This window comes from Phocoena phocoena, chromosome 14, assembly GCF_963924675.1.
Source record: "Phocoena phocoena chromosome 14, mPhoPho1.1, whole genome shotgun sequence".
Lineage (NCBI taxonomy): Eukaryota > Metazoa > Chordata > Mammalia > Artiodactyla > Phocoenidae > Phocoena > Phocoena phocoena.
The window spans coordinates 69,330,834-69,396,317 of NC_089232.1; the positions used below are offsets into that span (position 1 = coordinate 69,330,834).

A 65,484-nucleotide genomic window follows, 5' to 3' on the forward strand; every position below is an offset into this window, starting at 1 on the left:
CTCTGACCTTGACACATCAGAAGAGCTCAGTAAATGTAGCTTTCGTGCATATAAAGAGTGGAGACTCAGCTGCGTCTATGGAGGACACCCCTGGGGACTGATATCCATGACCGAGCCCAGATGGAAGGCAGGAAGGCTTCTCGGAGAAGGAGGTTCCCCATGTGAGGCAGCAGTATTCTGAACTATTTTGCAGATGGAGCTAATCACTGCTGGGCTCAGAAGGCCTTCCCTAGCCGTCCAATGTAGACGTTTCCCAGATTTTACTTTTTATGTGGACGTTCGAGGAAAGTATTGCCTATCTTTGCTTGAAAGCGGTTCTGTTTAAATGTTATAAAATGTAAACGCTATGGAATAAGAAGGGAGGGTGGCCTTTTGAAGAAGTTTTTGGCCAAAGCCAGCATTTGAAATGGCTGGAAATCAGTAGGACTGTTAATGTGTAATTTTTAGCGACTCCAGGCAAACGACATTTTCTCCACAGCAGAGATGGGTTTTAGCCTGAGGGGGCAGGCAGGGCAAGTGTGTCAGGGGAGGACATGTTCTCCTGAGGGAGACGTGACCGTGTGGGCGGGGGCATTAGCACCTCCTAGCTCTCTTTCCCGCTGAGCAGCTCCCTCAGCCATGGAGGTGCCTGGAGGAAGGAGCGTCCTTTTTCCCCACACGATGGGGGTGTTTTTCACCACATGAGGTTGTGCCTCCCAGAAGGGGCTCCTTAGATTCCACCAAGGGGAATCGAAACCAGCTTGCTTTAGGCCTGAGAGAGTCGAGTGGAAATAGGTTTTCCTTTCTCCAACATAGAGAGACCTGCGGGAGATCTTTACTGAAAGCAGCAGATCCCATCCTTTCTCACTTTCTTTCTCCAAAACAGTGCTTCCAAAAGGTTCCTGTAAAAATGCAGATTCCCAAGTTGATCGATTGGAGATTCTCAAAGGGTGGGTCTGGTGAGTTGGTCCTGGCTGGCCTGGGCTGTCTCCACACCATCTGATGAGGGGACTCCTGTGTGAGGGGCCCTGGGGCGGGGGCCGGGGGTCAGCACTGAATGATTCCAGAAGCATGGGCTGGAGAGAGGCAGCCGAAGGACCGCAGAGGCCCCATCTCAGGGCTGCTGGCTGAGCAGATGGGCTTGGGCAATTCCTTCCAGAAGCAAAGAGCAGCGTGGCGCAGGCGGAGGGCAGTGAGGTGCGGTGGGAAGGACGCTGCATTTTCAGTCCGGGCTTTGCTCCTTCCCACCTGTGTGACCTTGAGCAGATCATCCAACCTCCCTGAACCTTGGCTCATCTGTAAAGTGGGGAGAGTGATTCCTGCCTTGTACAGTGCTGGCATCTGGTAGGTATTCAACAGTCGTGGCTGTTCTTTTCCCTGTAGTAGAGAATTTTCACTTGGCCATGGACCCCTGGGGGACAGGCTTCAGGGTATCTGCGTGTGCTGTGGGAACAGGGGATGGGGTGAGCCTATGCCCCTCGTAACTCTGCCCAAGCACAGCCTCTCCCTGCCAAGGACCCCCTGCGCCAGCCGGCCCGGGCGTCTCCCTGATTCTTATCCTCTCAGTTCAGAGCTCCTGAAAGTACAGATCCCTGTGACCGCCTCCTTGGTCCTTCTCAGGCCTCAGTTTCCTGATGGGTGAAATGAGGCAGGTTGAGCCTTTGGGGTTCCTTCTAACTCTGGTCAAATCTTGTGCAGTGATTAATTCTGCCCTAGGCAGACTGAGGCAGGGAAAGGCAAGCCCCATGTGATGCTTTACAGCTCTGCTGAAGACGGGACCTGGGCCTGCGCTGACTCCCCAGCAGCTCCCAGTGCATCCTCGGTGACACGGGACATTGTCCGCATGCGAGAGTCAGATTTTCCCCCATGAACCGACAGGAAGGAAGGGAGAAGTGCTCTCCACAATTGTTAAAACCAGAGAGGCCTTTCAGGCCGAGACTGGCTCTGCCACTTTCCTTGTATGACTATGGACACGTTATTTCAGCAGTGAGTCTCCTCATTTACAAAATTGAAGGGCAGGATAAGGTGGTCCCTTTGGGGCCTCTCCGTAATGTCAGACCCATGAGGCTGGGACAGTTTGGTCCTACCCTGGGCTGTCTGTAAATTTCCTCGTAAAGATCCATCCTGTCCTCATGCTTTCTGGGCCCTTCTTGAGGTTGGCTTGGAAGCTGAAGCTCCCTCCTCCTAGAGGTTTTGGCTGTGGGACTTTAGACAAGTCCACAGGCCTAGCTGAAGCATGCAACCCTTATTTGTGGAGTTTGACCGCTTCACAGGTTCAGGGAGGAGATGAAGGGGTCAACTGTATAGTGATGCGCTGGGTATGGTAGATTACGAGGTTCATCTTAACACCCCAGGCAGCTGCTATTCATTTTTGATGCTTGAATTGAAAACAGGATGACAGCAGTCTGGTCCAGGCAGACAGCTGGCCCAACATCCTGGAAGCCCATTCATTTGCCCACCCCTACTCCCAGCCCAGAGCTGGCCCTGGGGGGGGTGGTCTCTTGGGGGAGGGACTTGGGTCTTCTGAGTTTCCTCAGCTGCTGGGTTGTGGAAGAGCCAAGTGGACATGTGGTACCTGCCTGCCCCTCCTGGCCTCATACACTCCTACAGACCTCTGTTCCTCCTTCCTGCCCTGGAGGCAGGGCTGCTGGGGCTACTGCTGCCACTGGAGGATCTGATCTGTGGGTTGGAAGCACCTGTGAAACATGAGGCCGGGGAAAGCCAGGGAGATTCCATCACAGGGTTTTGAAAATCTTCCCCCTTCCTAGCTGTGCCACAGGCCCTCCTTGGCCTCCCTGGCAGGCAAGGAGAGTAAATTGTTCTCAGCTCTGGAAGCAGCAGCTGGGGCATCCCAGGCCCTCCCAGCTCTTGGAGAAGTGCCTGCTATGTGGCCCCTGCCACTCCCCTGTCCAGGCTGGTATAGAGATGGAGCAGTCCTTCCAGAGAGCAGTTGCATCCATCAGGACAGAGTGGAGGTCCCTGTACTTTGCTGCCAGGCATATTTTCTGAAACTCTAAATTACATGCATTGTTCCTTTGCCCTGGCTCCCTGCTGCCTGTGGAATAATATACCCACACACCCCAGCTTGGTGGATGCATCCAGGGTCCCTCTTCCACTCTCCTCCTCTTTCCCCTCTTCTTTCTCCCTCCACAGGTCCACAACCATCTTTTGATGCCTGTTAAGTGTAGGTACCTGTGAGGCTCCAGAGATATAACCACGAAGGAGATGGACACAGAGCTCCCCTCCTCAGCCCCACGCCCTCCCCATCCCAAGCAGCCCTGGGCTCTTCCCACTGTTCTGGATCCTTCTGAGAGCATTGCCTTGTCTGAGCCTTCATTCAAGCTCCTGCCTCTGCGGTGCCTTTGCCATTTGCTACATCCCAGCCTTCCTTCCAGGCTCCGTCAGGGCCAGCTCTACTCCATGTCCATCCCCTCCCCGGCCCGCATCAGCCCCCTCCCCTCCCCAGCATGTGTGCATACGTGCAAAACCAACAGCACAATCAAGACCGTGAATATACCCCTCACCCCAAACCTTTCCTGTGCCCCTTTTTAAAGTGCCCCTCCTGGCGCTGTAAACCATCGATTTGCTGTCTGTCCCTCTAGACCAGTTTACACTTCCCAGAGTTTTAAATGGATGGACTTCTACAGTGTGTCCTCTCTGTCTGACGTCTGTGATCTTTTGTGACTCATCCATGTTGCACGTATCACTGGTTCATCCCTTCCTGTTGCTGAGTGGTAACTAGTTCTCGGCGTGGAAATGCCCAGTTGGTTTATGCATTTACCTGCTGGTGGACGTCTGGGTTGTTCCTGTGTTTTGCTGTTACAAATAAAGCTCGGCAGCTTGTGCTGATAGGGAAGGAGCACTACTCGGGAGCTGGCAGCCACCCCCCCCCCCCCCCCCCCCCCGCCCCGGCTCTGTCACCCACTCCCTGTGTGCAGGACCCTCTCCTCGGCGAGCCTCAGCGTTCACTTCTGGAACGTAAAGAGGACTCCTGGGTCCTAAGGTGCCTCCAGCCCTGACAGGTGCTGTCTTTACGTGTCTGCATTGTCCCGGCTCCCAGTGCCAGCTCCACCCCACTGTGCTCATGGTGATGGGAGGGCCCGCGCAGAGTCTGGGCCTGGTTAGGACCAGGGTGCTCTGGGCACAGCGCTGCCCAAGCCTTGCTCCAGAGCCCCGAGGAGGAAGCTCCGGTTCCTCGTCCGTTCCAGTGGCCTCAGGTGAAGGACTTTGGAATTAGAAAGGACTGCCTGACTTGTGCATGAATCCCCTGCAGTGTTCGTCCAGGCTCTGCTCCAGGGACCGGAGTCTTTGCCTCGTGTGGCAACCCCACTCACCGTTGGCAGCAGACAGCAGACCCTCATGGTCTACCTGCCTTGGAAGCTGGGGGACCCGGGCAGGGGAGGTGGAGCTAGGTCTGCCCCTGTCCTCCCTGCCCGGCTCACTGGCTCCCTCCCTGCCTCCCAGCAGCCCCAGCAGTGCCCTACTTAGACCCCAGGGAGGGGTCAGCCCCTCTGTTCCGCCAGCGATGGGCTGGAGGGGGCGGGGCAGCAGCAGATTCCTATTGCGTCTGTGGCGCCAGATCTGGAAGATTAATCCCAAATCATTCAGGCCTTGGGAACACTGGACTCGTTTCCCTGCAGCCTGATTTCACCCTCTCCCCCTCTTCCCCCCTCCTCCTCCCTCCTCTTGCCCTCAACGTGCTACTCCCTCCCGGGGGCTCAGGGAGGGCTGTGCTCAGGCTTACCCTGTCTTCCAGAGGCTGCCGAAGCAGCAGCCGGTCCCTAACTGCCCGGGAGGGAATCTGGGAAGGTGAGAAAACAGAGCAGCACAGCTACCCAGAGGGTATGGTGGCCAGTTTGGAAGGTGGAACCACAGCCTCGGGGTCAGAAACTGGTTCTGCCACTTACTGGTTGGTTGGGTGTCTTTAGGCAAATGGTGTGGCCTCCCTCACCTCCTCTCCTCACCCAGGGGGTGGAGACAATTGATGTGATGAGGGTTGTGATGAGGTTCTGGTAACACATCTAGCCCAGCTCCTGGCGCTTGCTTAATACATATTCTGTGCTCCACCCACCCCAGCCCCAGCTGACCTCAGGGTCCTGGACGTCAGCAGCTTCCCGTGGCAGAGCTCAACACTTAAGGTCATCTGAGTACTCCAGTGACTGCCCTCCCGCCACCCCCCCCCCACCCCCCCACCTCAGGGACAGACCAGTTGCCTGAGAGAGGAGCTGAGTCTGAGCCGGGAAGGGGATGAATGGGCGGTGCTCAGCTCTGGGGCTGGGGCTGGGGTGTGGCTGGGCAGAGCTGAACTAAATGATGATGCCCAAACGAGGCGGTGGAGGGAGGGGGGAAGAGGGTGAAGGCTGAGCTAGGCGGGGAAGCACCTGCTATTTTCAGCAAGTCCAAATCCCCAGCCCAGGTCACTGACATCCCAGGAGACTGGAGAGCTCTGGACTGGAGCCTCATCACCTGTGAGCGTTGATTAAACAGACAGTTTTAGAGCACAGATAAAAGGAAGTGGTAAGTGGCTGGAGCCAGTAACAGTTCACCAAGAACATGCTGGAATAAATGTCATCCTAAATTAAGGATCCTCTATTTGGTCTTGTTCTCTTTGATATTTTCATCAAAGGCTTGAATAATGGCACAGAAAGCTGGATTATCAAATCTGTGGGTGACACAGAGCTGGGAGAGAGCGGGAGTAGATTTAACAGTGGAACCAGGCTTCAACACCCAGAACATCATCAAAAGCCTGGAACCAACCAGATGAGATTCTAGTAGCACTAAGTCAGCAAGATCTTGCACTGACATTAGGAAAAGCAGGGCTTCCCTGGTGGCGCAGTGGTTGAGAGTCCGCCTGCCCATGTGGGAGACACGGGTTCGTGCCCTGGTCCAGAAGGATCCCACGTACCGCGGAGCGGCTGGGCCCGTGAGCCATGGCTGCTGAGCCTGCGCGTCCGGAGCACACGGGAGAGGCCACAACAGTGAGAGGCCCGCGTACCACAAAAAAAAAAAAAAAAAAAAGAAAAGCAGCTGCTCAGCTACCTCGCAGGAAAGATCTGGCTTGAAAGGTACATAACAGGCATTGACTTTTTCTCTTACCCTGGCATTTGCACACTCAAAGGCAAAGAGATGTCCTCAGTCTTCCCCGGCCTGGATAAATAAGCAGGACATCAGAGAGAGGAAGGAGAATCACTTTAGCTCTGAGTTGTCAATCTGGGGGAAGAGTGCTGTGGTTCCCTCCTCTCCAGCCTAGCCAGGTTGGGGCAGCGGGCTCCCAGGAATCCCTCACTGAAACTACCAGAAGGGGAGACAGCATCTTCTTCCCAGGTCGGATGAAACTTGCTGTTCCATCTTCCGCTTATTTGAACAAGGGTGAAGAGCACTGGGGAGGGGTGGCAGGGGTTCCTGGGGGCCGTCTGTACTCCCGCTGACTGGCATGGTCAGGACGCTCCACCCAAGGCTGCGGGGCCAGAGGAGGCTGCGGGGGGACCCCCACGGGCTAGAGCCTGTGGGGACATTGGGTTGCCCCTCTGTGGGACAGGGTGACAAAGAGGCTCCTGTGTGGGTTCTGAAAACCCCACACCGAGCCCTGGAGAGCTAGCACTGGGAGCCAGGCCACACGGAGGGCTTCCGTTGCCTTTTTTTTTTTTTTTAAGTCTTTATTGAATTTGTTACAATATTGCTTCTATGTTTTGGTTTTCTGGCCGTGAGGCATGTGGGATCTTAGCTCCCTTACAAGGAATGGAACCTGCACCCCCTTCACTGGAAGGCAAAATCTTAACCACTGGACCACCAGGGAAGTCCCTCCATTGTCTTTTTTTTTTTTTTTTTTTTTGCGGTACGTACGCAGGCCTCTCACTGCTGTGGCCTCTCCCGCCGCGGAGCACAGGCTCCGGACACGCAGGCTCAGCGGCCACGGCCCACGGGCCCAGCCGCTCTGCGGCACATGGGATCCTCCCGGACCAGGGCATGAACCCGTGTCCCCTGCATCAGCAGGCGGACCCCCAACCACTGCGCCACCAGCGAAGTCCCTCCATTGTCTTTTTAATTCCTCCCCCCAGCCTGAGACTGTGGAAGGGCCAGAAATAGAAGGAGGGGGCTGGGGAGAAGAGCATGCCTCCTCCCCTTTCTAAGTCCCTTCGGCTGAAGGATGATCTATTCTGGGAACAGGGAGAATATGAGCGTTAAAATGGATCTGAGATTAAAGTTTTAAACTGGACTAGACTGGCCTGGACTTCCTTATACCCAAGAGTGACCACAAAGCTCTGGGATTAGCCCCAGCTGATATTTAAGAGAAGGAATGGGAGACTCAAGCTAGTGTTGCTAAAGGCCGTGAAGGGAGGAAGAACAAAGCCATTTCTCCCTTGGGGTCCACCAGGTTCAGACAGTACAATAATCCTGTTGCAGGAGCCTGAGGGCCATGGGGCTTTCAGCTGCCAGTAATGGAAAACCCGATAAGGGTCTTACACTTTTTGTCTCCTGTGACGAGATGGCCTGAGGTCAGGGGTTCCAGGGGCCGCTCACTGTCACAGTGACAAATAAACTCTCCACCTTCTCCTTCTGCCATCCCCACTGTGCCCATGATGTCTTCTCTCATGGCTGTCACTATTCCAGGCATCACACATAGACCTGGCAAGGTCCAGTCAAGGTAGAGTGGCATTTCCTCCCTTGTGATTTCTTTTAGGAAAGCCTCTCCTAGTAGCCCCCAGCAGACGTCTCTGAAGAACCCATTAACCAGAATGGAACACACTCTAATTCAGTCTTTGGAAAGCTGCTTGAGGTCACCGTGATTGGCTTATTTCCTGGAACAGGCGTTGAGGGAGGGTCAGCACCTGAGGAATGTCTCCCTCTGCCATCAAGGCAGAAGGGCGCAAGGATGGCTCTTGATTAGGTAACCAGTAGTGTCTGTCACAGCGGTTCACACGACAAGCTCCGGGAAAGTTTTGCTGGGCTGCAAGCTCAGCGTGAGGCGGCTGCCCATATGTCAGATGTGCTCTTAGGCGGCGTTAATAGGAAGATCCAGAGCAAGAGAGGGGATGCTCATCACCTCTGTGCAGCTGGACCACACATGTGGGATCAAACTCCTGGGGAAGAAGTAATCTGAAGCTCTTCTAGAGAAGGGCTGGTGAGAGGTCTAGATGTACTGTTTATGGAGGTGTGGCTGAAAGAATAGGACATTTAACCTGGAGAAGACTTAGAGGTATCTGTCCATGTGGGGAGCCATCTTGAATCCTTTAGAGCAATGCCTGAAACAGAGGGAATTACTTCCTGTGGCTCCAGAAGGCACAGCCAGAACTGGAAGCAGTTCTTGTCTCAATAGAAAGGATATGGTCAATGTCTCCAGGTGGTCATTAGAGCTGCTTTTCAGTGAATGAAGGGGTGGCCTCAGAGAGCAAGGGTCCTGTAAACCGAGGCTGTATGTTCTGGTAGGGAAGATGTTGAGGCAATTCTTATTTTGTGGGGAGGCTGGACTAGATGTATTCCAGGCACGGATGTGCACTGGAAAGTGCCTGAGCATTAGAGCCAGAGGGTCCTGGGTGTGGCTTTGCCACTTACTATCTGTGTGACCTTGGGCAAGTCACTTAACCTCTCTGAGTCTTACCTTTCTCATCTACCAAAATGAGGGTAACAACACCTGCCTCACAGGGTGGTTGTGAGATTTGTAAAGTCTGTGGCACATAGTAGGTGCTCAATAAGGAACATACCCTTGATTCTCGGGCATGTCTTTTACCTTTGGAGAGAGGCTGGCACAGTACTTCTGGCAGCCAAAAGTTTCCTTAGAAGTTTTGGTGGCCTGAAATAAGGGCAGAATGAGAGTTTTTACGACAAAGGTGAGGCCAAAGCACAACACAGCCCAGGCCAGGCTCCCTGCCCCAGCGGCACCCTCAGTCTCCCCAGCTGGACCTGTGCAATCTGGAAGGACGGTACCTCTCAAACCCTGATGCTGGGTCCAGAACAAGCCCAGGGCTGTGGGCTTTCTTCCTACCACTCTGATCCGGTAGTCAGACCAGAATACTCTGTAGTCAGGGAGGACCTGTTCACGTGTTCCCTCTTCAGGGAGGAAGAGTGTTGACTTAGGGACTTGGCCTGGGTCAAAGTCATGACCTTCTCCCAGGGATCCTGTGGCCCTTCCAGCTGAACCGCGGGGGCTGTTGTTAAGGGCATTGTGCTGCCCTTAATCCAAAGTCCGTGGCTCTGGACAAAGTTTGCTCAGGGCTCATGGTGAAGTGAGTAAAATGTTCATGACTCCCTGTCTCCTTCTGCTAATAGGTTCTGTGAGTCACATCCACCTGGGCCTCCCCAACCCATAGGAATCAGCCTGGCACACTGTGGGGGACACTTGGGGCCCCGAGGTACTGGGGCACACAGGGAGCCGTGGCCCGGCACAACCATCAACAATATGGAATTGAATGTGGAACAGTGCCGGCTCTCAGGACCTTAAGTCTTTCTTTAGTTCTGTCATCTGTAAAATGGGAGCGTTAATTCTCACCTAAATCACAGAGTTGTCCAACGAACCAACGAGAGAATGAAGTGAGAGGGCTTTGTAAATGGAAAACGCCCTTAGCGTGGATTTTCGGGGAGTTCACGGCCAGAGAAGATCATGGAGTCAATTCCATCACAGCCCCCGTCCTAAGGGTGGCACTACCCACAAGGCCCTCCCCTGCAGCTGGGTGAGTGAGGGGCGGGGTTGTGCGTCTCCTGGTGTATGTCCAGATGTAGATGTGGGAAATTTCCAGCATGAGTGAGAGTGACTCAACCTCAGAGATTAGCAATTAGCAGCTTTCATCTGAAATCAGAGTCAGAGAAGGCTGGGCCCCTGCTTTGTGTGGGTGTGTGGGGAGGGAGTGTGGAAAGTGAGGCTATCGGATGCCAATCCTGGCTACACCACTATCTTGCCTCTTGACCTTGAGCATCTCACTTCCTCTCTCTGAACCAAAATCCCTTCCTCTGAGAAAGAGGAGCTGGACCAGAAATCTAGAGGAGTGTGTGTGTGATGCTTTGCAAACTTTGACCAAGGCGATGGCAGTGCCTGAGGCTGTTGTTCCAGCATCACTGGGCAAGAGGAGGGGACCGTGTCCACTACAGACTGGGCTGTTCAAAGGGCCCTAGGGAAATGAAGTCTCGGCCTTCTAGGCTGAACCCAGCTTCAGGAGTGACAGGGGGGCTTAAGCTTCATGCTACTCAGTGCGGACGGCGAGGTGTGCCCTGAGGTGGGGCTGTTGCTTCTTTCCTCTGACAGTGTGTCTGTTCTGAAGTTCTTCCCTGGCCCTAGGCATCCCTTCCCTGACCTTGTAGTGAAGCTAAAAGAAAGAGCGAGCTGAATGGTCTTATCTATGGGAGTGCGAGGACTGAAGATGGAACAGAATTTCTTGGCTGCATCAGGTTCTGTCATCTTTGAAGGGAGACATTTTTAGGTTATAGGCTCCCCACTCACCAAAATTCTGAATAAGAAATGACACGTCCTAAACAGCTCTGCGACTTCCACCAAACTTTTGCTGAAGACGTGGACCACCTGGGGACAGGACGCAGCAAGGTGGCTGAGAGCTTACGCCTCGGAGCCAGCGGGCCCGGGCTCAAATCCCAACTCTGCCACCAGCCCACCGCCTGATCTTGGCAAGTGAGCTACTCCGAGCCTTGGTTTGAGCTGACGTGTAATAGGGAATAAAATATGTATTTCATAATGTCACGGCCTTCAGTTATAGAAGGACTTATAAGCTAAGCTCCTTTTGGAGTTTTTTGAGGGGGTAGGATCAAACTTCTCTCTTCATCAGACAGGCTTCACTAGATCAGCATTTCCCAAAGCGTGCTCTGTGGGACCCGGGGTGTGAGGAGACGTCGTGCAAACAGAAGGGCTGGTGCTGGGAGTGATTTGGGGCAATGCTGTGAGTTTAAGCACAGGTAAACAGCTGGGTCTGCCGTTGGGCTTTTCAGAACCTTCACTGGGCTAAGATGTCTCGGGAAGCTCCACACTTGAGCGATGTGTGCAGTGTTGCCCCAGATTCATCTGACCAAGGAACTCTTTTCGCCACAAGGTATACCATGGGACACATTTTGGGAAGAGTTCCATTGCAGACCTTTTTCTCTCTCAGCTCCCAGGAAGCTTCTGTTTCCATTTGAGGCTGGCACAGAGGAACCACTTCAGTCAGAGTCTTGGTATATTTATACCCCACCCCGCTCTGGGGTGCTGGTTTTCTATTTTTGTTTTGCTGTACATATATTTTTTTAGTGCAGGGTGCCTCAGAGGCTGTGTGGAAGTGAGGAGGGTGGGGATGGCATCACCTGGAGATAAAGAGCCCACGGTAGGACTGAGGGCAATTCTGAGCCATTAGGAGCTGTGGGCAGGGGCTGGGGTTCGGGTCACTGCAGCCACGATTCTGATCACCCTTCGGAAGACTGGGATGACTGCAGCCCCTTGGGGAATTCCTTCGAATTCTGATTATTTCACCCTAGGCAATGAAGAAAGGAGGGCAAGCGTCAGCAAGTTTATGTCCTGTAGGAACTGCTTAGGAAAGTCAAAGCGATATTGGACTGGCCACTGCTGACCTCAAAAATGGCATCGTTTAACTTAGCTCTTCTAAGAAAGACAGAGGCAGATAGGCCGTGGGCAGGAAGCCCTGGCTTTTGATGAGGTGGTCTTGGGTGCGGTGAGCCAAGGGGAGCTCAGGGCCGGTTGTGCCGTGGCCACCCCAAGGGCCGAAGGCCAATCAGTGTGTCCCAGGGGCCTGCCTGCAGCTGCGAGGAGCAGCCAGGAGCGCCGTCACACAAGGCTTGGCCGTGTCCTGCCTTCTGCAGGTGCCACCACTTCTTTCTTTGATCCCTGGATCCCCAGTAAATAGGTCTCTCTCTGTATTTTTCAACTGACCTATGTGGGTGGGTGGGAGGACTGGGATAAAGCAGCCTTACCCACACTGCCTTTATTTCTCTAGTGTATTTCGATCTGCAGGGAGCAAACCATTAGTGGGGAGAGAAATCAATTTAGTGGGTTGTGACCAGCATTTTATAACATGAACTAGAATAGAAAGTATTAGAATGCATTGGCTGTAGTAGGGGTTAAGTATTGTTTCATGAAAGAAAGACAGACGGTGAGATAGGCATGGGTTGTGGTGTCAAAGGCCACTGTGGATTGTGCTCAGTGACATCTGGAAGCCACTGGCTAGCTGATTCCAGGCGCTGGCTCCTCTTCAGGATGCATCTGCTTCCGGGTCTATCCTGGGCTCTGGGGCCCAGTTCCAGGCTGTGTTGTCCCTCCACACCCAGAGGAAAATGTACCTGGAAGAGAGGTGCCCGCAATGTATCTCACCCCTGAGCTGCGTCTGCTGGGTGTGTCCTCAGACCCCAGAGGGGGAGTGGCCACTCCCTGGCAGTGCCAAGGGTACACGATGACAGAGGCAGCTGAGCCTGACCCTGGTCTCCATGGACAGCATTTATTAGGCGCCATTCTCAGTGTGAAGACAGATAGGCAGGAGGGGCTGAAGGGAGGCCGTGGCAGCTGCGGCCTGTGGGGTCCAGGGGCTGCCCGGGGTGAGGGTGTGGGCGCAGGGGCATGTCACCCACACGTATTGCATATTCTGTGGCAGTGTGCCCAGGCATAAGGCATTGGGGAAGCAGAAAGGCTGCCTTCAGTGGGAGGGGGTGAGGGAGAAGCAACACCGGCCTTCCAGTTCCCTAGGAAAGACCTGGCCGGAGACCGAGCAGTCTGCCGTGCTCTGCGAGGGCCATTCGGCCTCCCTCCCCACCATCTCCCTACAACTTTGGTCATGGCTCCCTTGGGACTGACGGGACAGGACCCCCCGAGGGCAGGGTCGCACACCGGACAGAGGCACCCCAACATAAACACAGAGGGCAGCCCCGGGTCCTGGGCCCTGCTCTCTGTGGCACCTGGGCAGCCAGGACGCTCCACACTGAGATGGCATTCACACACAGGCCAGGCCAGACTTCCCTCCCAGTGGTGCCCAGAGGCTGGAGCGCAGGGTCAGGGTGGGGCTGAGGCTGATCACCCTGGGGGCCTCCACTACAGCTTCCCTGAATGCCAGGGCTGGCCTCGCTCAGCAGTGTTAAGGCGTTGACACGGGAACAGTAAGAGGGGGCAGCTGGAGGGGGAGAGGCCCCTCACCCATCCCTTGATGCTGTCTGAGTCATGGTCCCAGCTCTAGCTCTGGGCCCTGACAGTGGAGCCCAGGGTCTCACCTCCAACTGCTGCTCTGTACCTGGGCTTCTGGGTTGCAGGTGGGGTAGGCAGGGGGTACACCTGGGAGGAGCGTTCCTTGCTGCAGCTATGGCTTATCTCTAGCTACTTGGGACACAGGCACCAACACTGGTTGTGGGGTCAGGGTTCACGTCCCAGGAGGATATGCCTGCCACGTCTCTAGGCTGCTCTGCCCAATTCCCCAACTCCTAGAGCTCCAGTTCCTGGCCTTTCTGCTGTCAGCCCCAGCTCTGCTTATCTGGCCCTAAGGACTCCCCTGTCTGTAAGTAGGAAGTTCATTGACTGACTGGTCCTACCCTGCTTCAGCAGCCCACTGAGAGCCCTGCCTCGTGGCCAAGCAGAGGAGCGGCTGAGCCCAGCACTGGCTCAGTCCTGGGCTCTGGTTCTGGTCTAAGGCCCAGTTGCCCACACAACGCCAGGGTGTGCAGGCTGGGAACTTTGCTTTCAAAGAGCGGGAAGAGGAGTCGAAAGAAAGAGCACTTAGGCTCAGAGCAAACAGCCTGGGCTCTTGCTCCACTCTGCCTTTTGCTATCTGTGTCACCTTGGGCAAGTCATGTCACCTGTCTGAGTCTCAGTGTCATCTGTAAAATGGGGATGACAACTCCTGCCCTGGTGACCTAACTGGGGTGTGGTGAGAATCAAACGAATGGGTAGTCAGGACAGGGTTTTCAAACTCATTTCACGGATCTAAGAGTCGGTTATTAGCAGCAGCGGCCAGTGATGGCAAGAAGGAAGTTTTCTGTTTGATTTCAAGGGCAGCGTCTGGAAGGCTGGACTCCCTCTGGCCCCACATGAGGATGTGACTGGAGGCCAGTTAGCTCTCACCTACCAAGGGGACCACCCTGCAGACTGTTGGAGCCCTGCCTCCCCCTTCCCTTCTCCACCCCTTCTGCAGCCTGCCTGTCCTTGCTTCCATCTGCCTGCCCTCTGGGGACTAGCTTTAGGGACTGCTGGGTTTCCATTTCTTCCATAACTGCAAAGCCATGCAAAACAACACAAAAGGTAGTGGGAGACTGGGAGACACAGCTGGGGATGAGGAAGGGGAGTGGGACTGAGTGGGGTGACCTCGACAAAGACACCCTGACTTTTGGAGCCAAGGGAACGTGGGAGACCTGGCAGGACAGAGGTATAAATAGAGATGCAAACTTACACGGAACACGAAGTTCCCTCCGTAAGGGACAGGGGGAGGGGTGATGGTCTGGTTACCAGCAGGGCCTCTGCGAACTGGGGAGCTCCTTATTTTTCCAAAGGGATGGGAGGCTCCCAGCTTCTGCCTTCCCTCCCCGACCCCCCCCCCCAAAGTTTCACATTTCTCGGAATTTGCAGGGCGCAGATGCGGGCTCCAGGGGTCCTCAGAGCCCCGGCTCCTGCCGGCTGGTGCAAGCAGGCACAGTCGGAGATGGGGGGCAGGGGGGAGGGTGGTAAGGGGTGTAGGGGCGCCAAAGGCGGCTGGGGCGGTCTCTTCGCCGACCCCGCTGCTCCTCCGGGCAGGAGCCCCCCGCCCCGCCCGCGCTCCCAGGTGCTCCAGGCCCCGCAAGGCGTTCACACGGAGCTCCTGCGCTTCATGAGGCTGCGGAAGGTGGACAGGCTGTGCAGGCCCGTGGACACGGAGCTGATGGCGGAGCGCTGCGCCCCGCTGCAGAGGCAGCGGTGCGAGGGCGTGTCGCTGTAGCGGCCGCCCCCTCCCGGGGACGAGTGGCTCTGCTCGACGCACGTGTCGGACGTGGAGAGGTCCCGCGGGATGATCATGGGGATGGAGTACTGCAGCTTCTCGCGGCTCTTGTACCAGAGGCACGAGCACATGGACTGGAAGTGCAGCACCTCGGCGTAGACGTTGCGGAAGCCGCCGCCGCCGCCGCCTGCCGCAGCCGTGGACGAGGCGGTGTCCGTGGTGTGCGCACTGCCGCCCGCGCCGCCGGCGCCGCCGCCCGCCTGCCCGTTGCGCGTGAGCAGCGCGCGGTGCTCGGCGTCGCGCTTCTCGTCCTCGGCGTTCATGGTCATGAAGCGCAGCACCACGAGGTTGAGGAAGGCGCCGATGACCGTGAGGCCCGTGAGGATGTAGACGAAGCTGAAGGCCACGTACTGCGGCTGCGTCTGCAGCGCCTGGTCCTTCTGCAGCGCCACATAGTCGCCGAAGCCGATAGTGGTGAGCGTGATGAAGCAGTAGTAGTAGGCCTGGAAGAAGGTCCAGTGCTCGTAGTAGGAGAAGGCCGCGGCGCCGATGCACAGCGTGCTTATGCACGAGAAGAAGCCGATGAGCACCATGTTGGCCATGGACACGTCCGCGCGCCGCATGCCCAGCCCCCTCTTGGCGCGGTGCAGCAGGTACTTGACGAAGGTGTTGATGCGCTCGCCCAGGCTCTGGAACATGACCAGCGTGAGCGGGATGCCCAGCAGCGCGTAGAACATGCAGAACACCTTGCCGCCGTCGGTGCTGGGTGCTGCGTGGCCGTAGCCTGGGGGAAGAAGGGGAAGAGGAGATCAAACACGTGCTACGGGGCTGCCCTTCCAGAAACCTGCCTCCCTTCCCCCTTCTCTCCCCTCTCCTTCCCCAACCTCGCAGAGTCTGGCCTCTTTTTCCTTTGGCCGAAGAGAAGACGACTCACAGTTATGGGTGCATCCTTGTCCCTAGGCACTGTGCTAGTTCCTTGCTGATGATTTCTCATTTACTATCATGACCACTCCAGGGGGTAGGTAGGAAGGAAAGAGGAAGCAGGGAGGGTTAAGTGACTTTTCCGGGGTCACACTGTTTGGAGGCAGAGCAACGTGCGTTTGAATCAGAGTCTGTTTGGCTTCAAAGACCCGACCATCTTCTCCACCCAGAACAGGAGCTGACTTGTGCCGCTATTGGGCACTTAGTCTAGAGGCAGCGTGGATAGCGTGAAACAGTACTGGCAAGTCAGTTGGGATACCTGCATTCTAGTTTAGTGTCTGTGGGCTTTGGACTTGTTCCTTGTCCTCTCTGGGCCTCGGTTTCCTTGACTATAAGGGGTGGAGGTTGGACTGAATGAGTCCTGTATCCTGTGATTCAGTGTGAAGGGAGGGACCCTGGGGGTCCTTGATGATTTCCTTGCTTTCAGCCAAAGCTTATGGGGGTAGTTCGCCCCTGGGGCCCACCAGTCTCCCAGAGGCAGCTGGCCCACCCGTGTGGGCCAGAGGAGGAGAAAGGAGACAGTGCCCTCCCCCCATGAATCAGTGCTCCAGAGTCCTCATCAAACCCTCTGTGGGGCCCTGGGATCATCCTCTATGCCTGGCCCCAATGTAGGGTCTCTCCTCACGGGGATGCGGCATTGCCTTTGTCAAAGCAAGGGCCCTGGTTGTCCTTCCAGGTGTTACTATCACCAGTCAGACAGTCTCAACCCTATCACGCCCTACCACGCCCCTCAGCCTTCACCCAGCCAGGAGCATGTTTCCTCATTTGTAAAATTATGTCTGCTGGTCCTGGCCCTGCTTCCTTCGCTGAGCTATTAAGATATTTATTACTTTTATTAACAGGATTATTATAATAACGTAATGCTTTCCATTTTCCCCACGTTTTTAAGCCCTATCAAAACTTAACCGAGTGCTTCCCCGGTGGCACAGTGGTTAAGAACCTGCCTGCCAATGCAGGGGCCACGGGTTTGAGCCCTGTTCCAGGAAGATACCACATGCCGCGGAGCAGCTAAGACTGTGCGCCGCCACTGCTGAGCCTGCGCTCTAGAGCCCACGAGCCACACTACTGAGCCCGCGTGCCACAACTACTGAAGCCCGCGCGCCTAGAGCCCGTGCTCCACAACAAGAGAAGCCACTGCAATGAGAAGCCCGAGCACTGCAACGAAGAGTAGCCCCTGCTCGCCGCAACTAGAGAAAGCCTGCGCCCAGCAACAGAGACCCAAGGCAGCCAAAAATAAAATAAATTTTAAAAAATTAAAAAAACCAAAAAACTTAAAAATGCTGCTGCTTCTCTGCAGCCATCCTGGGTTGCTCACAGCTGGAAGTGATCCCTGCTTTGAGTGGCGCTGAGAATGTTCAGCTTTGAAGTCCAGGGCCAGTACTACCATCATCCCCTACTCTGTCACTCAGGTCCCCCAACTGTAAATACATATGTACGCTAAATACTAGCTTGGGGTGCGTGGGGGTGGGCACTGCTGGACTTTGTCATGTTCCTCCCTACCCCCCACCTCACTGCCAGCCATGACCATGGGCTATGCCCAAAATATGTTTGTTGAATTGATGGCAAGGCAGGATACCGTCTGCTTTGGTATGGGACCTGAATTCAAATCCTGACTCTGCCATGGACTGTGTGTTTTCTAAAAAAGAAAACCTCTCTGAGCCTTAGTTTCCACATCTGTAAAATGGGGCTCATAAGTAGCACCTGCATCACAGGACTTTTGGGGAGAAATAAGTGAGATAATGTGCATAACACTTAGCAAGGAGTCTGGTACATATCAAGCGCTCAGTAACAGCTCACAATGAAGTGCCAGGTTTCCCTCACATTTCCAAGAGATCACCTAGGCTGGCAGACAGCTCATCTCCAGTAAACTTGGCATCTCTGTCAGCCTAAAGCCATGTGGATCTTAAAGCTCAGGGAGGTCGGGGGACTGCTGCCGGGGTGTGTGAGGCTGTGGGCCGCCCTTAGAATGGGCTCCCCTGCTCCCTGACCGTGGCATCTAGCTAGTGACTGTGTCACCCTTTGCCAGGGGCCTGGATAGCTGAGCTCTTGAGCTGCCATGCCTGGCCCGTCTGCACCCCAGCAGGGTCAGAACAGATTGTGCCCGCCAGCTCGGCCACAGCAGCCAGACCACAGCTCACCTCGACAGCTGGGCAGGCTCCGAGTCAGAGCAGCTCGTCATCCTGCCCTTCCCTGTCCCCCAGGCTGGCACAGCGTAGGATGCGGGGGAGGGCACAGCACTGTGGCCACGGCTGAACAGGGAGAGGGAGGCATGGACCAGCCCCGGCTTGACCACAGGCTGGCTGTGTGACATTGGGCAAATCCGTTCCCCTCTTTGGACCTCTCTTGTCTGTTCTGCACTCTGGGGGGTTGAGCTACAGCTGTTAATCCCCACCCTGGCCACCACTGCCAGAGCTGCTGTCAGAAGTAAAGGAGAGGGAATCCCCTGGCGATCCAGTGGCTAGGACTCCACACTTCCACTGCCAGGGCCCCAGGTTTGATACCTGGTCAGGGAACTAAGATCCTGCAAGCCGCATGGCGCAGCCAAAAAAAAAAAAAAAGGAGTAAAGGAGGGACTGGCCGTAAAAGTACTTTGGAACCTGTGGAGTTCGCGACAGAAGGAGCAGTGAAGGGACTCACAGGGGAAAGTCGGCCTGAAAGTGCAGTCCTGAGTGGCAGGCAGTCCCTGATGGGGTCAGGCAACTACATCCCAGCGTCAGGGAAGAGGACCCCCTCTCACCACCATTGCACCTCACCTGTGTCTGTTCATAAGCCGTAACTGCCCCCCGGTCCACCATCCTTTAGGAAAACCCAGTGCCTGCCGGCCTGGCAGCCTCACTACCCGCTGTGGGCTGCCCACAGAGCCCCCCAGCCCCAAGTCTCATGCTCTGCCACGGCCACTGTCCTGTGCAGTGTTGCCCCACCTTTGGGGTCCGGTGCCCTCCAGGGCCCACCCTCACTTCCTACCACACGCTGAGGCTGCAGATCTTATCCTTCAGATACAGTTTTAACTTTAATTCTCAAAAACTTGCTGCAAGGTCGTTATTATGACTATCTCCACTTTATAGTTGGAATAATGAAAGCTGGAGGAGCCTCGTGAGTTGGCCAAGGCCACTAGACTTTCTGACTCATCGCTCATTCTGATGCCTCAGAGCCAATTTATCACCCAGGAAGGCAATCAGGATGGGAAACTGAGACCCGAGAGGAGAGCAGTCCATTTGGAGCCTCGTCCTCAGCCACTGCCCCGAGCTGGATGGGGCAGAAATGGCAACAGGGGTGCAATGCCAAGGCATTCAGATGCTTCTCCAAGCATCGGGCCTAGGGTCAGCATGCCCCCGCCCCTTCGCCTGTTCTATTGTCACTGGGTGAAAGGGCGAGGGAGCTGGGAGGACCTGCTGACGTGGGCACCCAGCTTGGAGGGGTGCCAGCTGGGGTGGAGCCACTCCCAGGGGGCCCTGGAACTTCTGGGAAGTAACTGGGAGTTTGGCAAGGCCTGTCTGCCTGCCAGCAGGCCTGCCGCCTGCCCAGTGCTCAGGCTTGGTTTTTACCAGGGAGAGGGGGCAAAGGGAGTCCCCGTTTTCTCCTTCCTGTCCAGCCCTGCGCATCTCAGGATGAGGCGCTCCATCTGTTCTTGTGTGTTGCTGACATACACAGAGGCTACGCTCCGGGGCTGATTCTCTGAGGATCCTCCCTCCTAATACAGGATGGACTGACCAGCCAGAACTCACGCCCTGACCCTGAGACTCTCGACCCTGCCTCTCAGAGAGCTGACTGGGGCTGTTCCTGTCCCCTCTTCTCCCAGCTACCCTTCCTGAATCCACCATATGCTCAGAGCCAGAAAGGTCCTTACTGACCATATGGCCCAGTCCTTATATTGTACAGATGAGGCGATAGAGGCCCAGAGAGGGAGAGTGACCTGCTCAAGATCACACAGCTAGTGAATGGAAGAGCCAGGACTATAACCTGGGATATTTCATTCCAAACTCAATGCTCTGTCCTCTGCCCTATGGCTCAGTATAACCAAGGTTGACCTGTTCATTCAACCAGAGCCCAGCAGCCCCTGCTTGGGAGCAACCCAGCTAGGAGATGGCCTAGAAACCTGGCTGGAGCATAGAATTTACCTGAGGAAGCCAAGTAGCTAGATTTAAAAATTATATGGCTGGACATAAATATTAATTATGAATATTTTGAGCCAGCAGGAAAAATTAGGTGGGATGGGAGCCCCGGGGCCTTAGTTCTATTTTCCTCCCAATATCACCAAGGGCCTCAGAAACTGGCCAAAGCTCTGTCTTCCAGGGAGATGCAGAGGGTTGGGGGCCATCCCTCCCTCTTACTGAACTTTTTCTCCCTGTGGACTATTTCCTTCTAGTCGAAGCACAAATAATCAGTCTGATCCCTTGGTCGGGGCCTTGGCTGGATTAGACTCAGCTGTCTGTTCCCATTGACCTCACATACCCGCCAGCTTGAGTGCCTGACCTCTTACCCCTGGCCTAGCTGGCCGCAAAGTTAGAAAGCTGACCACAGCCTTGGGTGGAAGAAAGAGCTTGGGACTAGGAAGCGGGAGATCTGGGGGTCTGACCTGGCCCTAACCATAACCAGCTTGTGCCTTGGGCAAGTCCCTTTTCCTCTCTGGGGCTCAATTTTCCTCATCTGTGACATGGAAAGACAGGACAAGAGAAAGGGTTCCCACCTTTTCCCCCTGCTATGGATGCCTTTTTTGGTTTTTTTGTTCACCCACACCCATTCATACAGGCTAAATTTTTAAATATTTTACATATGAAGCATAATATGCTGATCAGTACAATGTAGCTACTACCTAGAATAGGCACTGCATAGATAATTGTGAAAAAATGAATTATTTTCCCGTCAAAATTAATTAGGAACTCATTTCCCGGTCCGAACTTCTGATTAGCATGGGATAACTGATTCTGAGACTGAACTGTTATTATTATGCTTTTGAAATACTGAAAATGGATATTTCTACTTTCCACGGGGATCTCTGCAGTTGAGTGGTATAGGTGAGAGCAGACTCTGGAGTCAGACAGCTTTCAGCTTTGGCCGGGTTACTTCATCTTCTAAGCGCCTCAGTTTCCTCATCTGTAAAATGGGAATAATGATGCACTTACCTCGTAGAGTGGCTCTGGGGATTTGATGAGTTAGTTGACTTAAAATGCTTAGGACGTTGGGATCAATAAATATGAATCATTAGTATGAATATTTTGGGGAACATCAAAATTAGATGGTCTTTAAAGTTCCTTTCCGCACTGACATTCTGAGATCAGTGTTTCCCAAAGGTAATTTCCTGGAATACCAATTTCATGGACTATTAATAACTGTTGGATGAGAAAAGTGTTGCTTGGTTAAATGAAATTGCAGAAATGCTGAATTCAACTGCATTTGTTGTCATTTGATTTAAGTGGAGGCTTTATCAGAGCCACAGACGTGTTCAAGAGCAAGGTCAGTTGAAGTTGGGAGAATGTGCTTAAATTTTCCTGCTAGTATGACCTTGGAACACTTCTCTCACAGTGCATATTGCTGGACAAGTGTTCCTTGGAGCACAGTTTGGGAAACGCTCCTCTGTAGCAACAAGAACTCTAAGGTCCTTCTTCCGGGTCTCTGACTTTGAGATTCTCTGGTGTCCCATCTCTGGTTGGCCCAGCCCTTCTGTAGATTAGAAACACACAGCCCTTGGCAATGCCTAGCTGCAACCTGTTTCTTGGTTCCCCCCCCCCCGCAGACCTAGTTATCTAATGTAAATATGGCCCTGGCTGGGCTAATGTTTGCCCTGAGAGAAGATGGATGAGGTGACCCGTGGCCAGAGGTACCCAAAGGCTGTGCACTCTGGGCTGAGCTGGGCTGATGCAAAGCTTCACCTGGGGAGGGGGTGTGACCTCAGCATGCTGTCTGTGTCTGGTGGGGCAGCCGGAGAGGACTGGGGGCTTGAGGGAGATAGGGCAGCTCCAGGGGACTGGCTGTGAGACATAGGCACCCCCAAAGGAGGCTGAGCTCTCCTGCTGGGCCTGCAGAGGGCACCTCAGAAAGGTCCACGGAGGACCTTGAGGCACAGACAGGGAGCCGCCCCCTTGATCTGGAGGTGGCAGCAGTGAGAAGCCAGGAAGTAGGACCGGAGGCTCCGCAGGGACCTAATTGGTGTGTTAAAGGAGATGAGGCGGAAGGAAGCTGGCCCAGGCCCTGGGAGGGAGGGAAGAAAGAGGCTGCCCAGCTTGGTGGAGATGGGGAGGGGAGCGCAGGCCCTCTCCTTCCATCCTGCAGGATCCAGCTCAGACCTTGCCTTTTCCAAGAACCTTGGAGCGCCTCCCCAAAGCTGGAGGGACCTCTCCCTCTGCCTTGCTCGCAGGCCTGGACTTGTGCAGAGGAGCTCTGCAGGGGTCTGAGCCCCCGGAGGGCCTGCAAGTCCCCTGTGTCCGGCACAAGGCCGGGTGGGTGTAGCTGCTCAGATAACGCTGTTCAGCCCAGACAGCCCAGAAGTATGAGATGTGGATGAGAGAAACCTCCCCTAGACACCCAGCAGTCGGCGGCAGCAGGGGTGGGGTGGGGGGGTGGGGAATAAGAAGAGGGCCCTTTGTGACTCATAGCTCCTGCCCTCCCTGTGGCCCCCAGGACTCTGCAAAATGAAATCAGCCTTAGGGCCCAGGAGGAATCCCTTGCTGTCCCTGGCCCTGGCCAAGGCCTGAGCTAGGCCTGGGAAACCACTGGGGCCTCAAGGACCTGGGTTGGCAGGAGGGACCAGTGTGCAGAACTGGGTCTGGAGTTTGTCCCCCTCCAGGCCAGAGCGCCTGGGAAGGACAGCTCAGAGGCACAGCACTGCCCCCCCGGCCCTGCCCCTCTCCAGATCCTCTCTTCCCATCCTCCTGGCTCCTCTTCCAGCTCTTGTCCCCACTCCCCACCATGGTCGTCCCCCTCCCCCTGCCTTCCTCCCCAGCTTCCCACGTGGCGGCCCACTGCCCTCTCCTCTGTCTCTCTTTTAGCTCTCTTCCATCCGCAGGTGCCCCATGACTCTGGTTCAGGGTTCTCTGATGTAGGACAGCCCCCCTCCTCTGCCCTCCCCAGGCCCACATGGGATTAGGGGGAGCTGAGGGGGGTGGTGCTGGTGTCATGGAAAATCCCCGCGGCAGCCAAGGTCAGTGTTTGCAGACACAGCCTGGCCTGGAGCCAGGCCTGCCTCCCTGGCCAGCTCCCTCTGGCCTATCCCAGAGGCTGGCTTTGCACAGGGGCCCTCGCAGGCACCCCAGGGCTGCTCTGGGTGCCTGGGGCCAGGGGCCGCGGGAGCCATCTATCCTGGAGTATGGGAGACTATGTAGTTCAACTCGTTCATTTTATAGATGGGTAAACTGAAGCCCAGAGAGGGGCAGGGACAGAGCCAGGACTGAAAACCAGGGCGTTCTGATCTAGCTCAGTCCTCGCTGCAGAGCGGAGCCCTCTGAAGTCTGTTCTGGTAGGACTAGGAATAGTGAAGGCTGTCGTAAACTTCCAGTAAATTAAGGGCTAGCTTGAGGTTGGGCTAGACTTGAGGTGGGTGATGGGGCCAGGGGAAGTAGACCCAGATGATCAAACCACAGTCCTTGACCACAAAACACTTTCCATGTGAAAGGGAATCAGATGAAACATCTCAGTGGAAGCACTTTGAAAACTTCAATGCCCTGCCCAAAGAAGAGGTTGCTATTACACAAATTATTAAGATGCTAGGCAAAGGTAGGAAATGTTTTAGGAAGAATTTAAGACAGCACCTGAGGGAGGGCTAGTGGTGGAGAACTTCAGTTTGGATATGTGGAGGAGGTGGTATTTGCCCTGAGCTCTAAAGGATGGGTGGGAAATGCAGGGTTCTGACGGAGGGGAGCTGTTGAAACAAAGACACAATGCTAGGAAGACACGTGGCATGTTAGGGGCAGAGAAAATTAACCCGAGGCCAACGGGCATGCTCACAAATGAGGGGCGGAGGGGGACGGGCAGACTCTCTCAGGAAGGCAGCTACACGATATGCCTTAAGAGCCTTGAAAATGTGTCTGCCCGTGACCCTGCAGTGCCACTTCTAGGAATCTCTCCTGGGAAAATAACCAGAGATCGGAACAAAGATTTATGAACAAGGATGTTTATAGCAGCATTTTCATTGTGAAAAATTGCAAACAGTCCAAATGTTCGCCAATAGGGTTTGGTTAAACATATTAAGGTATATTTATGTGGGGGAATATTGTGTAGCCATTAAAGTGCTGTTCTTATGAGTCTCTTAATTGCATAGAAAACCACCATCGAAGGTTAAATACAAATGGTAGGATACAACCCTTTATGTATAATGGAATCCCACAGTAAATATACAGATATGAAAAATGCAGCTATACACACACACATACACACACATAGAAAGAGAAGCTGGAAGGAAATATACTAAAAACCTCCTACGAGTTTATCTTTGAAACACGGGCTCATGATTACTTTTAATTTTCTTTTATAGATTCTATATTTTCTACAAAAATCTATTACTAAGTATAAAGAAATGAATTATAAATATTATAAACCTATTTATGAATAGGTTTAAACCTATAGGAATAGGAATAAACCTAATATGAATATTATAAACCTAACGACAAAAGTTCTGGGTTATTTGGAGCAGAAGGTAGTGAAGGATGGTATGGTGAGCAAGGGCTAAAATGGGAAGAGCTTGGAAGGGGAGGTGCAGGAATCCAAATCTTAACTTGAAGACAGTGAGGAACCACTGACAGCTTCTGAGCAGGGGAGGTACACGCCAAAGAGGTATGGAGATGGATTTTCCTGGCATCCCTATGTGTAGGGGTGGGGATGGCAGTGGGAGATGCCAGGCAGGAGGATGCGTCGGGAGGCCTCTGCATGGTCCCATTGTCAAGTGCTCAGGCCTAAAGTAGGTTCAGGAGGGGAGAGGGGAGGGGAGGGAGGGAGGAAAGAGGAGGAAAGGAAAGGAGAGGGGAGAAGAGAGAAGCGTAGATACAGTGTGTGAGATGCTCTCGTGTTTGTGGATTTAAACTGTAAGGCCCACGAGGGCAGAGATTTTTGTCTCTTTTGTTACTACCAGATTCCTCACTCTTAGGAGTGCTCGGCACGTAACTGGCACGTAATAAATCTCTGCTGAATGAGTGAATCAAGGAAAGGAGTCATCAAGGATGAGCCTGAGGGTTGAATGGGATGGAGCCAGGGAGGATGGACAGAGCACGAGGCCCAGAACGGGCAGTGTCTCACACAACACAGGGCAGCTTCACTGGGTGAACCCGGGAGGGTACTGACCTGGGGGCTGTGAGGTCTGTTGTAGCCCAGCCACTGCAGCAGGTGGCCATGGCCCAGGCCTGTGGCCTGTCTGTATCCTATGACTAGCTGGATAGAACATGTGTGAGCTTAGAACTTGTAACAGATTGGATCTGGTGGGGTTTTAATTAAATGAATCCACCAGGGACAGTCTGGCATTGAGAAAGGAATTCTACAGCACAATTGAAAGTGGACTTGGCCACCTCAGCAGATGGCTGGGATGCCAGTCCCCCCACCCCCACCCTTGTGCTTCTTGAAAGGCTGTGTCTGTAGGTCTGGCATCTGGCTGGCCTGAGTCCTACACTTACACTCTCTGGCTCTTCCCGTTTCGCCCACGGAGGAGAAGCAGGCACATGTTGGCATCTCCTTGTCAGACTCCCCCCAAAAGGGACTGAACTGCTCCCAACAGGAAGCCTTGTTGGGTCATGGGGGCAACAGTGGCCAGCCTGGGTGTTCCCTGTTGGCTGCACCGTGTGTCCTGGAGCTGAGCCTGCCCAGAGCCTGGCTGCCTGAAATCGCATCCTGCAGGCAGTGTTACATGCGGCGAGGTGGACCCCAGAGGGTAGGGTACGCACGCACGGAGTTAAAGAACACCCAACCAGGAGTCGGGGGCCTGGCTCCCATCCTCCTTCTGCCACTACCTTGCTGTAGGACAGGACTTGTTGAACTTTTTCCTGTAAATGGCCAGATAGCAAATATTTTAGGCTTGACAGACCTTATGGTCTCCTGCAACCACTCGGCTCTGCCATTGTCTCAAGAAAGCGGCCATAGACAATATGTAAATGAACGGGCGTGGCTATGTTCCAAAAAAACTTTATTTACAAAAGCAGGCGGTGGGCCAATTCCGCTCACAGGCTCTAGTTTGCTGAGCCTGCTGTAGGGTCTTTGTTAAGGCATGTCAGCTCCTGAGCCTCTGTTTTCTTACCTATCAAATGGGAAGTTAGATTAGAAGGTTATTTCTTCTCGGACAAGTTACATTTTAGGATTTAATAAATTGCTAGCTCCCCCTGTTCCCCATACCACGCACAGGCCCTGAGGATAGGGGTGAGTTCTGAGCAGGGTCTGGAGCCCAAACCTGCGTGTGGAATTGGTATCCACAGCTCTTTGGAGGCATGGCTGCATTTTCCCATTTCTGAGCACTGTTCATGCTCTTTTTTTGTCCCTGATGGGCTTCTACTCCTCCATCAAATTCCATTTCACAAGTCACCGGCTCTGCGAAGCCTTCCTTGATCCCACCCACCTAAACAAATCAGTGTTCCTGGAGCCCTTCGTTCATCACTCACCGGTCCACAAACATTCATCCATTCAACCAGCAGACGTTTTTTGAGTCCTTAATATACGCAGTGCTCTAAGTTCTGGAATAATAACTATTCCTGTGTTGCACTTAAGCAGCCCTTTGTCATTTACAAAGCAGCTTCTATACATTCTATTGTTTGAGCTTGCACAGCAATCTCTAGAGGAGGTGTTTACTATTATTATTTTCTATTTTACGGGTGTGGAAACTGAGGCTCAGTGAGGTAAAGTGTTTTATCTCAGGCCATAAATGCTAGAATCAAACTTGAAATTCAAAGGCTCTTCTCTTTCCATTGTACTTGGTCGCCTCAGGACCCTCCAGGGCCGGATGGAAGTCAGAAGACGGGGGGTCTGCTTCCAGCTGTGCCGCTGTATGGTCACAGGTAAGATCCTGCCCTTCTCTGGGCTTGGGGTTCCTCTTCTGGGAGGTGGAGGAGATGTTCTTGAGGTCCTGTGACATTCTAGGATTCTGGGCTTACAGAGGGGTCACGTTCCCTCCCCTACAAACAATGAAGAAAGCAGTCATCTCGGTGGGACAGTTGGGTCCCCAAAGCAATGGTCCTGAGCCTCCAGGTGTGTGTTAGGCCCACAGATGCTGGGGCCCTTTGCAGAGCTGTCCTAGTCAGCACTGAGCAGAGGCTGTGCATAGGGTGAGAACCCTTGGGCTGTCATGGGAAGGGGGAGGGTTGGAGATGGGCTGGTCCCGCTGAAGTAGAGGGGCAGCCAGAGCTGACTCTTCAGAGACAAAATTGTCCTCCCACCTCACCCCCCACACAGCCTCCCAGCACGGGAGGCCACAGAGAGTCAAGCAGGAGATGGCCGCACGCCCCTGCCTGAAGTCTTGTTGTTGGTCCCCAGGTTCTCCCTTCTGACTGCTGAGCGCTAAAGGGGCCCCTAGCCCCGCCCCCATCTAGCCCTAGGGACCAGTCTCTGGAGCCTTTGAACTTTTACTCCTTTTTGCTTCTTTAGCTGCTTCCTTCTTCCTTCTTTCTTCCTCTTTCCTTCTTCCTTCTTTCCTTTTCCTTCCCTCCTCTGCCTGTTCCTCTTCCACCTCCTCCTCCTTTTCGTCTAATTTTGTCCTCTCAGTCTCCTTCTGGACTCTGAGGACAGGGATGGCGTCTTGTATTTCTCAGGAGCTCAGTGCCCGTCACCCAGTAGAGCTAATGGTAATGGTGATAGTGGTGATGTAGTAGCAGCAGTAGTAATAGTAGTAGATCATAAAGCTCACATTTGTGGAGCATCTGTGCACCAGGGACTGTACTCAGTGCTTTACATTATTTCATTTAATCTTCACAAAAACTTTATGGGGTAGATATTATCCCCACGTTGCCTATGAGAAAACCGAGGCACAGAAAGTTTCCCTAACTCATTCAAGACCCCACAGCCAGTGAGTGGCTGAGTCAGGGTACAGATTCAGACCTGCTGCCTCGTTCAGCCTAACCCGTATTAGTTGATTAGATGCTGCATCTGGAAGGCAGGTGCCTTGGTTTTGAGCCGAGCTGAGTGGCTGGGTGACAAGGCCACACAGGTGTGTGGCAGAGCCAGGGCGAGTCCTGCTCTCTTTCTTCCACATCCCAGTGGCTTCCGGGGTCTCTGGGCTGGGGTCAGGGATCTGGGTCCATGGCCCATCTAAGTGGGACCTTCATGAATTGCTCTTCTTAAGGTCGTTCTGGAAAAGTAATGGCAGCTTGTCCCCTGTCAAGCACGTGCTTTCCCCAGCTGTGATGCTTCCTCTTTCCAGCCCTTCTCCCAAGAGGCCAGACCCAAGAGTGTGCTGGGTCTCCCCAGAAGACGCCCTCCACCGGCTCCAGCCAGGCAGGAGGTGGTGGGAGAGCTCAGAGCCAGCCCTGGAAACAGCTAACGGGGGGCATCTGGGGAGGCTGAGTGGGCAGGAGGGGCCCCAGGGAGGCTGCAGCACTTGGCTGGTCTCGAAAAATCAGCTGGAAAATCACCAAAGCAAAAATGGCTTTATTCCCTCTTAGCTGCCCTTGATTGATTAACTGAACAGATATTTCTTAAGCAGCTACTACTTTGTGCCAGGCACCAAGCTGAGCGCTGGGAGAGGATGCGAAGACGGGGCTGGCTCAGTCTTGCCCTCTGGGAACAGAGACAAGCCAGCGGGCAGGTGAGAGAAGACTGTCCCTGAAGTGAAGAGTTATCGCGGGATGTGGGGAGTCTATGTCAAAGGGGCCCTTCTGCGATGGTGGGACTGCAGGCACCCGGAAGCCAGGAGTCAGAAGGCGCGGCAATGTTGCCAGTGCTCCTGTGGCCGGGAGCAGGGCCTCTGAAGGTGCCCCTGGATATGGGGAAGCATTGCTCAGGGTGGTGTGAACCCCTGGCTGCTGCACAGAGCTGCCTGGCCCTGCTTGTCACTAGAAATTGGATCAAGGTCAGTGTCTGAGGCTGTACTCTCTCTCTCTTCCTCCTTCCTCCTTCTCCTCCTCTTTCATCTTCTTCTCCTCCTTCTCCTTCCTCTTCCTTTTCCATCGCCTCTTCTTTTCTTCCTCCTCCTCCTCCTCCTCCTTCATCTTCTACCATTTACTTTTTTTTTTTGTGGTACGCGGGCCTCTCACTGTTGTGGCCCCTCCTGCTGTGAAGCACAGGCTCCGGACGTGCAGGCTCTGCGGCCATGGCTCACGGGCCCAGCCGCTCCGCGGCATGTGGGATCTTCCCGGACCGGGGCACAAACTCGCGTCCCCTGCATCGGCAGACGGACTCTCAACCACTGTGCCACCAGGGAAGCCCCCCCGCCTTCCTTTTTAAAACACTCACAGCCTCTGGTGATGCGTTGCTGGCTGCTGTGTTCCCACCCCAACCCCATTGCTTTCTCCCAGCCTTCTTCCTGTTCTGGGCCACAAGCATCCCCTTCTCTCAGCTCTGCACACAGCATCCATCTCTGCCACTCACTTGGCCTCTTGGCAGACGCTGCCTGGCATATTTACCCACCTCCTTATGCACAGTGATGCCTCTGTGAGCAAACCTCCTTTTAGTCAAGTCTGCCTATGCAGAGTGAAGGTTGGGGGCGGCTGGCCCGGGGTGGGGCTGGGCCCTGGACAAGGCTTTTGAGAGACGGTCAGGGTCCAGGTCTGGTCCCCTGAGTGGGGACTCGCCTCCTGGCCTCCCCTCTGTGTAGCTGGGTCTGGGGTGGCAGGTGGGGACCGGGAAGGGATGGAGTGTAAGAGGAAGGAAGGGGAGAGAAAGAGGGGACAGTCACAGGCCAGAACAGAGCCTGTGCCTTCGCTGTTCCTAGTGCACCTACTAATAACTGGAACGGGATCAGGAACTCAGCCACCCTTGCAGCAATCTTCTCCAACTCTCACCCTGATTTTCAAGGTGGGCATTATTAACTCCATTTTGATGAGGAAACTAAGGCTCAGGTTAAATACTACTTGTCCAAGGTCATGCAGATAAAAATTGGAAAAGCTGGGATTCAGCCTAGATCTTTTGGCCTTCAAAGTCCAGGCACTTTCAGGTGTCCCTGGGACCCTTCACTTTGAGACTAGAACATGGAAAATGTGTCCCGCTGGTCATCATCCTAAGACCACCAGAAGCCCCTCAGGGTAGGATCTGGGTCTTAGAGGCTTAGGGCTCTGCATCCATCCTGATGGCATCCTGCCAAAGACCCTCTCTTCTGAGCCCCTCCCCTGCTTTCCGCCAGCCTAATGAACCCGGAAGTTGAAAGGCCAGTCCTTTCTGTCCCAGGGAACAGCTCCCTGGAGGTTCTCTTTAGAGATTCCTGGATGCGTCAGTCAGGTCCGGAGCCAGACAGAGCAGGAGGTGAGGAGAGGAGAGCTGGAGGGCAGGGGCCCAGGGCCCCCAGGGAGGCTGTCTGCGGTGGACATGTCTGGTGTGGCTACCCCTTTCCTGCCTCTTCGGAGCTGTCCTGCAACAACCCTAGTTAAGGATGGGCCCAGGTAGCACCTTTGTACCATGTGGCCCTGCACTACGGATTGGACTAGGGATCCATACCTGATCTAAGAGGACCCGAGCTATCAGCTGGGTGGACCAGTCAGGTTGTCTCTCCCAGGGGTTGTGAAGGGGGCTGAGTGGCTGGGTAGTTTTGGGGAGCTGAGCTGCAGGGTTACAAAGATTTGGGTCCTAACTGAGACCAGGGTGAACCAAAGCCACATGCAAGTCGGGGTTATTGGGGAAGAGAAGCCAGAGTGAACAGGAACAGCAGAGACAGGGATGGTGTGGCCTGAAAGAGATGGAGAGAGAGGCCTGGGCTTCTGACTGCGGGTCTTTGACACCAGCTAAGTGGTGCTGTTTCCTTTCAGAAGTCCCCTTTTACTCACACAGGTCCAAGGGGGCACGGTACGCTGGCTAAGCTCCAGCCGCTCCAGAAGGAGAAGCCAGGCTCCCAAGCACTGTGTCCCAGGTGTGTCTGGCAGAGTGAGCAGCGCAGCAGGAGGGCCCTGGATGAGTCTGGGGAGACCCATAAGGGCACTGCACACTATAGTGTTTAGGGGCATTCCTGTTGAATCCACGCAGCAGCCCTGTGTGGCCCCTGGGCAGGGATGGTCTCCATCCGATGGCTGGGGACACTGAAACCTGGAAAGGTTGGTGTCTCACCCGGAGTTGGACCTGGTACCCAGGCCTCCTGACCGCAGGCCTGCTGCTTCTCCCATAACCCACACTGCCTCTCTGATCCCCTCTCTTATTAGGTAGCTGGGTGGCTTTGGGGTTAGAAATACAGTGTGCAAAGTACCTAGTACAAGGCCTGGCATGTGGAAGGTCTCAGGAGGTGGGAGCTGTTGTTAACATTATGTTTTAAAGCACAGCTCTGAGCTGCTACCTACCACTCGGAAGCCTTCCTTAGTTCCCCAAATGCACACAATACATTCTAGGGGTTTCCTGGCCCAGCACGTAGGCTGTGCACAACCTAATGCACCCCCAACCTGGCCTGCCCTCTCCTGGCTCCCCCAACACTTCCAGTCCCCTCCGCGCCTCACCTCTGAACACTTCCTCATGTTGCTGGGCTGCCTGGAGTTCCCCTCCTCTCTTCCGTCTCCAGGGCTGCCTCTTTTGGGGCACCCTCCCCTGTCTCCCTGTTGGAAGAACGGTACCTTCTTCTGCCCCTGCCATTCTCTGCCAGGTATTAGGTTTTGCGTGGAGGTGGGCGCCTCTCCCACTGGCCCACCTTGCCCGGTGCCTGTGGTGGATTCCCAGAGGATGCATGAAGCTGGTCTGGATGCATGGGTTGGGTTTGGCAGGGAGGCCTTGGGCTTTGGCAGCGTGGCCCCCGTGGGCTCTGTCTCCATCACCTGCTTCCCACTCTCCTTGCTGGTCATGGCTGGTGGCCCAGACAGCTCTGGCTGGCAGGGACTTTGGGAGTAGATGCCAGGAGATGTGAAGGAGGTTTTTCTTAGGCTCAATACCCTGCCCAGGGCTCAGGAGCTCAGATGGTGTAGGTTGGCACAGTGCCCAGGAGGAGAGGGACTCCAGGCAACAGGGACTTCAGCCTGAAGCCAGCTGCCAGGACCTTCTCTCCCTCTGAGCCAGCCTGTAGACATGGTGTCCTCACCCCTACCACTCACACATGCATGCGTGCGCACACACGCACGCACGCACACACACACACACACACACACATCCTCACTCCAATACCCCGCATGTCCCCCACCGTGGCCTCTTGGCATGACCCTGTCCACCATCCAGGGCAGAGAGTACAAGAACCAGGGGGGCTATAGGGTGGACACACCCAGGAAACACGAAAATCTGCCCTTCGATAAAAGGAGAGGAGCCCCCTACAGGACTTGGCCTCTGGGCCCCCCGCTGTTCCTTCAAGGTCCAGGCCCTCAGGGATCTAAAGAAGCCACCAAACACAGCTCTTCTTCCACACAGGCCTGGACCCAACCGAGAGGCTAAGATTCTGCCCCTCTCCGTGGAAGCACACTTCACTCAACCCTGGGCCCTGTCGGAAATGCTCCTTAGGTGGAATGAAATGAGGCTCAGGCCACTGCTTCTCAGCTGTCTTCAGTGGAGACACAAGCAGCTGTCCCCATCCCTGGGACACTGCCCTTTACACAGAGACATGGAAGCAGACACTCATCCCCCAAGCCTGCCTCCCGCTGCCTGACTCACCCCGGGCTTGTCACTTCTCCTCTGACCTCCGATTCCCCAACCTTTTCAATTAGCTCTGCCACTCCACCAGCCTTGCAAGTTCTCCATCAACACTGTTGTTCACAGCCCAGAATCGCAGGAGAGCCCGGCCGGGCTGGGGTATAATTGGAGAATGACTTCCTGGCTCCTACGGCCTATAGAGCATGCCTACTCATGCAGGGGTGTCCCGAGCTTGCTTTCTGCGGTGCCTAGAGCCGCAAGCTGCGCAGAGTCCCCTGGACCCAGCCCTCCCCAGCAGCTACAGTGCTGCTGTGCCTTCCCCTCCGTCCACCCGCATGTGGAACCTGGGCGAGCGGGCTTTCTCTGCCCTTGACTTTATTCAAATGATTCAATGACTGTCACTGCTCCCTCCTCCCCAATTCAAAACAGTCTTAGCTGAGCTTTATATAGTGCTTACTATGTGCCACTGCTCTAAGCGAGCTAATATATGTTCCTCTTTTATTCCTCTAACATCCCTATTCTGTAGGTACTACTATTATTCCTATTTAAAGATGCAGGAACTGAGCCACAGAGAAGTTAAGTGACTTGCTCAAGGTCACACAGCAAACACTTGGCAGAGCGAGGCTCTCCCCATACTGCTTCTCCTGCTCTCTCTGAGAGCTTTGCTCTTTTCCTCCAACTCCCATTTCAGAGGTGGTGAGGCATCCCCTCCCAAGGCTGAACCCCTAACTACATGCTGCCCCGGCCTTGGGCTTTTCTTCCTAAACTTTCTCCTGGAGGCCCCCCATTTGAGGGTATTTTTAAATTGTCCTCTGCTAACTTCTCACTATTTGCCTCAAGTCTTCAAAAAAGGGAAGGGAGGGAGACAGGGAAGGAGGAAGGGAGGCAGGCCCACCATGCCCCTGTTGCTTCTCCCCTTACCCATCAGGATGCCCCTGCTTCACCCACTAAGACTACTCTCCCCGACAGCATCAGGAATTGCCTGAGTACCAGACCCGGTGCCCTGTGGGCAGGGCTGCCTTAACTACATGGCACTCTGGGACCAATTAGAAAAGAAACGGGCCCCGTCTGGGTGGATGCAGCCCCTGGCAGAGTGCATGGCTTGGTAAGCAGGCCAGACTTCAGCAACCCACACCCATCAGCTGGATTCTTTTGGACAGTCCATAACCTGGACAGTCATACATGGCGGTCTTGGCTGTTGGCATCCTCATTTTCCTTCATATTCTGGCCATGCTCAGCCCTGATGGCCGGTCCTCTTCCTCACTGGATACCCGACCCTCCTGCTTCCCACGGGTCCTTTGCAGTCTCCCCTGCTGACTCTGCTTCCTTCTCCAGCACCCTGATTTTAAGAGTGGACCACGATTCTGCCTGGGCGATCTGATTCTGGTTCTAGGGAGGCCACCAAGGCCTCGCCTCCAGCTCTACTACACACTGTCACCTGGCTGGAGCGTGTGCACGCAAGCCTGGCTGGGCCACCGGAACCCATCCCTCCCACCATGTGGCCTCTCTGTACTGCCTGATTCCTAGTAGTTCCTCAGTCAACCAGGCTGAACACCTTGCCTTCCCCTCTTCTTCTCCCCCCGGACCTAGTCCCAGCCATTCCTCTTTTCCTAGTCCTGCCCTTTCTTTCTGTTCCTATAGCCACCACCTAGGCTCTCATCCTTTCCAGTCTGGACCTGGGGAGCTGATCCTCGGTAACTTCCTAATCTTCCTCACGCCTACTTCCAGATCACACTCCACTCTGCACTTGTCACTGCTCTGCTCTAAAGAAGATGTGACACATATATACTATGGAATATTACTCAGCCATAAAAAGAAACGAAATTGAGTCATTTGTAGTGAGGTGGATGGACCTGAGACTGTCATACAGAGTGAAATAAGTCAGAAAGAGAACGACAAATACCGTATGCTAACACATATATATATGGAATTTAAGAAAAAACTGTCATGAAGAACCTAGGGGTAAGACAGGAATAAAGACACAGACCTACTAGAGAATGGACTTGAGGATATGGGGAGGAGGAAGGGTGAGCTGGAACAAAGCGAGAGAGAGGCATGGACATATATACACTACCAAACGTAAGGTAGATAGCTAGTGGGAAGCAGCCGCATAGCACAGGGAGATCAGCTCCGTGCTTTGTGACCGCCTGGAGGGGTGCGATAGGGAGGGTGGGAGGGAGGGAGGCGCAAGAGGGAAGAGATACGGGAACATATGTATATGTATAACGGATTCATTTTGTTGTGAAGCAGAAACTAACACACCATTGTAAAGCAATTATACCCCAATAAAGATGTTAAAATAAATAAATAAAATAAAAACCACAAGCAGGAAGGAAAAAAAACCAAAAAACAACAAACAAACAAACTTCCAGGACTCCCCATTGCCTACAGGGAAAGACGCTCACACTGTGAACCTGCCTTTCAGCATCCTCCACCATGCGCCCCTGACGCTCTCCAGCCTGGGCTGCTGCAGCGCACCCTAGGAGAGGGCTCCGGAGCTAACTTTTGGCAGTGCTTTTCCATAGCTAAGCTCTCTGGAAGGCTGCTGGGGGTGGGTGGGTGGTGGGTGGGGAGGGGCTGGGGGAGGGGTGGTTCTGCCCTTGTCGCACTTCCCACCATCCCCTGCCCCAGGCCAAGCCTTTTAATGGTCACCAGCAGCCTGACAGCTGCCCTTCACCCTGGGCGGCCTGGATTAGAGTCCAGCCAGACTGAAAATGTGGAGGCAGGTCTTAGGGAGTGGTCAAGGGATGAAAGGAAGAGGAGCCTCTCCCAGCCTGCGAGTCACTCACCCTGGGAGACAGGCATGGCTTGGAAGCGGTTAGTGGGACAGCGGGGGCAGCATGCTTGCAGGGGGCGTTAATCCCAATACTCCCTTAGACCTGTGCAACATTTCAGTTTATCGCTCACTTTCTGCGTGAGACGCAAGAATCACTATCACTCACCCCACTGAGAAATGAGGAAGCTGAGGCTCGTGCTGGTGAGGTGACTCGGTCAAGGTCACAAGATGTAGAATGTGTGCATCAGAGGCAGGATGGAGTTTCAGGGTGGCGGGGGGTGTCTTTCGTGCCAGCCCACCTGCTCACCCCAGGCGGCACCCAGGCTTTCTGTGCAGCAGGAACCTCCCTTGCCGTCCAGGGAGGGGCTGGTTAACTCCGGCACTTGGTGGGGAGCCCTGGGGGAGGGGCTCATCTTGCCCTGCTCCATTCCTGGCTCGAATTGGCACCAGCACCTGGGAAGGGCAGCCGGCCAGCCACGTGCCAGTGTTACTTTAAAAATAAACCAGGGAAGAACGTGGCTTAAAAATAACCCTGGGGATGTGTGAGGAGCTAATTACTGCCGCAGCCCCCGGTCAGGGCTTCGAGGAGCGCGCCTGGACCCGTGGCTCCGTGTGCTGTGTTCCCTCTGCCGACCTCTTCCAGTTGGGGGCTGCGTACCAGGCCCTCCTAGAGCAGCCGGGGGCAGACAGGGCCTCAGAATCCTGAGGGTGGAAGCTGGAGGCGGCTCTGGGCATCCTGGGCGGCCTCCCTCACCTCGGCCAGGACACGGGGAGGCGGGGGAGGGAGGGGAGTACCCAGGCCGGGAGGGAGCTCCGACAAGAGTCTCTGGGCCTCACCCCTGCCTTCCCACTGGAACCAGCCAGGCTCCAAAAGGCACTCTGAAGTCCTGAGCATCCCCTTCTTCTCTGCATGTGGTGTTGGCAGCCAGGTGGCTGGTTTTGCCGATTACATCTCCCTATTTAGGACTCCTGAACCGCACAAATCATTGTAACTGTCTCCTGAGAAGAACTCGGAGGCCCATCTCGGCCCGTCGGGGTAAGAATGCACGGCCCTCCTGACTGCCCCCTCCTAGTTGCTTCCACAGACATCCCTGGCCTGTGAGCTCGCGTCTCTGGACCCTTAGTGCTGAGAGGGCTTGGTCTGCTGCCAGCCAGGCCCGAGGAGCCCCCGGGCTCTTTCCCCAATGGCGGTCAGGGAAGCAGGAGCCCGCTCTCATCCCGCAGGCCAGGTTCCCACAAGGCTCTCAGAAACTCTTGCAGATCCCCTACCTTCAGCACATCCTGAAGTGACAGGGAGGAGGGGACACAGGGCCCAGCAGAGGACACAGCCGAGGACAGACGTGCAGGATCAAAGAGAAAAAGCAGAGCTTTCCCGGAGGAGGGAGGCAGAGGCCAAGACTGCTGGAAGCTGACAGAAATGATCAAAGGACAAGGATGGATGGGAGGGGCGGGGGAAAGGAGCAGCCGGGAGACGCAGGCAGGGCGGCAGCTGGGGGCAGGGGCTTTGGGGTCAGACAGGCCCGGACTCAGGGACCTGGCTGGGTGTCCTGAGCCAGTAATCTTGCTGGGCCTTGGGCCTCATTTGCATAATGGACATAATGATGACTACCTCATGGGCCTCTGCAGGAGGAGGTTTGTAAAGCATTTATGAAAAGGCCTGAAAATGGGGAGCTGGGATATTGTTTGTTCCCTCTCCTGCCTCTACTGGGATCTGGCCCCTCTGTTCCATGTCAGGCTGGTCAAATACAAAGGATGCCCTGCCACTCTCTCCTCCCCATGCTCCTGGAACAAGCTGTTCAAATGTTAGTTACACCATGTTTTCATGGTCAATGTCTCCAGTGGTCACCGCATTGCCAAACGCACTGGTTGCTTCTCTGCGGTCATCTGACTTGATCTCCCAGCAGCAGCTGGCCTGGCTGACAGCTCCCTCTCTCTTAAAACAACGCCTCCTGGCCTTGGGACACTGCACTCCCCAGGTTTCCCTCCAGTGTCCTGGCAGGTCCCCTTCCTTGCCTGACCTCCCAGTGCTGGAGGAAAGGCCTGGGCGCTTCTCTCCCATTCTCCCCTCGCCCTGGCTGGTCTCATCAAGTTGCATGACTCTAAATATTATTGCCATCTGATAACTCTTAAATTTATATCTCAGCTTTGACCTCTCCCTTGAGCTACAGACTTGTCTGTCTAGCTGCCTGCATGGATTTGTAATAAGCATCTCAAAATTAACCTGTATGTCTAAAACAAGAAGTCTGGAATCTCATCTCTTTAACAAACCTTTTACTCTCTGAATTTTAGTTCCCATCTCAGTAAATGCTTACCTTCCACCCAGTTGCTCAGGTCAAAGATTACCACTGATTATTCCCTTCCCCCTACTCCCATAGCCCTATGGCTCCCTCCTTTCCCCCAGCACATACATCCTATCCATCAATAGGTCGGGCCAACTCTGTCTTGAAAACACACCCCCAATCCACACAGCCTGACGGGTCTCCCAGCTTCCCTCTTCTACTACAACCAGCTGACCTCTAGCAGCCAGAGGGAACTGGTAAAAATTTAAGTTATATCACACCACAACCCTGCTTAAAACTTTCCAGTGGCTTCCATCACATGTAGAGTAAAATCCAAATTCTTGACCATGGCCTCCATGGCCCTGCAGGATCCAGTCCTCCCACGCTTCCACCCCTTCACTCAGCGTGCTGCAGGCACACTGCCCTTTCTGCTCCTGTCCCTCAAACATGTCAGCTCTGGCCTACCTGGGACTCCACGTTTGCTGTTCCCATGCTCCGCCCCCACCCTGGAAGGCTCCTCCTTGATCTTTGCATTTCACAGGCCCTCTCCCTGGAAGGCTTTCCCAGATGGCCCATCCCTCCTCTCCATCACTCTCTACCCCATTCTCTTGTTTTACTGACTCCTGGCACTTGTCACCATTGGGATGATTTTTTTTTTTTTTTTTGTGATCACATAATGTAGTTTATCAACTTCCTCTGGAATGTAGGCATGATGAGGACCGGGGCTGAGTCCCTAGGGCCCAGAACGGTGCCCAACACATGGAAGACGCTCAGAAAAAGAAAGAAAATGGAGGCATGACTGTGTGGGTGCTGGGGGAGTGGAAAGAGTCAGGAGGCCTGAGTTTGAGGACTGGCTCTGATATCGCACTGCTGGTGGCTGGGGCAGGCCATGCTCCATCTCCCCCTGCACCCTGCCCTGGTCTCAGTCTCCTCATCTGGAAGAGAGAAGGGTTGGGCTGAATTGGTGATTCTCGAAGAATCTGAAGGACGCCAGGAATTGCAGTAATGCCATCCACTGCCAAGCTGAGCCCTTATACTGCAAGAGCACGCTGGCGTCAGCACCCTGAACTGACCCCATTCCAGCCAAAGGTGGAGCAATGTGATCGTATGCTCTGCAACACACACATATCGCGTAATGGCCCAAGAACATTTTGAGATATCAAACCATTGTGAGGACCCATGCGGCTAACTCCAGCCGCTCAGAGGTCTAGCAGGTCACTGGTCTAGGTGGGATGTTGAAGGTTGGTCCACGAGCAGGACCTTAGCTCCCAGGACCCTGGAAGCCTCTGAGCTAGCCGAGGGCCTGGATTGTAGGAACAGCCACCAGTGCACTCATCCCAGGCCAGCTCAGGTCCAGGGGCAACCTGGGAAGAAAGACTGTCTGCAGCCTCTCTCCTGGCTACCCTCCTGCCTGCAAGTGCTGGCTGGGGTCAGCAGGCTCTCAGCACCACTGCTCCTCCCACACCCCATCCACAGACTACTGTGGGAGCTGCCAGCTGTTAGGGGGCCCCCCTTTCTGGGCGGGAGTCTCCCGCATTCCAGCTGTCCCAGGGGTTGGGGCAGTGGACTCGCTCTGCTGATAAGCAAGGCTGCGGCCACAGTCAGAAATGCTCTTTCCAGAAAGGGGTGATTGGAGGTCCTGGACAAGGCTCTGTTCTTGGGACTGGACACAGAAGAAGTCTCTCCAGGGCTCAGACATCATGCGGTGAAGTGGAGAGATTGTAACCCTGGGTAGCGAGCATCTCAGGAGGGGCTGGAAGCAGAGGCCAGGATTAGGTCCTGGCTGAGTTGGAGTAGAGATGGTCCGAGCTGTAAGGGGTTCAGACATCACCAGCCCAGTCCCTTGCAGACAAGGCCAGCGTGGGATGTGACTTGCTGTGGGTCTCACAGCCAGGCAGGAGCAGAGAAACAGCAGAAGGGTCTGTGTCCCCCACTTTCCTTAGCTCAGCTGTGCTACAACACCAGTCACAGCTCTGAGAAATGACACGTAGCCCACTGACGATCCTCAGGGGAAGACAGGGGACGTCAGGGCCTCTTTGGTGCCCAGGGAAGACAAGTGCTTAGGAGTCTGGGGCACTGAGATGGGCACCCAAGGGAAGGAGGTCTGCCACTGAGTTTACGTCCAGGTTTCTCTTCCTCTGGCCCCACTTGGAGGTAGACCAAGGACCAAGAGTAGCCCCGGAGGGTCTTCCTCTGTCTAGCCCTCATGGTGGAAAATCCACGATGCAAGGTCATGCTGAAGAGGGGCCACGCTGGCTCAGCCAGGCTAGAGCCCCCCACTTTGTTCCCAGGTGAGTGATACTCACACAGCTAAGGGGGCTGACCCCCTTCCCTGGGGTCACTTGAGAGCTAAGCCATGGAGGAGCCACCTCCTGTCCCATGACCCCCACTGAGACCCTCTCGGTCCCCTTCTCCTCTGGGAAGAGTAGGACCTGCCCTTCTCCTGGGGCCACCCGCTGTCTCCTGGGGCCTCTGCTACCTGGCTCACCCCAGGAGCTTTGGCTTGTGAACTCCAAAGATTCTTCCTCAGCTGCCCCTTGACTGTTTCTCAAGTCCCAAGGAAACCCAGAAAGAAAATGCTAGCTGCTGGCTGGCAAGTGGCCCAGCCTCCCAAGTACAGAACGCTGATTCGAATAAGCTCTCTTCTTTCCTGTGCTTCCCGAACCTGGCTGCAGATTTCCCTCATCAGGGGAGTTTTTAAAACTCACAGACTCCTGGGCTTAGCTCAGGCCCGGACACCCATTGCTCTGGCTCCAAATAACTACTGCTACGGGGACCAGCGTCCGACTCAGCATGCAGGGGCCATCTTCCCTGCCCTCCCCACTGCACGCCGGGGAGGAGGTGAGTTGCCAAGTCACCCCCAACCAGGCCCTTCTCTCACTCACTGGCTGTTCTTAAGAACCATCACTCTATTCTCATTTCTAGTCTCAGGTTTCCCTCCTGTTCAAATGCATGGAACTAAGGCCACTCCATGACGACTGCCACCCCCTGCCCCCCAGCACCATCCTCTTCACCCTCCATAGGCCAACACCCACTTCTACGATGCCCCAACATCCGGACCATCCAACCCACTTTCAGCTACGGGGTGCCAGAGCACTCCTCGGGGGAGAGCTTGGTCTTGGGGTTGGAAGGTCTGGACTTGACTCTTGCCTCCACATTCACTGGCTCTGTGTCACGGGAAGTGATCTTATGTTCTCAAGTCCAGTTTCTTCGTTGACACCTACACCTCTGGGTTGTTATGAGGTTCAGGAGAGATACTGTGTGACCAAGAGTTTTTTTTTTTTTTTTTGGCGCTACGTGGGCCTCTCACTGTTGTGGCCTCTCCCGCTGCGGAGCACAGGCTCCGGACGCGCAGGCTCAGCGGCCATGGCTCACGGGCCCAGCTGCTCCGCGGCATGTGGGATCTTCCCGGACCGGGGCACGAACCCGCGTCCCCTGCATCGGCAGGCGGACTCTCAACCACTGCGCCACCAGGAAGCCCCCAAGCGTTTTATAAAGCGAGTGCTGGGCCTGCTTTACACACCCCTGCTCGGCTGATTGCCAGCAGTGCACCTGTGCGGGCCTGCCCTGGCCCCTCGGAGCCTCAGGGTCCCCCTCTGTAAAATGGGAATAGTAATAGTGTCGCCTTCATAGGGTGGCTCTGAAGATTAAATGAGGTAATACATGTAACGGGCTCAGCCCAGAGAAACCTCCCAGTGAATGGCAGCCTTGGTTCATGACCGTGGAAACTGAGGCAGGCTCTGTGGGGTGTGGCGGCTTCATGTCAGGTCTAAGATCTGGACAGAATAGGTCCAAGGGAGAACGGATCTGTTGTGTCGATCTGAGACTTGCTCCTGCCTGGAACCACCCAGCCCTGCCTGCCCCCAGGGCCCTGGGGAACTCCCCTGCCCTGATGGGAGGACGGCACCGTCCTGGGGGAGAGGGCTGCCTCCTGTCTGAAGCCTGGCATCACCCTCTTGGGGCTGTTCAACCAGGGCCTGACAGTTCGGGTCTCTGGAGAGAGCCTCCCAGATGGTCCTGTGGCCAGCGGGCTGGAATGCGCCTCTCCGGATGTTTCTGCGATGGTTATTTCTGCATCGGAGCTGTGGTCAGGAGAGGCCCTGCACATTCCTGAAGAGGGACACTGAGTCCATGCCAAGCCGTGCAGCAGGGGCCTGGCGTTGTCTATGCAGAAAATGTCCACACAACAGTGGGGGACAGTATCATCTCCTTCAGCTCAGTGCTGTCCCAGGGCCTCCTGAACACCATCCATAAGCCTGGGTTTGGTCTAGGCTCCAGAGTGGATCTTTGGTCCAGAAAAGGAATCGTGGAGAGGGGAGGAAGTGAAAGCACTTCCTGGGGGCTGGCTGAGGTCTGCTGGGTGACCACGGTGGGGCTGAAGCTAGATAATCAGGATTCAGGTTGCCATTACCCTCTGGTTCAACTGGGGTCATGAGGCACCCACTAGTTCAACTGGGGAGACCCACTGGTTCAACTAGCATGATGGAGGCAGCTGGTGGTTCAATTGGGGTCATAGGGGCATTCCATCCTGATCCCTGGTCGGGATCCAGGCAGGAGAACACAGGTTGGAGTCTATCACTTCCCTCCTCCAGTTCTTGTCAAATCAAGTCCACCTCCCTCCAAGGTTGGCTCCGCCCACCTTTCCTTGGGCAGACTTATGGCCCCAGCCTAATTCATGCTGCTCCCTTACCCCAGAAAGCTCTCACTGCCAATCCTCACTTACTGGAGTTCTCATTCTTCATTTAAGCCTTCCTCAGGTACTACCTGCTCCAGGAAGCCTTCTCAGATCCTTATTCTGAGTTACTCCACTAGGATTTAGCATATATACCATTCAACTTGTGGTTTCAGGATTCCACCAGACCGGGGGCTCCTTGGGGAAGGATCTGGATCTTAGTTTTCTATTCTCTTGGTGCCTGGTAGAGTGTCTGGCACTCAGAAGATCTCAATGATTTTTAGTAAACTGAAAATGAAGTCTGGTAAACCTGAAATGAAGGCTAAAGCCAGTACTATTTGGAAGGTGACCCAGAGTGTCTGGGGGTCCCCAGGACGCAGATGAGTCCCACTCTGGGTACTCTAAGTCTCTAGGCTGCCTCTTTGAAGATCAAGAATCTAAGTATCTTAGGGTTGGTAAGAACCTTAAAAGTCACTTATTGAGGTCCCCAGTGTGATATATGGGTAGCGTGATCTTTTTGATGTGTCAACTTGGCTAGGCTAAAGCTCTGAGTTATCCAATTGAGCACTGATCCAGGGGTTGCTATGAAGGCATTTTGTAGATGTGATTAAAGTCCGTAATCAGTTGACTTTAAGTAAGGGAGATTATCCTAGATCACTGGGTGGGCCTGAATCAATCAGTTGAAAGACCTTAAGAGGTGAGCCAAGGCTTCCCTGAAGAAGAAGAAACTCTGCCTGTGAACAGCAGCTTCAGCCCAAGCTGGAGAGAGTTTCAGACTGTCCTTCCCGATGTCCTGCCATATAGATTTCACTCACCTAGCCAGCAACTACCATCACGTAAGTCAAGACACATAAGTCTATATATATATCCAGCTGGTTGTGTTTCTCTGATTGAACACAGGTTACCTCTGCATCTACTTCCTCTGGAGCAAACCAAAGCCCTGCCCCAGCCTCAGAGGAGGGTCCACCAGCTCTGAGGCCATTGGCTCTGACACTCCATGACCAGATTCCTAAGGACCTTTCCAGCTCTACACAATCTTGTTCTTAAAACCACAGTCCCCACCTCAGGTCTGTTCTCGGAAGTCAGGTCTCCAGGTTATTTAGATCCTTGCTACTCAAAGTGTAAACCACAGATCAACAGCATCAGTGTCCCTTGGGGGCCTTGTGAGAATTATAGACTCTCAGGCCCCATCCCAGACCTACTGGTTCAGAATCTGCATTTAAACAAGATCAACCAAATCGTCAGAGGTGACCAAGGGAGAAGTACTAATGTAGAGAATTCCGTACTGCTGAGCTAGCCTTCTCTAGTTCCCCCTGGGGAACACCTCCTTTGTACAAATGGGGAGACTGAAGCCCAGCAGGGTATGCCTATGCCTCTCATGAGTAGGGGGAAAGCAGAGAGAGAGAGAGAGAGAGAGAGAGAGAGAGAATGATTTGTCTAAGGGGAGAGAAAGAACCCAGTTTCTAGCTCCCACCCCGGCTCCTGCCTTATATTCCCTGCATCCATACACTCTCTTCACAAAGGCGACCCTGTGTGTCACTGGAAGAGGCGGGAGTGGGAAGCAGGGTGGTAAGGAGCTGGCTTTGGTGAAGGGGGAGCGTGGGAAGTCGGCCCCGGCGTGGTGGGGATCCCAGGGGCCACAGAACCAGGAGGACCAAAGCTGTCGGCTCCAGGTAGTAGCTGAAGCCAGCTCTGGAAATGGGAAAGTGAAGGCGTGACTGCAGCAGTAGGGGCTCGGGGTGGCTCCAGGTGAGGGGCAGGTCTCCGGGAGCCACCTGGGAGCTGCCTGAGCACGGGCAGTTTCTGGACAACGGGGAAGTGTGGACAGACTGGGAGGTGGCCGCATCAGCTGGGCCGGTGACTGCTTCACGATACGCATTTGTCACGTGCTGAGGACCAGAGCCTAACAAAGGGGTGAGGAGGGGGCCCCAGGCAAGCAGGACAGGCCGGCTGGCAGTCTGCTTTCTTCTCTATGAGCCTGGGGGTGGGGTGGTGAACAACACAGAAGGAGGCATCAGTAAACAGGGTTCCCTTCTTCTCCAATCAGAATTTTAGTTTCCACACTGTAAAATGAGAGAGGTGGAGCTAACTAATTTCTCTTTGGGCTAAATGCTCTACCCATAGTCCTGAGGATGCGATATCCTGAAGCTGAGGTCACAGCTGAGTGCCCTGCATGACCCTGATACCCATCCTCCATTGTCTGTGACATTCATACGAGAGGGACAGCAGAGCCTCCGTGGGGAGCAGGGCGCTGTACGACTCCATGAAAGGTACTTCCTACAGCCCTGGGTGTAAAGCCCTGTTACTGTCATTTTATATTTGTAGGGTCCTGGGCCAATGTTTGAACCTCTCTGAGCTTTTTTTCCCTTGACCATACAGGATGATAATGCCTGCCCTCCCAGGGCAGTTGTGGGAATGCAGGAGGTGAGAAGTGCCTCGGACAGAGCCTGACGTGTTATAGACACGTCCGTTCCCTGCATCCAAGGCAGGGGTGGGGTGGGAGGGAGGGAGTGCCCATCCTGGGTCTCTGCTGAGGTTTGCCTAAACTCATCATGATCTCAGTCAGAGCTGGGTCTCTTCCCTTGCTGCTGGCTGACGGCAGGGAAATCGTTTTTACATTTTTTTATTACAAAATCAACTCACAGATTTACCGTTTGTGCTGCCAGCTGAAAGCTGTTTCTAGTGGTGATTTGCACTACATTCATCTGTGCTTGTTTATGTTTTCTTTGAAAATACTTATTGTGTTTGTCCTGTCCCCACTGTGGCCAGGCATGTGCCTGCTATTTCCGTCCTATTCTGGCCCCCATTCCCTCCATGTCTCTAGCCCCGAATCACGACGTGTGGGAGCTGGACGTGCAGGCAGGAGGCATGGCAGCCAGAAGGACCTCTGGTCGAATACGTCCACTCTGTAGATGAAGAAACTGGTGGTCATAGAGGACCAGCAGCTAAGCTAAGCGGAACTGGAACTTTTGTCCTCTTGCTCCAAGCCAGGATGGGTTCTACCACTGCACCTCACTCTCCCTGACTGGTTTGCTGCAGGGCCTGCCTGCTCAGAGGAGGGAGCATTGCCCCTGAGCCTGGGTGTCAGGCAGACTCTAGGCACGAGTGAGGATCTAGGAAGCCTGGGATGGGGGAGTGAGATTAGGAGGATAAAGGGAAGGGTGTGGCAGCCTCTGGCCCCCAGTCCTACTGTCCCCACCTGTTAGGAAGGAGTAGAGGTGCTGTGGTCATAGTAATCCTTGGGAAACAGACCAGTTCCCTTCTGTAGGGAAAGTGATAATACATGAGAAATGGTAACACTTAAAATTGTAGATACTGTTTATTAAGTACATACTCTGTACCAGGCACTTCTTTCACGTTATCCCATTTAATCCTAGGAGGAAGATATTATTCTCCCATATAGTAAATGACAAAGCAAGTTCAGAGAGACTAAGTAACTTGTCCAAAGTGACACAACTAGTAGCAGGCGGTGGAGGTGGCGAGCGGAGAGGGGGATTGAGTGATGAAGCCAGGCACTCGGGCTTCTAAGCCAGCACCCGTGTTCATATGCCACCCTCAGGAAAGGCTGTACAGTTGAAGCAGAGGGGTGGTCTGTGGGCAGCGAGGAAGGAAATACTGACTGAGAGTGGACAGTGGGACCGTCTCAGGCTGGACTGCCCCTCCATCCCCCGGGAAGTCGAGAGAGTACTGGGGACAGCTGAGTGATAAGCGGACGGAGGCCCTGGTGCTAAGAGCAAAGTGGGGGTCGTGAGGAAAACAGGCTGGGGTGATGGAGAGATCTTTAGTCTAGGCACCCAAAGGGTTGTACCTGCGACTTGCTGTGTGAATTTGGGCAAGTCACTCACCTCTCTGGATGTCTGGATGACTGCTACTGTCTCCTTTCACTTTTTTATTTGAGGACTCTTGGATTTTGGCGGGTGGCAGGTCACTCCTATACTTTCCTCCTTCTTAGAAAGATGTAAGAAGTACAGGTTCCCTCATGAGCTACCTGCTTGAATTCACAATCTAAGGATTCCCAGGCCATGTGGTGGGCGATGCGAGCCTGTGCTCTGCTGGAAGCTGGGGAGAAAGCAGAACAGAAGGTTTTCTGTCCCAGCTCAATCAGCTTAATCAATCACCTGGCCTCTTGTTGCCTTAGAGCCACAAGGAATCCAGGGACCTGCGGTGGGAGAACGGGCACCTGTGAGCCCATGGCAGTCTCCGGGAGGGCCTGGTGCTGGGCACAGTTGTGGCACGTGGTCTGGGTTGGTCAGGGGCCAGTGTGCAGGGGAGCCAGAGGCCCTCTCTTTCTGGGGAGGATTTCGCCAGAGGAAGAGACAAGCCTTGGCTACTTGGCGTCCCCAAAGTACAAGGGTCTGGGCTGGGTTCTTGAAGTAGAGAAAGAAATGGTAAAAAAATACAGGGCATGGGACTCAGAGAGGCTCCACTGAATCTATACTTTCAAGTCACAAGGCCATGGTGAGTCATTTACACTCAGAGCCTTAGGTTCCACCACTGAAAAATGGGAATAGTAATGCCCATCTTGAAGGGGTGGGGAGAGAACTGAACGGGAATATAAATGAAGCGTCTTGTGTACAGGCTGCCGAAGCGTAGTTAACAAATGGTGGCTGCCATTGGTATTGTTGTCGTTGCTGTTAATAATAATAATAAATAGAGAAGCAGTCTGCACAAGTGGAAGGAGCGGGGGCCTGCGAGTCAGGTTTGACTACCCTACTCCCATCACCTCTTTGCTTCCTTCTCGGTAAGAGGAGGGGGTGGCACCAGCTGATCTCAAGGCCCTTTCCTGCTCTGACAGCCTCCAGGCTATGAATAGATGTGGCTGGGGCCCCGGAGGAGCCTAATGACTCAACAGCTAGAGAGGTTAAACTTGCCCAAAAAAGAGTTTTCCTTCGCTTGATGAACTTAGGGCCCGACAAAGGAAGGGTTTCCTGTCTGGGAGACTAGGGACGAGGGAGCTGGAGGAATCCTCGCAGTCCGTGGTGACTGTGAGTAACCAGGTGAATGACCAGCTCAGACCCTGCTGACCCTCAACCAATCAGGGCTGCCCATGAGCGCCCTGCAAGCCGGCATGATTGAGCACGTCATGGCCATGCCGATCCTGGCTGGCTTTGGGCTTCACAGCATATGGAGGCAGAGGAAGCGGCCAAGAAACCAGCAGGGGAAGGAACACTGGGCTTAGAGTCGGGAGTCCCTGCTTCTCGCTCTAAGTAAGTCCGCTGCTCAGCAGCTGCGTGACTTTGAGGGGGTCCCTTCCCCTTCCTGAGCCTCCATGCCTTCCTCTGTGCAAGGGAGCTAGCGGTACCTGCCCTGGCAACTCCCCTGAGCTATGAAGGCTGAGACTCAAGAAATGAGATGAAAGTGCATTGTGATCACTAAGGCACCGAAGGAATGGGAAATTTTGTCATTATTCTATCCCAAAGGGACTCCCAGTCTCTCAGGAGACCCATTTGTGTCCCCAAAGGGGTCAGGTGGACACAGACTGCTGCCTTTGGGTTTTGGGTCAAGATCAGTCTCATATAGGGCCCTTTCCAACCATCTGATCACAGCCCAGAGAGCTGTTTCTTAGATCTGAGCCCATATGGACAGCTCCCAGCCAGGTATCATAGCCAGAGTGAGAGGTGACAAAAAGCCAGTGATGGTTGGGTGGGGCAGAGTGGGCAGTGCCAGTCTAGGGCCCCCACAGAACTAGGGTGGTTCTTTGATGCTCTCTTTCTCTTGCCAAGCTCCTTATAAATAAAGAAAATCAGGGTTTCCCTGGTGGCGCAGTGGTTGAGAGTCCGCCTGCCGATGCAGAGGACGCGGGTTCGTGCCCGGTTCCGGGAAGATCCCACATGCCGCGGAGCGGCTGGGCCCGTGAGCCATGGCTGCTGAGCCTGTGCGTCCGGAGCCTGTGCTCCACAACGGGAGAGGCCACGACAGTGAGAGGCTCGCACACCGCAAAAACAAACAAACAAACAAAAATCATCAGAACCACACTCTGTCTTCCTCTACCCCCAGCTTTTAGCATCTCTCTTGGTGAGGACTACGAACACTTTGGGAAACGGCAGGGATGGAGGGGAAGGATGATGCCGTCTCACTTCTGCACACCTTAAACCCATCAGTAGCATTCTCTGAGTGCTCCTGTGTCTTGCTGGGTACTGTGCCGGCACTGCGAGCACGGAGATGGGAACCACAGGGCCCTGCCCCCATGGAGGTTAATTACACCCCCTGTGGTTAAAGAGACCAAATACACCCCCTGACATGTAAACAGCTGTGCAAAACAGCCTACACTGTGTCACTCAGCTGGTCTTGACAGTAAGTCCTGCAGTCATCCAGAGCCAGTGGCCTGGGATGGTCTGGAAGACTTCAAGGAGGAGATGGGATTTGAACCGGACCTGGAAGGTTAGCTTGGACAAGATAAATAGAAGACAGAGAAAAAGGCATGCCAGATAGGCACACTTCAGGTGTTCTCGAGGGACAGTTGGGCTGCAGTGGAGAGATCATGTCAGTAAGAAGTGAGAAATTAAGTTGGACATAGAGATTGCAGCCAGGTATGAGGTCCTGAAAATTTGGGATGAGGAGTATGGATTCATGGATTACATGGGCAGCAGGGGGGCATTGAGGGCTTCTGAGAAGGGTGTTGGTATGGTCAGAGCTGTGCTTTGGGGAGATGCTTTCTGGCAGCATTATCTTCGGGAGCTTGCCCTAAGGGGGAATGAGGCTGGAGGCAAGGAGGTCAGTTGGGTGGTTACTGTGGAGCTGGGGACCAGGGTACTGAGAAAGATGGGGCACACACCAAGGGTGAGATGTGTGGGGAGAGAGAGAGGGAAGGTCTAAGGACCTGCAGTGCTCCTGAAACCCTGGCAGGTGGCAGGGAGGTGGGAGAGGGGAGGAGACGCCAGACAAAACCCAGCCTGGTCCTTCCCAGGAAAGCAGGCTCCTCTTTGGGCAGACCTGAGTCTGACCATCCTGCACTAAACTCACAGCATCAGCAGGACCCAGAGGTGCCCCCACTTGGGCCACATCCACTCCTGGGGTCCTTTTCATCATCTTCCAGAAACCACATAGCATAGCTCCCTGCGGTCTCCAGAGAGCAGCAGAATCTCGGGACAGTCCTGCAGTGGACAAACGGCAGGGACGGCGTCCAGTACTGCCTTTTACCCCTCTCGGCTCCTGTTGACTCCCAGGAAAACACTGCCATCTTGTCATGGGCTATGCCAAATGGCAATGAGCCCGTGGGAGCTCAGCCAAGGCTAGGAGGAGGACCAGGGAGAGGAGAAGGAATGGGAAAGATGGAGGAAACAGCTCCTGGACGCATCCTAGTGAGCTCTGGGGGAAGGTGGGCTGGGAGCACATCAGGACCCGGAGGAGCCCTGGCCAAACCCTCATTGTCTGGAGGTGAACTTGAGACTCGGGCAGGGGAAGGGACTTGCCCAAGGTCATACAATGGGACAAGTAATGGAGCTGGGCTGGAATTATAGTCTTGGGAGTGGGTAAGGTGTTTATCCCTGTTTGGACATCTGAATAGCACATCAAGGGCCTCACTGGAGATTCTTTCTTGGATACCCAATTGTGCGCCTTGTGTGTGTGCCCGTGTATGTCCTGTGTGAGCTTGCGTGTGTGCCTGTCTGTGCACCTGTGCCTATACTGTGAGAAAGTCCGGGTGTGTGTGGCCTCCTACACTGAGGTCTGCCCTGGCTGGAAGAAGAGAACTGGGGCCATTCCTGTGAGGTGACTGTTTTCCTGGGACAGCAGTAAAGAAGGCAGACAGGGCTGGGTCTGGCTTCCAGCACCAGCTCTGCTGCCCTAAGAAAATTAAAGGCACTGGCTGGCAGAGCCTAAACTCCTGGCGCTGGGCACACACGTGCATGCAAACACGCACACACACACACACACACACACACACCCCAAGAAGTACTCATAGCCACAGTTATGGAGTGTTCCAGGCACCCAGAGCGGCCCCGTGTGCCTCAGAGTGCCAAGTACCTGCATCCACACGTCTCCCTGAAGCCCCAGTCGGTGTAGACACGCTGGGGTCCGGGAGCCGATCTGCAAGGACACGGAGGAGTCGAGCGTTCCCCACCACTTACACTCGGCGCCCTGCTCCAGGGCCTGGCGCGGCCACACCCCTCCTCCCCAGCCGCCGCCCGTCGTTCCTGCCCCTCTCACACACTTCAGAGTCCCCTGGGGCCCTCTCGCAGCCTGGCAGGGACAAGTTAGGGCTGGCCCTGCTGGAGAGTCAAGTCCGGAGCCAGGATTCGACGCCTCCCCCGAGCCCTGTCCCTACGGAGCAGACACGTCAGGCTGAACTCGGGTTTCTGGGAGCGCGGGGTTCGGCGCCTAGACCCTCTCCGGGGGAACCCCCCAGCCCCAGCCGGCTCCGGACTACCCCAGAACCCGGCGCCCAGCCCCCGGGTCCCCGCCCCCCGCCCGGCGAGTAGTTACCGATGGTGGTGATGACGGTGATGGCGAAGTAGAAGGAGCCGGCGAAGCGCCACTGCACGCCGGCCTTGTGCGGCTTGAGGCGCAGCACGACGCGCTCGAGCTCCTCGTAGCCGCCCTGGCTGAGGTTGTAGCGCGCCCGCAGCTCCTGCTGCCGCAGCTCCAGCCGCTGCCGCTCGATCATCTCTGGCTCCGACTCGAGCGCGTCGAAGACCGCGGCGCCCACCAGCAGGTAGGTGAATGTGCACACGATGAGCGCCAGCGTGCGCACGTTCTGCCGCTTCATCGTCCCGCCCGGGCCGCCGCCGGCCCCCCGGCGCCCCCGGCCCGCGCCCCGGCCCCGGCCGCCGCTGCTGCTGCCCCGGAGGCGGCCTGGGGCATGGCTGCGCTCGCTGCTCCCCGCTCCGGGCACCCACTCCGCGCCCCGGGGCCGCAGCCGCCAACGCCGCCGCCGCCGCCGCCGCGGAGCTGTCCCTTCAGCACCACCCACCGCCCTCCTCCGCCCGGCCCCGCTCCCGCCCCCCGCCCCCCGCCCGCAGGCCGCCTCCTCCCGCCAGCCCTCCCGCCCAGCCAAATAAGGACTGGGGAGACGCGCCGAGGGAGGGAGGAGGGGGGGGCTGCCGGCGGGGGAGGGGAGGGGAGCGACGGGAGAGCAGCGGAGAGACCGGGCAGGACAGAGAGCGAGAGAGAGGGAGAGACCCAGAGAAAGATAAGTAGGCAGAGAAACACATATAACTACAGAGGAAGAGAGAGAGAAGAGTCAGAAGGGGGTGTGACAGACAAGGAGATAAAACCAGAGGTAGACTCATAGACACAGAAAAAAGAAGAGGCAGGCAGAAAAATACAGAGCGAGAGAGGCACAGAGCGAAAGATGGAAACAGAAAGAGCCGCAGGCGAGAGACAGAGAGACCTGGATAGCTGGAGATAAACCGACGACACAGAAAAAGAGAAGCAAGGAAGGGGAAAGGAACTGGGCCAGTCAGGCCTCTGGGCCACCCCACCTTCATCCCTCCACCAAAATCACAACAGGCTCTAGCTGGACGGGACCTCGGGCCTTGCTGTCTTGCCCTTTACTACGTAGATGAGGAACCTGAGGCACAGAGAGGTCCAGTGCCGTGCAAGGGCACACAGTGAGTTAGTGTCAGCACTCGGACTCAGCCAAGCTTTCCCTCCTCCCAGGCCCTAGTCCCTCCCCTGTGCCAGTCTGCTGGCTGTCTCAGAAATAGGAGGGCACAGCTGTGGACCGGGCACACATGGGCCAACACCCAAGGGAAAGCCCTGCTCTCGTGAAATGTGTCCCTTCCTAGGTCAGCACAGCTCCTGGAACTGGCTGAGGAAGCACAGGCTGGTAGCCTAGGCCACTAGCACCCAGTCCTAGGGTCTCCTGCTCTGCTCCCCAGGGGCCTTCGAGGACAGGCCTGACACCTATGGCCCCTGTCCTGCACCAGTGGCCAGGCTGGGCTTGCGCCGGGCTGCCAGGGATAGTACTGGACACCACCACGGGGCATCCCAATAGAACTGGGATCTAACTGAAATAGGGTGGGGGGAGGAGGGGCCCAGATCAGGAGCCTCGCTGACAAACTGGGGGAGCCAGCAGACCTCCTCCTACACCTCAGTTTCTTCATTTGTCAACATGGCGCAGTGGTGGCGAGGACGGCAGGCTGTGGGACTTCAGGCGAGGCGTCATCGCCCCCTCGGAGCCTTGCTTCCTTATCTCCTCGATGAGGTGCCACGGCAGATGATCCCACAGGCCCTGCTTAGCTCCAGACAACTCCAGACTTGGATGGGCTGAGTGAGCAGAATGACTGGAATGCAAATCCCACTGCCAAGGAGGGTCAGAAAGTCTTTCACAGGACCCTGGCGTGGGCCATGAGGAGAGACATGCGAGAGGCCCCAAGACCTCTGAGGGTGGGCTCAGGAGGCAGCCAGCCAGAAGTGGGAGTACCATCTGTCCACATCCTGGGCTGACCTGTCACTGCCGGTCACTACGCTGCTTCTCCCAGGAGTGCCCCCAACTCATCCCTTTCTTCCACCATCCATGCAACAAGTATGTATCAAACATCTGCCTTGTATCAGGCGAGGCACGTTACATTCATTATCTCTAGTCTTTACCATGATCCTGAAAGGAAGGGATGGTTATGTCCATTTTATAGATGTAGAAACTGAGGCTAAAGGCAATGCAGAGAATCCCCCAAGGGCATTCTGCTGGGAAGAGACTTCCATCTGCTTTCCAAGCCCGTCCTCTTCTCCGTAAGGACTCCTCGAACCTTCATTTATTTTCACTGTAAATGGAATAGCTAATCACACTAGCTCTTGAACAGATTGTTGTAAGGGATCAAAGGGGATGATCTCCATGTAAATCAGACAATATGAGGTTCTATAACAACTTCTCCCCTAAGACTCAGGTCTTTGACCAGAGCCTGCTGGGAAGGCCTTGACTGGTGGCTCTTTGTCCCCTCCCCCACCCCTCAAAGGTCTTTGGGTTGTGTCAGACGCTTTGATCCGCCACAAACTTTTGGTCCTGCCCCTTTGGCCATGAACTCATCCTGTTGCAGGCTTTCCCTCTTGGCATCTTGCAGCTCTTTGGAAGAAAAGCACTGCCTTTCCTGGCTTCCCAGGGGTGCAGGCTCAAGTTAGGTTCTGTGTTCCTGGCCACAATCACCCCAGAAGCCAGTTCCCCCGAAGCCAGTCTAGGGGAGCAAGTGTCTCACTAGCCTGGTTTTCAGTGTGAAAGCCTATGTATGTGTCCAAGGTCTGTTCACCTCTGGCTACCAGACCAGACTGCTGTGCAGATGAAAGGTGATATTATGAGTGAAAGAGCTTTGGAAAAGGGAAAAAGCTCTCTTTAGGGGCAGGGCATTTATTATTAATAATGATAATGCTTGTTCTCACAGCACTCCAGAACTGAAAGGACATTTAGAGATCATCCAGCCCAACCTTCTCACATTACAGATGAGGAAACTGAGGCCCAAAGAGTAAGAAGGGTGTTGCCCAAGGTCACAAAGCGAGTGGGAAGTCCAGGACTCACGTGCCATGGCTGGGGTCTTTCCTATTATCTCTCATTATGTCTGAGGTCAGGACACCCACCAGCAGGGGAGCACAGTGCCCTTGGAGCCCAGGAGGGCAGCCTGGGTCTCCTCCTTCTGCCCCTCCTCCTTCCCTTCTTTTAAGGAGGGGGGACCAGTGGGTGTAATTGCACTGGTGCCACTCACGTTTTCTGAGTGACCCCCAGGACCTATAGGCAGGAATCGCATTGGCCAGCCCTCGACCTGGGTGGGATGGTGCCAAAGGCCTGGAAGCCTATTCTGCTCCCTTCTGTCCAGGACTTCCAGGACCTGCCTGTACCTCACCACCACCTCCGCCCCCCCATGGGGATGCCCCACTCTCTGCCCAAGGCCAAGTGTCAGAAAGCACCTCTGTCAACCCTGTCCGTTATAAATGATAAAAACTGCTCAGCTGTGGCTTCTCCAAATCTTGTATTTTTTTTAATCCATTGGTGACTCCAGGGGAGGAAGCTTTGGGCCAGTAAGAGAGAGATTTTTTTACATCCTTCAAATCATTATACTGGTCAGCATTCTGTGCGAGGATTTTCTGAAATCCTGTCCGGTACAGAGAACACAGGGTGGAGAGTTTGGAGGCCTGGGCTGGGGTCCTGGCTCTGCCACCGCTCTGCCACCTGCTTGCTGTGGGCCAGTCACTCCTCCCGGGGCCTCGGTTTGCACAGCCATAAATGGAGGGGTTTGGATCAGGGCATGTCTGTTCCCTTCATTTATAACATCCCATGACCTTCCCGGCCTGCTTCTGCTTCCCTAGTTCTTCCAAGAATCAGGTGAAAAGAGAGTATAGTCACTGCTTTTAAGACTTTAGTTTGTGAGGAAAAGGACACAGTCTGAGTCAGGATAAATGGTACAGAATTTAATTCTCATTAGTTACTGCATATTATCACGTACGAAGCATCATACACATAAGATTTTACAGGTTTTTTAAAATTGGAGTAGAGTTGATTTACAATGTTGTATTAGTTTCAGGTGTACGGCAAAGGGAATCAGTTATACATATACATATATCCACTCTTTTTTACATTTTTTTCCCATATAGGCCATTACGGAGTATTGAGCAGAGTTCCCTGTGCTTATTTTCCAGTTTTATATTCCACTCCATTCCTCTCTAAGCTCTAGACACATCCAAGTACTTTTGTGCTTCACTCCTGGCTCATGTGGCTCCCATCAGCTGGGATGCTGATACCTCCTCAACCTCTCCATTTTCTATCTATCGAACTCCTATTCAGGCTTCAAGACCCAACTCAAAGGCCACACCCTCAATGAAGCATTCCCCAGTTGCCTCCAGTCAGAATCACTGGCTCCTTTGGGCTTCCACAGCACCCTGTCCAAGCTTCAACTCAGTAGACACTCCCCCTGCCTCGCTGACCCTTTAATATTTGTCTTCCTCCCTGGCTCATTATTTTCTCCGGGCAGAGACCCTTCTTACTCATGGTACACCTCCCGCAGTGGGAGCACCGTGCTTTGCACATCAGAGTCGCCCCACATGTTTCCTTGGGTACTCAGTACACAGTGAAGACCTTAAAGCATCCTCACCTGCTGGGATAGAGACCAGCAGCGTCAGTGAGGCCAGGGACCCAGACAGCAAAGCCTGTGGGCAGAAAAACCCAGACAATCTTTTTCTGTGACACTTTGCAGATACTTCAAAGGCTGGAGCAAGCCCTGCCTCGTTTAGAAGAAGAGGATAAAGATAAATTTGAGAGTTTGAAGGCCTGAGAAAGTCAGTGGGGAGAGCACTGAACTGGGAGTCCAGGTCCAGGAGCTTTGGTCCCGGTGCTGCTGCCAACTACCAGCTAGCTGGTGGACTCAAGGAGTCACTTTGTCTTTCTGTGCCTCGATTTCCTTTTCTATAGGATGAAAGGGTGGATTATCTTGAAGAGTCTCTTCTCACTCTGACATTCCGTGATGTTAATGACAGGCCTAGCCCTGTGATTAGCAATGCTCATTCTACAACAGCCAAGAATATGGTCTGACAGATGAGGGGCACAGAGGCCTCTCTGTCCCTCACTTTCTAGCCCCCCTTTATTGGCCAGTTTGGCTGGAAGATGGTGGCAGGAGGTGGTGAGGTAGGGGGAGAAAGGGCTGACCCCTAGTCAGACAAGCTGGGGTTCAAATCCTGATTCTATCAATTACTAGTTGGACCAGAGCCTGCCGTGAAATTCTGGTCCATCCTGGCTGGATGAGGCCATAAGCTCCTGGAGGGCAGGGATAGGGCCTTAGTCACCTCCACACTCCACAACGCTTGATACAGCACCGGGCACAGAAGGTGCTCTGGAAACACTCCTCCATTCATTCCAGTAGCCCTGGCTGGGCTAGGTGGGTTGGCAGGGCCTGGAGCCCCTGGTTTGCTGTAGGAAGGAGTGTCCAGGGCCATCTCGACATCAAGCCAGGGGCAGGCCTGAGAAGGGGGAGGGTCCTGTGGGCCCAGGAGCTGCAGCAGAGAGGGAAGTGTTGCCCCAGGGATCCTGGCCTCCGAGGGCAGGTTGATTGGATTCAGGGCACTTAGGGTGTGACCGTGGTGTTTCTTGGTGTGCCTCTGCGGGGAGAGACATGGAGGATTAGTCTGGATTTACAGAGCATAACCAGTCCAGTGCAGCCGGCTTGCGTTTGTCAAGAGACACTATTTGTTTAACATCTCAAACCCAAACCAAACACAAAAGGCAGCTGTTCACAAAAGAGAGGCTCTGCGAGCTGTTGGGGGAAGAGCGCTACCCCTGGAGGTGGACACCTGGCTCTGTTCTCAGTCCTGCCCCGATGGGCTGGGTGACAAGCTCAGAACACAGACTTGGGTGTCCCGCTAGTGAGAGTGAGAACCAACCGGTCTTCATAGAGTTGCCATAGGGAACGGGCTTGCTCCCTTCGTTAGCAGAAAGCCTTAGTCCAAAGTCTGCACCTAGCTACCACATTGGACGGATCCCTTCCCATAGAGACGATCTCCTTGGTGGCCTCCCTCTCTGACTCTGAATACTGCGTGGAGATGAGCATCCTCGTGTGTGTCCTTAAGGACCTGCAGGGAATCTCCACTGGGACGCACACCCAGAAGCGTCACAGTACTTATGCCCACTGCATGGCACTAAACACCGCGGGGCTGTCCTCAGTGTGGCTGTCTTGGTTTTCACTCTCCTTGGCAGTGCATGAGTTGGTCTGCTTGCTCCTCACTGACACTGGTATGATCCACTTTTCTATTTTTGCCACTTGTATGTTTCACTATTTTCTACTAATTTCCCCCTTTCTCTCCCTTTCCCCTCTCCTACATTACTGGGGTCTTAGGCAGGCCAGCAGGTGATGACAAAGCGAGATCTGGGAGAAAACCAGCCGCTGTTCTCCAGCCCGGTGTGTGTGTGTGTGTGTGTGTGTGTGTGTGTGTGTGTGTGTGTGTGTGTGTGTGTGTGTCTGTGTGTCTGTGTCTAAAGGAGGCTGTGAGCCTGAAACTTTCAGTTTCAGGTCTGATCTTTTTTTCCCCCTCTCTATCCGCCAACCCTTGTCAGTTTCCCTTCCACTCACATTCTCCTCTGTGTTTGGCCAAGCTCACAGAATAATTAAAACTAGAGGAAACCTTAGACCAGGCAGTGCCGATGAGGAAACTGAGGCTTGGCAAGGGGAGTCCGCATCTCCAGGCCTCATGGCTTGCTGGGCCAGAGCTGGGATTTGAGCCTAGCTGTCCTGACCTCTAGGGCAAGGTAAGTGCCCTAGACTTTCCCCCCTCACATCACTAGAACTAAGTCCCTTAAGCCTGTCCTCAGTAGAGAGTCTGGAGCCGCCATGACCTGTATTCTCTGACAAACGTGTTGCTGCTAAGGAAAAAAATGAGCCTGGAGATCTAGTCAACAGCCTCACAAATCTTGAAATCCTTCTTTGCAGGTTTATGGCTTCTGAGAAGCGAGCAGAGGCAGCCAGTTCTCAGCAACAAACACAATAATTATAATAGCACTTGCAATGATTAATCAGGCAGGGAGTATTGAGTGGTGCCTGTGAGCATGCATGGCAGCGTGTGTGTGTGTGTGTGTGTGTGTCCATCCGGGTGGGGGAGAGGGCAAGAGGGGTGACTTTATTCCCAGTGAGCAGGTTTTAGGTGTCCTTCCCTCAGTTGAGGGGCTGGGTCACAACCGTGGCACTCCTTGGGTAGAGTTGTGATCTGGCTAGAGCTGCAGCTGTTTCTGCCGGGAGAGGAGTCCTATCCTGTCGTCCTGGACGTTGGGGTCCTGACCATATACTAGGAGAGAGGAACTGATGAACAGAAGCCAGTTCTAGGCCTGTCAACCAGATTAACATGGGACTTCACCAACGTGATGTACATGGCAAAACCAAGGAACTTGGCATATTCAGCCTGGAAAAAAGATGCAGAGGACATGTGAGCTGTCACATGGAGGAGGGATTCGCTTCGTTCTGGGTGGCCTAGGAGGGGCCAGTGATCTGTGTGGAAATGCTCCAGTAAAAGAGCTTTCAGCTTAAAATAGATGGAGCATTCTCTCTGCCTCTGCAGAAGCAATGGGCCCAGATGTAATGAGCTCCTGGTCAATGAAGTTATGCAAGCACAGCCTGATTGATCGCTTGGGTTCAAGCTGTCTTGTTTTTTTTTTTTTCATCTTTTTTTCCTTCCGGTTTTATTGAGATATAATTGACATACCACCCTATATAAGTTTAAGGTGTACACCGTAATGATTCGACTTACATATATCATGAAATGATTACCACATTGAGTTTGGTCAACATTCATCATCTCGTATAGATACAAAATTCAAGGAAAAAAGATCTTTTTCCTTGTGATGAGAACTCTTAGGATTTATTCTCTTAACAATTTTCCTAGGCAACGTACAGCAGTGTTCACTGTGTTCGTCATGTCTCACGCTGCATCCCTAGTACTTATTTATCTTAGACCCAACTGGGAGTTTGCACCTTTGACTGCTTTCATCCGATACCCTCCCCCCCACCTCTGGTAACCACAAATCTGATCTCTTTTTCTATGGATTCGTCTGTTTGTTTGTGAAGTATAATTGACCTACAACACTTTGTTAGTTCCTGGTGTACAACAAAGTGATTTGATATTTCTGTGTGTTACAACATGATCACCACGATAAGTCTAGTTACCATCTGTCACCATACAAAGGTACTACATTATTATTGACTATGTTCCACACACTGTACATTTCATACCCATGACTCACTTATTTTGTAACTGGAAGTTTGTACCTCTTAATCTCCCTCGCCTATTTGGGGTTGAGGCTATTTTAGAAGGATCCAAAGAGCTAGTACAGTGCCTGGCACATAGCATCTGCAAGAAATGCCTTCTGACATGATTGGTAAAAGTACTGAGTTTGGGGGCTGGACTAGATGCGCTCTGTGGTTCATTCATGGAGCATTTCCTCTGTGCCAGGCCCTTTGACCCTCCTGGAAATGCTATAATTCCCCGGCCCCAGGAAGGGCTGTACCTGGAGTCCTTGCCGAGCCCTCACAGCACTGCTTTCTCCCAGCTCCCCCATCCCCACCCACCCAAGGTCCCCACAGTATACCCTACACCTCACTGCTTGCAGAAGCCCAACACTCACAGGTTAGAGTAAGGGCCTAGAGGCCCTAGGGCTCCAGCAAGGGAAATGAGCCTCCAGCAGGCTAATTACTGGGAGCTGATTCTATTAAGTGGATAGCTTGCTCTAGGCAAAGCAATTACAGCTAATCAGCCCCTTGCAGCAGTCCAAAGGGGCAGCCTTTTGAGCGAGACACATGCGTGACTAGGAGCATCAAAGCAGTCTGAGGCTCAGGCCTGGGCAGATTTGTCTCAGGCCAAAGGCTGCTCAGAAAGTGGTACCCCGGCCCCTTCCCTGGGCTGCCCAGATCTCAGGCCGCTGGGTGCTGCAGCTCCATGGAAGCAGCACTGAATGGAAACTCAAAGACCTGTGTTGAGACTTGGCTCTGCCACCAAGGAGCTGAATTTCACTGGGGAGAGTGCCTCTCTGGCCTGAGCCTCAGTTTCCCTGTCTGTCAAGTGAATAGGATGGACTAGGGCAGAATCTAGTCCAAGCTTGAAACTGGAGTCTATCTCGATATTGTACTGTATACTTAGAAATGTCTAAGAGGGAAGATCTAACATTGTGTTCTTATAAAAAATAACAACAACAGGGGACTTCCCTGGTGGTCAAGTGGTAAAGAATCCACCTTCCAATGCAGGGGACTCGGGTTTGATCCCTGGTCGGGGAACTAAGATCCCACATGTTGCAGGGCAACTAAGCCCGCACGCCACAACTACTGAGCTCGCGTGCCTCAACTAGAGAGCCTGCGTGCTGCAAACTACAGATCCCACGCCCTCTGGAGCCCGCCTGCCACAACTAGAGAGAGAAAAACCTGCACGCCACAATGAAAGATCCCACATGCCTCAACTAAGACCCGACACAGCCAAAAATAAAAATAAATAAATAAAATAAAAATTTAAAAAATCTGTTAAAAATAATAATAGCAATAATAATTAAAGAGGTAGGAAGAAACTTTTGGAGGCGATGGATATGCTTACAACATAAATTGTCTTGATGGTTTCATAGGTGTATGTATACTTATCTCCAAATGCAACAAGTTTTATACATTAAATATGTACAGCTTTTTGTATGTCAATCATGTCTCAATGAAATGGTTTTAATTAAAAAAACACAAAAACAGAGATGTTGGTCTATCTAGTCCATCTGGTTTGGATTCTAGTCCAGGCTAAAATGACCTGACGAGCTAGAGAAGAACTTTTTGAAATCCTCAAACATGGAAATATATACTGCAGGATCTAGTTATTCAGACTCTTAAAAAAAACTGAAATAATGTATTTTTAAAAATTACGAATGCCCTCCTGGAACTTTTTTCCTCTAGAAATTTAATGAAATGTGTGTTCCCTAAAAAACAGACAAGATTTTTTTGACCATGATTTAGTGACTTACAGATTCTTTGAGGAAGTTGGGTCATGTTAGCGGGGGAAGGAACGGGAGAGGAGGTCCCTGGAAGTGAGGGGGTAATGAGCCAGATGGAGACGGGAGAGTCACTGGGCCGTGGCAGTGTCTGTTCTGCCTGTGCTGGTTCCTTTCCCAGAGGAAGAACTCCCTGAAAGATCCCCGGGTGCTGTCAGAACGCTGAGGAGGAATTTATTTCTTTATTCATTTATTAAACAATTTTTAAATTTTATATTGGAGTATAGTTGATCAACAATGTTGTGTTAGTTTCAGGTGTACAGCAGAGTGATTCAGTGATACATATACATGTATCTATTCTTTTTCAAATTATTTCCCCATTTAGGTTATTACAGAATATCTAGCAGAGTTCCCTGTGCTATACGCTAGGTCCTTGTTGGTTTTCTATTTTAAATATAGTAGTGTGTACATGTCAATCCCAAACTCCCAGTTTATCCCTCCCCACCACCTTTCCCCTTTGGTAACCATAAGCTTGTTTTCTAAATCTGTGAATCTGTTTCTGTTTTGTAAATAAGTTCATTTGTAGCAATTTTTTTAGATTCTGCATAAAAGTGATATCATATGATATTTGTCTTTGTCTGACTTACTTCACTTAGTATGATAATCTCCAGGTCCATCCATGTTGCTGCAAATGGCCTTATTTCATTCTTTTTTTTTTTTTTAATAAATTTATTTATTTTTTTATATTTATTTTTGGCTGTGTTGGGTCTTCGTTTCTGTGTGAGGGCTTTCTCCAGTTGCAGAGAGCAGGGGCCACTCTTCATCACAGTGCGCTGGCCTCTCACTGTCGCGGCCTCTCCCATTACGGAGCACAGGCTCCAGACGTGCAGGCTCAGTAGTTGTGGCTCATGGGCCTAGCCACTCCACGGCACGCGGGATCTTCCCAGACTGGGGCACGAACCCTGGTCCCCTGCATTGGCAGGCAGATTCCTAACCACTGCGCCACCAGGGAAGCCCTATTTCATTCTTTTTAATGGCTAAGTAATATTCCATTGTGTATACGACCACATCTTCTTTATCCATTCGTCTGTCAATGGACATTTAGGTTGCTTCCATGTCTTAGCTATTGTCAATAGTGCTGCTATAAACATTAGGGGTGCATGTATCTTTTCAAACCATGGTTTTCCCTGGATATATGCCCAGGAGTGGGATTACTGGATCATATACTAGCTCTATTTTTAGTTTATAAAGGAGCCTCCATACTGGCCGTACCAATTTACATTTCCACCAACAGTGTAGGAGGGTTCCCTTTTCTCCACACCCTCTCCAAGACCACTGAAGAGGAATTTAAACATCAGTCCCTCCCAGCACTGAAATTCTAAGATTCTGGGTTGGTACGAAGCAAATGACGTAACCCAAACTCACCATGTGGGCAGCCTAGTGGAGGAGACCAGAAGCCAGCAGACCTTAGCAGCAACCAGCTGTGAGAGCTGGGCAAGCCACGGCCCCTCTGTGAGCCTCAGCTTCCTCCTGTACAGCACAGAAGGATGAGAGCCATCTCCACTGTAGCCTCCCTCACACAGTGGTTGAGGGATTCCAAGTGAGATGATGAATGTGAAACTAAGACTAATTAATTAATTCTATTAAAAGGTGAGAATGTAAACTATTAAAAAGCTTCTGTACAGCAAAGGAAACCATCAATAAAATGAAAAGGCAACCTACAAAACAAGAGAAGATATTTGCAAATCATATATCTGATAAGGGGTCAACGCTCAAAATAGCTAAAGAACTCATACAACTCAATAAAAAAGACCAAACCATTTAATTAAAATATAGGCAGGGGATCTGAATAGACATTATTCCAAAGAAGACCTACAAAGGGTCAAGAGGTACATGAAAAGATGCTCAACATCACTAATCACCAGGGAAATGCAAATCAAACCCACAGTGACCTATCACCTCACACCTGTTAGAACGACTATTATCAAAAAGACAAGCGATAATGAGTGTTGGTGAGGATGTAGAGAAAAGGGAACTCTTGTGCACTGTTGGCAGGAATGTAAATTGGTGCAGCCACTATGGAAAAACTGTATGGAGCCTCCTCAAAAACATTAAAATAGAACTGCCATATGATCCAGCAATTCCACTTCTGGGTACTAATCTGGGGGAAATAGAATCACTATCTCAAAAGAGTACCTGCAAACCCATGTTCACTGCAGCCTTATTTACAATAGCCAAGATTTGGAAACCGACTAAGCGTCCATCGATGGATAAAGGGATAGAGAAAATGTGGTGTATGTACAATGCAATATTATTCAGATATTAAAAAGAAGGAAACCCTGCCATTTGTGGCAACATGGACAGACCTTGAGAGCATTATGCCAAGTGAAATAAGCCAGACAGTGAAAGACAAATACCGTATGACCTCACTTACATGTAGAATCTTACAAAAACTGAACCCATAGATACAGAGAACAGATTGGTGGTTGTCCAAGGCAGGGGGTGGGAGGTGGGTGAAATGGGTGAAGTGGTCAGAGGGTATAAACTTCCCGTTATGAGTCCTGCGGGTCTAATGTACCTCATGGTGACTATAGTTAACACTCTACTGTATATTTGAAAGTTGTTAAGAGAGTAGATATTAAAAGTTCTCATAACGAGGAAAAAAATTATAACTATGTATGGTGATGGGTGTCAACAAAACGTATTTAATAATATGTACACATATAAAATCATTATATGTAATACGTTATTACATGTCAATTATATCTCAATTTTTAAAAAAAAGAAAAAAAGTGTGTTCTTATTAACAACAGCTGGGACCCAGGTCTCCCTCTCTAATCCAGCCCTTCTCTCTTTTGATTTTCATGACTGTAGCTTTCAGAGCAGGGTGGCCTTGCTGGAGCAGAGCGTGGGGGCCACCTGACTGCCAGCTTTCCCTGACCTTGGTGATCTCAGATGGCTGGAGCCCATGTAATCAGACCAAAGCCTTGGTCTGTCCTCAAAGAGGAGCCCTGGCGCTGATTGGCAACCAGTGGCCTTGCTGGGCCACGCATAGCCTTTGGGCATTCGTTGGGGGGAGGAGAAGCAACCTTGATTCAGATGCTGGGCTTGAGGAGAGCCGATTCCCCCTGGATCATACTGGCAGGAAAGAGGAGGGAGGTGGGATGCAGGGGGAGGGGGCACCAAGCAGGCCCGGATTGCCCTGCTCATCAGCACCCCACATTAGTCACTTGCCAGAAGAGAGGGTATGAGGAAGACCATTTTATCCCCCATACTGTTCTGAGAGTGGTGGGAGGGAGGGCTGTACTGGGAGGTTATTGGAAAGCCTGGAGTGCCAGCAGAAGAAATCTGCACGGCTGGATGGAGGCAGTGGGAGAACATGAAAGGTGCTCGGGCAGGGTTATTCCAAAGAGACCACGGCCCTCAAAGCCAAGCCCGCGTCCCTCGGCCTGGGCTCCTGTCTTGTATGATCTGCCCAGTCTGCCTCTCTAGCCTCATCCCCCTTGCTCCGCTTAGGGCTCTTTGCACCAGCCATTCTGTAATCTTCGCAGTCTCTCCGCATGTTCCAGGCTCCTTCTTGCTTTTCTGCCAGAAACGCACATTGTGCCAGGTACAAATATAATTACACTTAGTGCTGCCTTTGGAATGGCAGCATTCCCACTTTACAGATGAGAAAACTGAGGCTCACAGCGAAGCAAATGGGTTAAGCTCTTACAGGTAAATAGATGACAGTTCCAATATTCAACCCAGATCAGTTTGACTCCAAAGTCTGTGCTTTCACTCTTCTGCCACACTCCCTCGCTAGAAAATGATTGAGGGCAGAGCCAAGCTGCAACACGGGAATAGAAGAAAAGGTGCTGTCCACACAGAACCTGGCACATAGCTAGAGCTTCAAAAATACTGGTTGTGTGAATGAATGAGCAGCTCAGAGAGGAAGGCTGTAGGAAGGGCTAGGACACAGCCCCTGGGCTTGTCCCAGAAGGGACAGATGCTTGACTTTGACTAGGAAACAGGGCAGAACTGTGGGTGAAGCCAAGTGACTCCAGCTTGCAAAGGGACTGGGAGACAGGACTGTCATGAACAAGCTGGACTCAGTGACTGATCCGAGGTGGAGAGGAAAGAGGAGGCCAAGTTGTCCATGGCCCACCCTAGCATGGTGCCCCAGCATCCAGCCCAGGCAGGGACTCAGAAGGGTCTCCACAGCCGTGCATAGATTGCAGGATACCTTTGAGTCTCTGAGCTAGGTGTCTGGGAGAACTAGCACACCGAGCAATCTGAAGGGGAATGGACCAAACAACCACGTGGACAGGGGCTGGTCCTGGTGCTGGGTCACCACGGGAAGGCACAGGTGGGTACCTGGGCTCTGTGCTGCATGGATGTCCGATGACCCAGAGATGGTACAGTCCAGTGATCCACGGAATCCACAGTACATCGGGGAGATGGAGATCAGCTGGAAGGCAGTGCTCAGGCAGAAGGGCACTGAGCCGTCAGGGAGATGGAAAAAGTGATGTCGTTAAGGAACAATGTGGCCAAAGGAATGAGCTGTAACTTGCTGGATCCAAAAGGACAAACGGGAAAACGGCTGCCAGAGGCCCAGGGGTGTCTGATGATGGCCTGACACGGCCCTGGGGGAGGGATTGAGCCCCAGTCCAGAGGCCAGAAGGGAGTCACCCCATAGGCTCCGTGGACCTTTTCTGCCCCCCCCGCCCCAACACCTTGTCAAACAAACCCTCTGGTCTCTTAATAAGGATTGATGAATTGAGTCAGGACAGAACTCCTGGCCAGAGAACTCTACCCTGTTTCAATGGAGTGGATCTAAGGTTGCAGTCGTGAGGCAGAGGAAAGAGCACAGGTTCTGGGGTCAGCATCCCTGGGTGGGTCCTGCGCTGCCCAGCTGTGTGACCCACCTTCTTAAAATG

The 65,484-nt window shown here is 53.5% G+C and overlaps 1 protein-coding gene across 1 annotated transcript; it reads right to left on the reverse strand.

The window, feature by feature from the left end:
• Nucleotides 1-14,428: 14,428 nt before the first annotated feature.
• KCNK3 (potassium two pore domain channel subfamily K member 3) lies at nucleotides 14,429-50,973 on the reverse strand. Its single transcript, XM_065891360.1, has 2 exons — nucleotides 50,632-50,973; nucleotides 14,429-15,639 (listed from the first exon to the last, which is right to left on the reverse strand). Exons 1-2 carry the CDS (start codon nucleotides 50,912-50,914, stop codon nucleotides 14,726-14,728), a joined length of 1,197 nt encoding a protein of 398 aa, XP_065747432.1. The 5' UTR covers nucleotides 50,915-50,973; the 3' UTR covers nucleotides 14,429-14,725.
• Between the last annotated feature and the right edge of the window lie 14,511 nt (nucleotides 50,974-65,484).

Excerpts from the sequence above, each read along its gene's own strand:
- KCNK3 (XM_065891360.1), bottom strand. The coding sequence starts at position 50,914 with ATGAAGCGGCAGAACGTGCGCACGCTGGCGCTCATCGTGTGCACATTC. Across the intron at positions 15,640-50,631 it reads CACCGTCATCACCACCATCG|GCTACGGCCACGCAGCACCC; the intron begins GTAACTACTCGC and ends TTCTTCCCCCAG.